Genomic DNA, 72,089 nt, shown 5'->3' with positions numbered 1-72,089 from the left:
ATCTTCAAAGAAAAGAAAGAAACAGAGAGCTCACAGGCCAGTTTCAGAGGATGAGGATAAAGTAGCTAAGGAAGGAGATCAGGAATCTCTGATCTCAAAAGAGCTAGAATTTGCTGAAGCTACTGCATCTCCACCTCCATTGACACCAACTCAGGAAGCTGCTACAGATAAAGCATCTACACCACCTGTGTCTCCTGTACATGAACCAGTATCTATTGCAGACCCAGGCACAAGTGCTGAAATTGATATTCACAACCTGGTTGTGCCTGAGGTTCTCTATTTAGAAGCTCCACCAGCTCCACTCAATCCATTAACAACACCAATTCCTGATGCTATTGATACTCCAGAATTGTCTACAACACCTTCTCTGCATCTAGACATTGAAGATCAGACTATAGGTGAACATCAAAATATGGTTGTTGATCAGAACTTGGAAGTAGATCAGCACTTAGAGGATGATGTTGAAGCCTCCATAGCCTCTCATACTGTTCTTCTATCAGAGGATGTTGACTCTGTAAGTTCTGATGCTGCAAATGCTGATGATACTGGTGATGCTGCTATAAATGCAGATGCTGATGAAGCTGGTCCTTCAGGACATGCACCTCAACAAACTGTTCCTAAGTCTGAACTAGTCAAAAAGTTTGTTCGAGGAGATGCACCAGTACCTTGGAGTGAAACTCCTAGAGGACAGGAGCGGAACACAGTTACCTTTGTTCCATCTGAAAATATTCTTGCTGAGCACTTGGCAAAAGTTGATGAGTTGCTAGCTAATGCTGATTTCAAGACACAGCTGAGAGTCACTGCATTGAGTACGAGACACCTTCAAAGTCAACACTCAACAACTCATGATGAGTTGCATAAAATTTAAGAAGCTTTGCTCAAGAAAGAAATGACTATGAAAATTGAAAAGAAAAGTTTTTTCAAACCTACCTTTGACAGAGTTGCTTATATTGAGAAAACCCAAGAGAAGAAACAATCTCAGATTGATGAAATTTTGAAAAATCAAGCTTCTCAGCAATCTCAACTCGATGAAATCCAATCCTCAGTAGAATTGCTTGTCTCTCTTCTCTTACCTGCTGATGCCAAAAAGGGGGAGAAAGTAATTAAGTCCAAATGCAAAACTGTTAAGACACTGAAGGGGAAGGATGATGAAAAAGATGACCGGGGAAACTCTGGAATGGGTGGAGGTCATGGTCAAGGTAGAAGTTTCTCATCAAGAAGAGCTGGAACTACAAGTCATAGAACAAGTTCTGATACTGGGAGAAGAATAACCTCTGATATTGGTAAAAGGGTAAGTTCTGATGAACTTTTGGATCTTGATGAAGAAATTTCAAGACAGTTATTTCTGAAAGAAAATCCAAGAATGGACTTTGAGAGTCTGATGGAAGAAGAAGCTAGACTTAAGTCAGAAAAAGTCAATTCTAAATCTGAAGCTTCTGTTGGTAAAAAGAAACTTCCTAAGGCCAAAGGCATTCTGATAAAAAAAGGACAAATCTTGAGGTAACCAAGGCTAAATCACAATTGCAGATAGATCCAAGGTCCAAGGGCAAAGAAAAAGTTGGTGAACCTATAAAGGTTTATGTGCCTCCTGTGGATGAAGAAATTTTTGTTGAAGATGCTGATCTTACTCTAACTTCAAGAAAGATTTCTAAGACAACCTCTGACGTGGCTCAAGTTGTTCAGAGTCACGATATGGTTAGTTCTGATATAACCTTGAAGCAAGCAACCTCTGACATAGCTTAAGTTGACTTGATATCAGAAGATAAATCAAAGGAAACCTCTGACATTGCTCATGTTAAATCCTCAATGTTACTCCTACCAGGATTCACCAAAGCCAAACAGACTTAACCTTTGAAGACTGCTGCAAGTGGTTTTGAAGCAAGAGTGGTTAGAAAGGAAGCAAGAGATAAAACTGGATTGGGTAGTGCTGATGAAAGAAGAGTACAGAACACAACCAATGATCCAACTTCCTTAAGTGAACCAGGTGTTGGAGCAACTCCTGAAAGATTGAATCAACTAGAATCTGTACAAATGGTTTACCATACTTACTTGAAAGAACACATCTTGTTATATTTCATGACAGATGGTAGGGTTTATCATATAAGTAAAAATGCTATTCCACTGAAGTATTTTGAAGAACTGAAACATGTATTATTCTTACTTCAAGTGAATGACAGAATAACAGAAAGTGCTACAAACTATTTGAAGACTCATATTTAGAGACAGAAAAGGCTTTATTCTGTAAAGTCTGACAACACATATTTTCCAAAGTACAGAGATCACAGGGGTGATATTGTTGAGATAAAGCCTAACTCTGCTAAGATTATAACTACCTTTCTGGGTTATAAGGCTGTAGAATTCAATCTTGAGTCTGATAAGGCGTATTTGATTAGACTGGATCAGGACATAAGGAAAGCAAGAATAAATGATCTCAGGGCTGCTATCTTCCAAACTGGTGAAGATTCTGCAGAGCTCAAAGATGCTAAAAGGAGGATGATTGATGAACTTAGATATGCTGAGAGATGTTTGTTAAAGAACTATCTCAGAACAACTCCTGACATGAGAGTGATCAGAAAGTGAAGCCAAGTCAAGATCTACAACTGCTCAAATTCTGATATATATACAGACTGAAGTTATTATCAGAAGTTAGAGTTGGTAAAGCTTTAAGGACTGTAAGTTGTAGTTATCTAGTCAATTTCTCATGCATTTGTACTTAATGTTTTTGACATCATCAAATATCTGTTAAACTTGTATATTATGATAATTTACAAGTTGGGGGAGATTGTTAGATATATTTGATAATGTCATGACTAATATGATTTATGTTTAGTTTTCAGATCTTACTTAAACAGGATAAATCAATACTTAACTGAAATCAGCACTTATACTGAAGTCAGAACTTAAGTCATCAGTACTTAAGGATCAGAAGATATTTATCAGGAGATAATATCAGGACTTAAAGGAAACTTTCAGATAAGGAAGGCGGCTGATTGAAAGGAAAGAAGATCGAGACAAACGTAAGAAGAGATATGCATGAAGAAGGAATTCTATGAAGAATAGAATACTTGGAAGAAAAGATATCTGATTGATATATTTTAGGAAGCAGAATTATATTCCATATCAATTAGCGATTATCTTGTAACTGTGTAGTATATAAACACATACATAGGGTTTACACTATAAGTGTTATCATTATTGAGAATATTATTCATTGTAACCCTAGCAGCTCTCGTGATATTTGTTCATCACTGAGAGAGGACAGTTCTATATTGTAACAGAGTTTATTGCTTTGAATAAAATCTGTTTTCTGTTACTTGTGTTATTTGAATTCAATTTAATTGTGTTATACACTGTATTCAACCCCCTTCTACAGTGTGTGTGACCTAACATCAAGATCAACATTCCTCTTTTAGATGAGATTTGTGTACTCATAAAAGAACCACTCATGTTCCTAAGAAAGCTTTCCTGACCTCTCATGTTAGTTCTATCTTGTCAAATCAAATTCCTGTGAAGTATAAGGATCCTGGTTGTCCTACCATCTCTTGTGTCATAGGAAATACCTTCATTGATAAAGCTTTACTCGATTTGGGAGCTAGTGTGAATCTTCTTCCATTATCTGTCTATCAAGCCTTGGGCTTGGGTGAACTTAAAAAGACCAGTATTACTCTTCAATTAGCTGATCGTTCTATTAAGACTCCTAAGGGTATAGTTGAAGATGTTTTCATAAAAATTGGTGATTTTGTCTTCCCCGTCGATTTCGTTGTTCCAGAAACCGAACCAGTCAAAAATCTCAAAAATCAAATCCCCATCATTTTAGGAAGACCTTTTCTTGCCACCTCTAATGCTTTGATTAACTGTAGAAATGGTTCGATGAAACTCATATTTGGAAACATGTCGATAGATCTGAATATCTTTAATGTAGGAAATCAACCTAATGAGCTTTTTGAACAACCTGTAGGAGTTAACTTGATAGATGAGGTTGTGTCTTGGTCGAATCTTGAGGATAGTGCAGTTGAGTCTCTTCTTGAGGAAGATGTTTCGTGTGAGTATGAGAGCAATAGAGAATTGCATGAGTTGTATAAGAATTTCACTTGTGATGAGATGTTAGAGGAATTGAATGCCATTTGTTCTAATCATGAAACCCAACTTGAGGATAGTTATTTTGATCTTAAGACCGTTGTTAAGACTTCTGTTGGTGAGCCACCCACACTCGATCATATTCTTTTGTTTTCCACTCTTGAACTGTCTTTGGTAGTTAATAATAAAACTCATCATGTTCTTATTTCTAGTAGAAAAGTTCATAACCAAGAATTTCAAGTGATTAATTTGCTTAAACAACATAAAGAAGTGTCTAATTGGTCCATGAATAATGTTAGTGCTATGAGTTTTATTTTGATGCATGATCTTATCTCTCTAGTGGATAATATTCTTTTTATGGGTGAGTTTCACATGTGTGTTGATTGTGTTACGAAGGTAGTTTTCCCACATTCTGGTATTGGTTAATAAATAATTTTATGTATGTGTCTCCCATAGTAAAGTGTAGGTATGGGGAAGTAACTATGTGTGTGAGTGAATGTGTATGTTATAGGTAATTGTGTTCCTCTGTCATGCCATTATCAGGTATTCTCGTCCTTTTACTTTGTCATTTTTCTCTCATTTGCATTCATTGAGGACAATGCATGATTTAGGTATGGGGGAGGGGTTTAGTAGTACTTACATATATATAAAAAATCCAAAAAAATATTAAAAAATGAAAAAAAATCCAAAAAAAAATCAGAGATATTTAGCTAAGTTGTCCAGTCCACTCTTGTACTTTAATACTAGTTGGTGTTAGCAGTTTTTCAAAACTTATATATGTAATGCCTAGAGATGATTTGAACGTAGCTGAGTAAGGTTGTCTTCATGAAACTTGTGTCGACCGAATTTTTACTTAAGAGTCCAAGATGACACATTTACACAAGGCCTTTGTAGGAAAGATTGTTTAGGGAAGTTTTCGATATCTGAGACAGAGCCCACATGTTGAAACAATGTCAAATCAATTTTTGCGGAAAAAAAAGAAAAGCAATAAAAAAAGAAAAAAGAGATGCTTGAATAAACTACATCAATACCCAATATTCCTCACAAATAAAGAAAAGAGAAAAAAATTGAGATGGCACAAGTAGTATAATTGACTAGTCTTGTTTTGTGGCCTTTGTTACTCGAGTAATTAAGTCCGTAGGGGTATTTCAAAACCTAGTGCCCTAAGACCATCTGGTTTGGGAGTCATTGGTCCAAAGCTCGCTACATGGGTAACATAGAAAGCCTAAGAAAACAGACATTGCACAATCAGTTAAAAAAAAGAAAGAAAAAATAACCGTGAATTTTGGCTAGATACTTATTTTGATAGAGATTGGGTACGTTCAATATTGGTTGAAAAAGAGGAAATGTACTTACTCAATTGATTCTTTAGAGACCTATTTTCACGACACACCTTGGGATTTTTTTGTAAACTTTCAGAGTCGATATAAGTAAATTATTGATACCTACATCTTGGCTATAATTAGAAGAGTCTTAAAGGCATGTACTTTCCTAAAAAATTTTGTGTTCACACCGAAGAATGTTATTGTTGATAGAGTTTGGACACTTGCTAGAGTATTTCACAGATTTTATGGGTATATCTTCTGTAAACCCTTAGGAGACAACACTGCTCTTGTAGAGATCGTCTATGAGTTTAACGGGGTTGGTAAACCTAAAATTTCCTGTCACGCCTACGAAAAGGAGCATAGGACTTTTCTTAGTTAGCATTTTTCTTTTTGATTTTTCTCGAGGACGAGCAAAAGATAGGTATGGGGACATTTGATAGGTCCATATTATTGCATATTATTAATATCTATTTTATGTCCGTTTTCATAATTTTATTAATAAATAAATTGTTTTACTTTGTTTTGTAGGAAAATAAATAAAATCTGAATTTGAGTTGGAAAAGGAGCAAATCAGGAATGAGGTGGACTATTCTAGAAGTCAATGGAATTGGAAGATAAATAGAATACTTATTGGAGAAGAAGAAGGAAATACTTTAAGAATCCTACTTGTATTCCAAGAACCCAACCTTCATATTTTCCCTATATATATTGGTCTCCCCTCTTGTATTTTACACATTCAACATTCCAACACCCAAGACATCCAATTAGTTATTTGTTTTGTTCATCTTTTTATCATGTGTAGCTAAATTTGTTCCCTAGGATGAAGATGAAGTTAATTTAATTGCTATGATATCTTCTCGTTCCTATTTGTAATAACCCCAATTTTTGGAATTTTTTTGAAATCCTTATGAATAGTGATTTTGCTGATTATGCTGAATAAGAAAACTTTTCATACCACACTTTGTAGAGGTTCTTTTATTGTTATTCTGAGATCTTATTAGTACTCTATATGGTATATAAGTGTATGTAAAGATCGTCAGAATCCAAATTCGAACACTTTGATTTTTCCCAAAAATCCACCAGATACCGAAAGAATTAAGTATAAGGTAACAGGATAAAAAGGATTTAAATTCAAGGATTATAAGAGAGGATCATATAAGAAATATAATATATTGAGAAAGGTTTAGGGGAACCCAAGTAATAAGATCCCGGGTATGATCCCTCAAACGATAAACGAGAACGAAAATTAAGCGAACCGTATAACAGATAAGCGGTCATTAACCAAACAATTAAGCAAGGATTAGAATAAGAAGATGTTTCCACCACCAAGTGATGACAAGTGGCAAGAGATGAAGTCGCCAAGATGATGTCATGCTTAGTCATACTCCACTCACTTTAAACAACCAACAAATCATCCAAATATCCCATTCACCTCATTTTCCACCACAAATACATTCAACAACGCAAATACTCTCCCAAGAACACATAGCTCACGACTTTTTCATTTTTTCAAGGAGAAAAATTCCAAAAATCAAGTTTCTAGCTTTGTTAATTTTCAAGGTAATTACCCAAGGTCCCTTATGATTAGATAAGCATATCCTAGGAGTTTAAGCTTCTATTTCTTCATGAATCTCTTCCAATAAATCAAGGAAGAAGATGATGAATAGTTTTTTCAAGATTACTAACTTTATTTTCTTTGATTTCCTTTAAGATCCAAGCATTCCTAAGTTATCTCAAGGCTTCTCAAGGCTTCTTAAGGCTTCCTCGCTACTCTAATCACTCCAAGGATGGTCTAACACCTCCAAACCCTAACTTTACTTTGAGTATTAAGATGGTTTTGATGGTTATAGTAAATGAGAAGCATGATGCTTATGTGTTTAGAGTTTGGATTGGATTTGTAGTGATTTGGATGTTGAAATCTTGTTTATAGTTAATGAAACTTAAATATAGCTAGTAGTTCATGTGTGGGTTGTATAAATTGGAAAATCTTGACGTTTGGGGACTGATGTAGTAAGGTTTGGATGAGGGTTGGTTGTATTGTTGGTTGTGAGTTGAATGGTGGTTGTTTGGGGTGGTTTAAAACTTGGTAATCGCGTAAACATAGTCGTCGTAATGCCCGATTTACCTTAGACTGTTTTTGCTCTTAACATCAGGACCCGAGAACTCACTATTAGGTTTTGACCATTGCCACGATTATATAGTTCATGTTACTAGCTTCGTTTTGATATATGGTTCGCTTGAATCCGATGTACGGTTTAGGAGAAACGACCGTTTTAAGTAACGGTGTTTCGCGACCGAACCATTACCCCTCGCCTTACTTTGAAACATTTGTTAAAGACCTTAAATGACTAATTGGAGTATGAAACATTTATGTAAAGTATATTAGGAAGTTGGTAAGGCACTCGCGAAAGAATCGCCTTAAAACTCTTAATGGTTAATTTATTAAAAATGGTGGAGCCGAGGGTAATCGAGCGACTTAAGAGAATCATTAAGCGCAAAGCGAGCGTTAGAGTCTAATTGGTTAAATATAGATTCTTAAGCGACTTTGGTTTAATTCCAACTTATATGTGGTTTATAGGTTACCAGACTCATCCCAGGACTTTTACCAGGCCCAGTCGCTCAGGCAAGTTTTCTACCCGTTATACTGTTGTTGTGATGTATATATGTTTATGCATTATCTTGTGATAAGTGCATGGTTATTATTAGCAAAGTCTTGCGATATATTGGAGCATGTGATATGATATTTATATGCATGCCTGTTTCGTAATATTGATATCTAATTGTTGATTCAAATGCTTATAAGTTGCATAATACCTATGCTAGAGATAAGCAGTGGTTGCGTATACCCTTAGTATAGGGGACCCAAAAGGTGAACATTTTCTAAACCGGGAGTCGATGTTCCCGAGTATATTATATATATTTATATATATATAGATATAGTTTTCAAAATTATTAATCGAATAAGGTTTATTTGATAACTTTATTTTTATTAATGAATATTACTTTGAATATTCATTCGAGGACTTATAACTCGGTTTATTTTATTTAATGAATATTATTTTGAATATTAATTCGAGGACTTACGACTCCGTTTATTCTATTTAATGAATATTATTTTGAATATTCATTCGAGGACTTATGACTCCGTTTATTCTATTTAATGAATATTATTTTGAATATTCATTCGAGGACTTATGACTCGGTTGATTTTATTTAATGAATATTATCTTGAATATTCATTCGAGGACTTATGACTCCGCTTAATTATTAAATAATATTCTTTATTTTATTAAAGAATAATGTTTCGATAATCAAACTTATTTTCGATTATTCAAATAAAGATCGTACTTGCGTATAAGTATATCTTTAGTGATTTATTATTCATTTCAAGTATGAGTTTTAAAACTTCTACTTCAATTATTTTTATAAAGATTATCCTTATGGGAATATTATTTAAATAATAATATTCAAATATTTTCTAATATATTGGGACTGATTTATTTCATTAAATCATCATTACTCCAAACATTCTTAAAAATGTTTTCGATTCTTCAAAATGATTTTTAAAAGATTAGAGCGGATCCCAAAACTCATTTTTATATTTAAGATCTTCCTTTCGAAGGGGATTTAAATATTCGCTCAAAACCTGGGGGGTCCGGCTCAGTGGTGTATTTTACATTCGCAATAAGGTTGCTGTTTTGAGAAAACATCTTGATTACTTGCCCATCGTTCGGGAAGTAAGTTCATCTATTTGAGTCGGCATAAGCAACATGGGCTCAGTGGGCGTCCATGAAAGTGTAAGTGGCTCAGTGGGAGTCCATCAAATGTGTAAGTGGCTGAGTGACAGTCCATCATAAGGTCCCATTGCGGCCAGGGTGATGACCAGTGGGGAATTCGTCCATCTACTAGTAGAAAATGTTACTTATTGGTATCTTTGCCTGATCAGCAAGATATCAGGTTTATGCCAAGGTTTTCTCCTTTCCAAATTCATTGGATATTGCAACTCTGTTTATAATTTTCATAATAGAGGTTTTCAAGGAGTGTATGAAATGTATATATATATAGGTGTATATATATATCGGGACTTAATGAAGTATCTCGTAACTTCATTCTTTCAAATGATATTTCAAAGATTGAATCTATTCAAGTCTTATCTTGTGGTCCCATCTATGGGACGAACTTTTGAAACTAATTATAACTTGAACGGTGGTAGTTCAAGTAGTATTCGAAAAAGATATAAGTATATTGGAGTATCTTGTAACCATCTTTTCAACTTATATCTGGTTAATGATTATCTTATGCATGACAAAGATTTTCACAAAAAAAAATGTTGAGACAAGGTTAGATATATGAGATCACCTTGCAACGATATTTTTATACAGTTATAAACTGGAACTCTGTGTATATTATACATGTCAGAGGATTTCAAAGATTATGAAAAGTATATATATATACTGAATATTTTGCGACGTGGTCGCATTAAGATATCAAACTTGGTTCATTTCTTCTTGACCAAGACTTTCATGAGTACTATGGGAATGCTCATATATTGTTAATTATTATACATATTATTTCGGTGGGCTTGTTGCTCACCCTTGCTTTCTTCTTCATCACACAACAACAGATAGAAAAGATGAACATGACCAAGCTTCCAATTCGCAATCGGTTAGGAAATGTTCCGCAGTTTTCTGAAAGCATTGATGCTGCCGTAGCTGAGGTAGGAACTACCAATAGGCTAGGCTTCAACTATTGATGAACCGGACTTATGTATATTATGAATTTTAATAATGGCAAAGAATATGTAAATTATTCAGAAACCCTTTTGAGGTGAAATGGTTTATAATTATGGAATAAAATGACTTGTGTTATTTTTGGTTTTCATCTCTGAGACTATAACTTTTGGTGTGTGTGTGTATATTGTGGGGTCATAGTACGCAGTAGTTGGTTGATTGTTAAGGTTAAGTATTATTAAGAGAAATGGAACTCGTGACAACCCGGATCCCTGACCCCGGATCTGGGGGTGTTACAGAAATGGTATCAGAGCCAAGCGTTATAAACCTCAGAGATGATGTGACGTTAAGATAATAAGTTCACTAAGATAATAAGAACTCTTGCCAAGTTCATAGTCGGGCTACCTAACATAGTACTGACAGTTAAAACCCTTACGGGAACCCTTATAAATATCGTGATAGTTACATAGTTCGTTCTCGTATAGGGTAGCGGGGCACCGAACCCTGAGGTTCAGGAGCATCAGCATGAGGATGTTTTATTACATGTTGGAGATTAAATTGTGAATCCGATAGAGTACCCTAACAAGGGACCGGATGAGATTCATATTGAGAATGTTGCGGTTGAGGATGTTATCCCAGAAGGGATTGTTGCTGAGGAGGATCTCGTGGAGGATCCTGACGGGAATGAAGAGAGAACCGCTGAGGAATTGATGACCGTAGTCAGGGCGACTACCAGAGCAAGAATGGCCGCGAGGGTGGCACTAGAGGATGAAGAGTTACCAAGGGCACAAAGGTTAATGAGGGCAGAAGGAGTGGGGCCTTCCACGTCACCAATTATACCAGTATCAGACCCTCTTCCAGAGGTTCCTGTAGACATCCATGAGGTTCCACCAACTCCTGTTCCCTCCCCTGTACAGAGCCCAGCACCTACTGATGAAATGCCACCTTTATCTCCTGCACCATTGTCACCTGATACCGTGCTTGGTTATCCATTTGGATCTCCTGGGTCTACACCACATGCACCCCATAGACTGCTAGATGCTACCACTCAGGCTTCTCTTATCTCCAATTATCATATGATTTTGGGTGGCCTGTCTGAGGCCCGTAATATTAGAAGTGATCTGTTGGACCGACTTACTGCACCAAGAATTGAGGGCGGGGTACTTCCGGCAGGATTAGCTTATAGCATGGAAAGGATTGAGGCTACCACCCGAATTACAGCTAGAGGTCATCTTGAGGGTCAGATTGATCCAGCTCTACTTGCGACTATCTTAGACCTCATCACTGCCTTAATGGAGCAGGTTAGGGATGTCGTGCGTGCCCGCATTTCTTGATCCATAATAGTGTGCAGGGTCTGGGCAATCAGACAAGGGTTTCATGTAGCACCGCTTTTGGAGGATTAGCCTATGTTATGAATGATTAGTTTTAATGACTAGATGATTATCTATGGTAGTACTTTTGGAATAGAAGCGATCAGATCAAATGATGTAATTCTCTTTAATGTGTTTAGTTATTGTACCCTCGAACAAATGGTTAAGTATATATTCATTAATTTCAGTTCAGATCAGTTTGTTTGTGATAAGTTCATATTGTTAATTGCATTATTAACACTTAAGAGAGTGTCATGAAGTTTATAGAACTTGAGAATTCATAATTTGCAATCATGCAAGGATTAAACGAGGGAAAGACTTAAGCAAAGTAAGTAAGACAATTATCCAGAGATTCTCAAAAATTTTCCAAGCATTGTGCCCCCACGAGGAATAAGATTAGGGGCAAACCTTGAATGTGATAATCAGGGAGGTCACAATTAAGATATAAGGAACCCATAATATAATGAAGTGGAAAATGAGGATTTTAAATTAAAAGATGACCCCAATTATGGGGAGTAGGAAGAAATATTTAGACTGAGAAAACAGAAGTCGAGCAAGATAGGAAGAACCAAGATGGTACTCCTATTGGGCAATCCATGGACCTGCCTAAAAAAACTTATACTTTTACCCCTAACCACCACCTTGAGGAAATAATGTGGTGTGAAATTCTTTCAGGACCTTTAAGTCGCTAAACTCTTAGAGTTCCAAGGAAATAGCTGACCCAGTCGAGGCAAGATTCTAGCTAAAGGAAATAGAGGAATCATTTGAGATTCTAAATGATTGACGAATCACAAAAGACTATTTTTGTCACTTACCCTCCTAAGAGAGAGGCCACCCGCTGGTGAAAGGCCAAGGAAGGCACAGAGCAAGAGATTATAATAAACTGATTTAAGTTCAGTCAATTGTTTTCAGAAAAGTACTTCCCAAGGTTATGGAGATAGTGTAAAAGCTTTAGAGCCAGAACAAAGGCAGACGAGTATGATGAATTATGAATCTAAGTTGTAAAAGTTGTCAAGATTCGTTCTGAGGACACGAATCCAGAATGACGGGATGTTTGAAATCAGTGCTTATGTTGTGTTGGTTCATGAAATAATGATAAGAGAAAGGAAAATAAAAAGAAACTGAAGTGGAAAGGAGCATAAAGGCAATAGAGTTTGTGGAATGATAAGGGAGTCGGGTATGAGGAATCCCTGAAGACTCGTAGTAATAGAAAGAGAAAAGTATATGATCGTCAGGAAGATGATGATTCACCATGAGTTAAAATTGATGGTTGAAGGCATAAGAGATATATATATTTTATCCTCTGTAAGTTGGGAGGATTCGAGGAAACCTTGAGATAGTTCGAAGGATAAATAATGAGACGCGGATAGACTGAGGAGACAAGGAAGTAAGAAATTAGGAAAATTGGATGAAGGAAGTGACCTTCAAGAATGTGAAGTGTAAGACCGGTGGCTTGATACCCAGAAAGAGAGACGCCAGGTATGAAAGATATCCCAACATTGAGATGACTGTTGAGATAAACAACAAAAAGTAAATAAGGAATTATTAAGAAGAAGTTCACGTTGAACACGACCAATATCTTCCAGGACATCCCTGTTGTCATTACCAAACTAGGAAAGAAAAGCGGGTAATCATTGTTATCTTTTGGAGGCAATATGGATTGAACTTATTTTGAATAAGGATGCTATCGTGAAATTGGTATAGACTATCGAGGTGGGAATGATTGAATAAGATAATCTATCAAGGATATATGCCTTGATTTATCCATGGAAGGATGCAAGTACCTTTTTAAAGGTGGAATTAAGGATATAACTTCGATAACTTGAGATGAACCCTAGGGGAATGCATAAAGGTTGGCATTTCACCCTTAATAGGGACATTATGAGTTTGGGTAATATGGAACGAAGGACTAAGGTAACAACAACCTTTAAAGAGCAGTAGAAATTTTTTTCAGAAGTACTTAAACAATGGTTCTAGTATTAGTAAATGGTATCTTGATATGCCTTGTACCTAGGGAGTACCGGATGAAGAATTTAAGGATAACCTTAGAGGTTTTACAAGGAAAAAGGTAATATTCAAAGTTCTCAAGAATAGAAATTTTGATAAAGAAAATATGACATAATTATAATAATGCCAGGTGGGCACGTGTTGAACCATAAGAAAGTATGGATTGACCCAATGAAGGTCGAGATTGGTGAAGACGAGAAGGACCCAAGATAAGAGACGTCCTAAGTATGATCGAGAGTCAGTCGTGACAATGTTCACCTCTAAAGACTGAGGCAATAACTTATGGAAAAATGGTGATATTTTTTTTTACTCATCAGATTTTAAGGAAAACATCTTCACACAAGCAGTGATTGGAAATGAGGTAGAAAATTTAGTGAAGGTGGTTAAAATGACATTGATTGTAAGGAAATATTACTATCAAGAAAGGCCAAAGAGGTGGCCGACACTTTAAGTGTAAGAGGACAATTATAGGCGCTCGTGCCAGAGGAATATAGTGATAATGGTTAAGGCCGTGAAGGTTGTATTATGGTGTGGAAGATTGACATTCCTTCTGATGATTGTGCGATACTCAACCGTGATAGTAGTTGGGTAAAGATTAATTTTTGTAATCACCGTGAGCGGGCTATCTATCTTAGAGGGTCATATCTTAAGATAAGCCAGGACCATGTTACGAAAGGACTAAATGAACCTTTGAGCTTCATGTCTCCTAATAAAGATATATGGTTAATAATGGTATTAACCTGCTATCGTTGCTTTCATTGAAACTCTTCTGCAATTTTATCTGCTTCATGTCGTATGTACGTCAAGTTCAGGAGTGTTCTTCATGAATCATGAACGGTGATCATGTTACCTCCTTAGATAATTCGATACGAGATGTATGGACTCCGTATGGTTAGCTATTAAGACTTCATGGAAAATTAATGACTACAGTAGGTCAACGGTGGACCCTAGTAGTGCAGGAATGATTCTGCGGGTAATGAGCCGATTAATTACAACCGTAAGAGTTGTATTGGAATGGATGTTGAGATTAAGTACCACTAATCGGGTTGTGGTGATGTATAAGTTATCATTGATAGACTAATTAAGTCGATTATCTACCTATTGAATACTTATTCCTTCTTATCAATAGAGAGTCGTATTACTATACGAGGAAGGTTGCAGTGCAAGCATAGAATTCTAGTAACGGTGATGTCTAGAATGAAATCCCAGATTCGATTTTCGATGTCGAGGGAGTTTCAAAGGTGATTGTGTATAAGCTCGAGCAAGAGCATGGGTCCATAGAATGATGGATGGAATAGTAAATATTTAAGCATGTGAAATGCGATGCTATAAAACCTGATGTTGATATATATACGTATATGTTTTGTTCTCCTATGATAAACCTCTATAGTTCAGAGGTAGATTCCAAGCCAGATATTTTGTGGCAGTATATTATATATATATATATAATTCTCTTCAATTCGTTCTTTTCTCTCCTTTTCATTTCATATAAGCTGAGAAGAACAACCCTTCCAGAAGGGGAGGTATTGCCGAATGACTATCTATCTGTGTGATAGAAGCATAGTAGGATGCCACATGTTGCTTAATTGTTTGTCAAGTACTAAAGGCTGGCCACCTTCTGTACTAACTATGCAATAGAACAAGTGTTCATGATCATAGTGATCTCTCAACAAATTCCTTTACTTCTATATGATGGATCAAGCTTTCGAAGATAGAAGCAGCTAGAATGGAAGTAGTATCAGTACGGTGGTATTCTGATTCTAACATGTCCGTGATACTAAGGTTGATGTGGTTATTAAAAGGTTATAGAACGCTAACGAGCAAAAGTGTAACTAGTATAGTATTATGTACGGAAGATAGTAATGACTACGAACTGGAAAAGAATGGGTAGTGAGATGTAAAAGCTATAATGCTAGAAGCTATGATGAGAGTCGGTGCAATAGACTTGAAAGAATTTGGAATGATCACTTAACGCGGATAAAGTTTTCTCATGATAATCGATCGTATGTCAGTATCGAGGTATCGCCTTATAAGATCCTTGAGGGAAGACAATGTCGATCTCCCTTATGATATAATGATGTTGCAGAGCGCGAGATGCTTAGACCAGCAGTGGTCCAAAGGACCAAGGATATAATAGATTTAATCAGAGGACGGCTAGTAGTAGCCCAAGATGGGCACACGAAGTATGTTGATTTGACACGAAAGGACAAGGAATAGGAAGTAGGGGACCTAGTGTTGTTATAGGTATTCCCTTGGAAAGGATGGATGAGGTTTGGAAAGAAAGGAAAGCTAAGCCCACGAATTGTTGGACCCTTTGAGGTATTAAGACGTATTGGGAAGTTAACATATGAGCTAGCCCTACCCCCGAACATGTAGCAAGTTCATAAAGTGTTCCACGTATCAATATTAAGGAAGTATAATTCGGATGCCAGACCAATAGGGGCATATGAGCGCATAGACATGCAACCCGACGTAACCTATATGGAGCAACCAGGAAGGGTTATAGATTGAAAAGGAACAAGTGCTTAGGAGAAGGGTTATCAAACTAGGCAGAGTTTGGTGGTAGGACCACAATGTGGGAAAATTTACTCGAGAGTTAGAAAGTCCAATGCTAAGAGAGTATCCCTATTCATTTTCTATCTGATTCCGGGACGGAATCCTTTTAAGGAGGGGAGACTGTAATAACCTCAATTTTTGGAATTTTTTTGAAATCCTTATGAATAGTGATTTTGCTGATTATGCTGAATAAGAAAACTTTTCATACCACACTTTGTAGAGGTTCTTTTATTGTTATTCTGAGATCTTATTAGTACTCTATATGGTATATAAGTGTATGTAAAGATCGTCAGAATCCAAATTCGAACACTTTGATTTTTCCCAAAAATCCACCAGATACCGAAAGAATTGAGTATAAGGTAACAGGATAAAAAAGGATTTAAATTCAAGGATTATAAGAGAGGATCATATAAGAAATATAATATATTGAGAAAGGTTTAGGGGAACCCAAGTAATAAGATCCCGGGTATGATCCCTCAAACGATAAACGAGAACGAAAATTAAGCGAACCGTATAACAGATAAGCGGTCATTAACCAAACAATTAAGCAAGGATTAGAATAAGAAGATGCTTCCACCACCAAGTGATGACAAGTGGCAAGAGATGAAGTCGCCAAGATGATGTCATGCTTAGTCATACTCCACTCACTTTAAACAACCAACAAATCATCCAAATATCCCATTCACTTCATTTTCCACCACAAAAACATTCAACAAAGCAAATACCCTCCCAAGAACACATATCTCACGGCTTTTTCATTTTTTCAAGGAGAAAATTTCCAAAAATCAAGTTTCTAGCTTTGTTAATTTGCAAGGTAATTACCCAAGGTCCCTTATGATTAGATAAGCATATCCTAGGAGTTTAAGCTTCTATTTCTTCATGAATCTCTTCCAATAAATCAAGGAAGAAGATGATGAATAGTTTTTTCAAGATTACTAACTTTATTTTCTTTGATTTCCTTTAAGATCCAAGCATTCTTAAGTTATCTCAAGGCTTCTCAAGGCTTCTTAAGGCTTCCTAGCTACTCTAATCACTCCAAGGAAGGTATAACACCTCCAAACCCTAACTTTACTTTGAGTATTAAGATGGTTTTGATGGTTATAGTAAATGAGAAGCATGATGCTTGTGTGTTTAGAGTTTGGATTGGATTTGTAGTGATTTGGATGTTGAAATCTTGTTTATAGTTAATGAAACTTAAGTATAGCTAGTAGTTCATGTGTGGGGTTGTATAAATTGGAAAATCTTGAGGTTTGGGGACTGATGTAGTAAGGTTTGGATGAGGGTTGGTTGTATTGTTGGTTGTGAGTTGAATGGTGGTTGTTTGGGGTGGTTTAAAACTTGGTAATCGCGTAAACATAGCCGTCGTAATGCCCGATTTACCTTAGACGGTTTTTGCTCTTAACATCAGGACCCGAGAACTCACTATTAGGTTTTGACCATTGCCATGATTAGATAGCTCATGTTACGAGCTTCATTTTGATATGTCGTTCGCTTGAATCTGATGTACGGTTTAGGAGAAACGACTGTTTTAAGTAACGGCGTTTCGCGACCGAACCATTACCCCTCGCCTTACTTTGAAACATTGGTTAAAGACCTTAAATGACTAATTGGAGTATGAAACATTTATGTAAAGTGTATTAGCAAGTTGGTAAGGCACTCGCGAAAGAATCGCCTTAAAACTCTTAATGGTTAATTTATTAAAAATGGTGGAGCCGAGGGTACTCGAGCGACTTAAGAGAATCATTAAGCGCAAAGCGAGCGTTAGAGTCTAATTGGTTAAATATAGATTCTTAAGCGACTTTGGTTTAATTCCAACTTATATGTGGTTTATAGGTTACCAGACTCATCCCAGGACTTTTACCAGCCCCAGCCGCTCAGGCAAGTTTTCTACCTGTTATACTGTTGTTGTGATGTATATATGTTTATGCATTATCTTGTGATAAGTGCATGGTTATTATTAGCAAAGTCTTGCGATATATTGGAGCATGTGATATGATATTTATATGCATGCCTGTTTCGTAATCTTGATATCTAATTGTTGATTCAAATGCTTATAAGTTGCATAATACCTATGCTAGAGATAAGCAGTGGTTGCGTATACCCTTAGTATAGGGGACCCAAAAGGTGAACATTTTCTAAACCGGGAGTCGATGTTCCCGAGTATATTATATATATATATATAGATATAGTTTTCAAAACTATTAATCGAATAAGGTTTATTCGATAACTTTATTTTTATTAATGAATATTACTATGAATATTCATTCGAGGACTTATGACTCGGTTTATTTTATTTAATGAATATTATTTTGAATATTCATTCGAGGACTTATGACTCCGTTTATTCTATTTAATGAATATTATTTTGAATATTCATTCGAGGACTTGTGACTCCGTTTATTTTATTTAATGAATATTATTTTGAATATTCATTCGAGGACTTATGACTCGGTTGATTTTATTTAATTAATATTATCTTGAATATTCATTCGAGGACTTATGACTCCACTTAATTATTAAATAATATTCTTTATTTTATTAAAGAATAATGTTTCGATAATCAAACTTATTTTCGATTATTCAAATAAAGATCGTACTTGCGTATAAGTATATCTTTGGTGATTTATTATTCATTTCAAGTATGAGTTTTAAAACTTCTACTTCAATTATTTTTATAAAGATTATCCTTATGGGAATATTATTTAAATAATAATATTCAGATATTTTCTAATATATTGGGACTGATTTATTTCATTAAATCAGCATTACTCTAAATATTCTTAAAAATGTTTTCGAGTCTTCAAAATAATTTTTAAAAGATTAGAGCGGATCCCAAAACTCATTTTTATATTTAAGATCTTCCTTTCGAAGGGGATTATTATTATGATGATTATATAATCTGTATATATATATATATATCAGTATATATACAGATTATATAATCATCATATGATTATACAACTCTCATGAATATCATATATTCAAAACATATACATACATACGCATATATAAACATAACAACATGTAAAACATACAAAATAGCATACATAACAGTCATGGAATATTGTATACATGTTATCATCATAAAACTAGTAAACACATAAACGAATTAAACACTTTTTGCAAGTAGCTCTGATGCCACTGAAGGGTTTCGAGCACATAAACGTAACGGAAATAATAATTAAAAACGTGAAAAATCAGAATTTTCGAAACCCGCCGCAGGATCCATGCGAAAAATAGACATTTAATTTATAGATCAGATTGTTTACCTTAAGAAGCTTTACACATTGTTTGACTAATGGAGATCCAAAGTTTGTTCAATCACCACGCATCCCGCTCTCGCGATCTACGCTCTATCGGTATCCACACGAATGATCGAACACAAGGATTGAATGTGTACTAGCACAAACTCATTTCTTCTTGCTCTCTCCATCTTCTCCCTTGGTGGCTAGGGTTTTAGTAAAAGTATTTTTCACACCAAAAATCATCCACACAAGAGATATTATATAGAGAGTAGAAAAACGAATTATAACTCTTAACTAATTAGGAGTTATTATTAATTCGAAATTCCTATTTGTATTATAATTAAGTCTCACTTAATTATTTAACAAATATATTTTATAATTAATATTAGTAAATTCGAATATCATTATTTATCTAATTAATTAAGTCAAATTTAATTAATATTATAAATAATTCAAATTACTTTAATTTAATTTAAATCCAATTTAAATTACATAATCCTTCAAGCATTCTTTGTGTGTGATTTATAGGTTGTTATTACGTTGGCAACGAATTTTAAATCTAATTTAAAATCGTATACAATGAGTGGCATATAGTAATACATCATTGCTACCCAAGTAATAATAATTAAATCGGTGATCGATTAAACCTTTCGTGAATAATATAAAATGTAATATAACCCCTTTAACCAAATATTATATATTAAACTAGAGGCATGTAATGTGTCACTCATGTAACACCCCCAAATCCGGGGTCGGGGATTCGGGTTGTCACGAGTTCCATTTCCCTTAATAATACTTAATCTTAATAATCAACCAACTACTACATACTGTGACCCCACAATACACACACACACACCACAAGTTATAGTCTCAGAGATGAATACTAAAAATAACACAAGTCATTTTATTCCACAATTATAAGTCATTATACCTCAAACGGGTTTCTGAATAAATTTACACATTCTTTTCCATTATTACAATTCATAAATATACATAAGTCTGGTACAACAAAAGTTGAAAGCCTAGTCTATTGGTAGACCCTACCTCAGCTACAACGGCATCGCCTACAGGAAACTGCGGAACGTTTCCTATCCGCTCGCGAATTGGGAGCTTGATCATGTTCATCTTGTCTATCTGTTGTTGTGTGATGAAAGAAGAAAGCAAGGGTGAGCAACAAGCCCACCAAAATAATATGTATTATAATTAAGAATATATGAGCATTCTCATAGTACTCATGAAAGTCTTGGTCAATAAGAAATGAACCAAGTTTGTTATTTTAATGCGACGAAGTCGCAAAATATTCAGTATACATATATACTTCTCAAATCTTTGAAATCCTCTGACATGTATAATATACACAGAGTTCCAGTTTATAACTGTATAAAATATCGTTGTAAGATGATCTCATATATCTAACCTTGTCTCAACATTTTTCTGAAAATCTTTGTCATGCATAAGATAATCATTTACTAGATATAAGTTGAAAAGATGAAGTTACAAGATACTCTCATATACTTATATCTTTTCTGAATACTACTTGAACTACCACCGTTCAAGTTATAATTAGTTTCAAAAGTTCATCACACAGATGAGACTACAAGATAATACTTGAATAGATTCAATCTTTGAAATATTATTGAATGAAATGAAGTTACGAGATACTTCATTAAGTCCCGATATATATATCCATATATCTCTCTCATACATTTCCTGAAAACCTCGGTCATGTAAAGTATGAACAGAGTTGTAATATCCAATGAATTTGGAAAGAAAAGAATTTTGGCATAAACCCGAAATCTTGCTGATCAGGCAAAGATACCAATAAGTAACCTTTTCTACTAGTAGATGGATGAATCCCCCACCGGTCATCACCCTGGCCGCATTAGGACCTTGTGCTGGACCACCACCCGGCCCCTTACGCGTTGATGGACTGCCACCCAGCCACTTACCCTTTGATAGACCGTACCCCGGCCTGTCGCTTATGCCGACTCAATTAGATGGGCTTACTTCCCGAACATTGGGCAAGTAATCAAATTGTTTTCTCAAAACAGCAACCTCGTTGCGAATGTAAAATACACCACAGAGCCGGATCCCTCAGATTTTGAGCGAGTATTTAAATCCCCTTCGAAAGGAGGATCTTAAATATAAAAATGAGTTTTGGGATCTGCCCTAACTTTTAAAAATCATTTTGAAGACTCGAAAACATTTTTAAGAATGTTTGGAGTAATGCTGATTCAATGAAATAAATCAGTCCCGATATATTAGAAAATATCTGAATATTAATATTTAAATAATATTCCCATAAGGATAACCTTTATAAAAAATTATTTTAAGTAGAAGTTTTAAAACTCATACTTGAAATGAATAATAAATAACCAAAGATATACTTATGCGAATGTACGATTTTATTTGAATAATCGAAAATAAGTTTGATTATCGAAACATTATTCTTTAATAAAATAGAGAATATTATTTAATAAATAAGCGGAGTCATAAGTCCACGAATGAATATTCAAAATAATATTCATTAAATAAAATAAACGGAGTCATAAGTTCTCGAATTAATACTCAACTAATAATATTCATTAAATAAAATAAACAGATTCATAAGTCCTCGAATGAATATTCAACTAATATTCATTATTTAAAATAAAGTTATCGAATAAACCTTATTCGATTAATAGTTTTGAAAACTATATCTATATATATATATAAATATATATATATAATATACTCGGGAACATCGACTCCCGGTTTAGAAAATATTCACCTTGGGGTCCCCTATACTAAGGGTATACGCAACTACTGCTTATCTCTAGCATAGATATTATGCAACTTATAAGCTTTTGAATCAACAATTAGATATTAAGATTACAAAACAGGCATGCATATAAATATCATATCACATGCTCCAATATATCGCAAGACTTTGCTAATAATAATCATGCACTTATCACAAGATAATGCATATACATATATACATCACAACAACAGTTTAACAGGTAGAAAACTTGCCTGAGTGTTCCCAGTTAGACTTAAGCTTAGAGTGGGTCCGATAACCTATGAACAACAACATAAGTCGGAATTAAACCACGGTCGCTTAAGAAACTAGACTTTAACCAATTGAACCCTAACGTTTGCTTATGGTCACTTCTACGCTTAACGAATCACATAAGTCGTTCGAGTACCCTTGGCTCCACCATTTTTAATAAATTAACCATTAAGAATTTTAAGAAGATTCTTTCGCGAGTACCCTACCAACTGCCTAATCCACTTTACATAATTGTTTCATACTCCAATTAGTCATTTAAGGACCTTAACCAAGGTTTCAAAGTAAGGCGAGGGGTAATGATTCGTTCACGAAACGACGTTACTTAAAACGGTCGTTTCTCCTAAACTGTACATCGGAACCAAGTGATCCACATATTAAAACGAATCTTACGATACGATCTAGATAAACATGGCAATTTTACAGATTGTTTATTGAGTTTTCTGTCATGAACAACAAGAACAAGCAGTTGAATAAAAATGGGCATTACGACGGGTATATTTATGAGTTTTCCAAATTTCTCACTACACCAAAACCTCACCAAACAACTCACAATCATTAACACATCAAAACCTCAACTAAATAATACTATACCGGTCCTTATTCTTCAGATTCTTCATCTGAACCAACCACAATCAAGTTTTATTAACTATAACAAGATTCATTCACCAAATCACTCCAAATCTAAATCAAACTACTAATAATCAAATGTCATGCTTCTCATTTAGAAAACCAACCATCAAAATCACTAATAATCAAAGTAAAGGATAGGGTTTGAAGTTTATACCTTCCTTGGGGGGTGTTAAGTTGCTAGGAAGCCTTAGGGAGCCTCCTACAAGCTTGATCTTTCCAAAGAAATCAAGAACACAAAGTTAGGTTTTGAAGTTTGTAAAAGTCCGATTGAAAGAACTGTAAAAATGAGGGTCTTACCATGCTTATTTGTATGAGACTTGTGAACAAGAGTTGTAGGCCATCTCAATACCTTTCCAACGAGCTATAGAACACAACATTTGAGTGAGAAATGAAGGAGATACAACAGTTTTAATGTGCTGGTTCTGTTTTGGCCGAGAGCAATTGAAATGGGGGAGGAAGATGAGAGCTTGTGTTGACTTGAACTTGTGGTGGAAATGAAATGATTTTAGGATATTTACTTGAATATTTGTTTTGTTTAAATTAGTGGAAAGTGACATAAGCATGGTGATGTCATCAAGCTTACATAATCCTTGCCACTTGTCTCATCCTTATGGTGGAAGCATCTTTTTAAGCTTAATCCTTATATTAAGATGTTAACTAAGTGCATTAATCTTGCACTAATTGACCCTCCTCCTTGCCTCTTGCATTACTTAGTAGTTTAATTATTTTACGACTCGTTTATTGTTCATTCTCGTTGATCGTTTGAGGGATCATATCCGGGATCTCGTTACTTGGGTTCCTCTAAACCTTTCTCAATATTTCATATTCCTTTTATGGTCCTCTCTTATAATCCTTGAATTTAAATCCTTTAAATCATGTTACCTTATACTCAATTCTTTCGGTATCTGGTGGATTTTCGGGAAAAATCAAAGTGTTCGAATTTGGATTCTGACGATCTTTACATACACTTATATACAATATGGAGTACTAATAAGATCTAAGAATATCAATAAAAGAACTCCTACATAGTGTGGCATGAAAAGTTTTCTTAATCAGCATAATCAGCAAAATCACTATTCATCAGTGTTTCAAAGATTCCAAAAATTGGGGTTATTACAGTCTCCCCTCCTTAAAAAAATTCCGTCCCGGAATCAGATAGAAAATGAATAGGGATACTTTCTTAGCATTGCACTTTCTAACTCTGAAGTCAATTTTCCCACATTGTGGTTCTACCACCAACCCTGACTAGTTTGATAACCCTTCTCCTAAGCACTTGTTCCTTTTCAATCTATAACCCTTCGTGGTTGCTCCATATAGGTTACGTCTGGTTGCATGTCTATGCGCTCATACGCCCCTATTTGTCTGGCATCTGAATTACACTTCCTTAATATTGATACGTGGAACACGTTATGAACTTGCTACATGTTCGGGGGTAGGGCTAGCTCATATGCTAACTTCCCAATACGTCTTAATATATCCAAGGGTCCAACAAATTATAGACTTAGCTTTCCTTTCTTTCCGAACCTCATCAATCCTTTCCAAGGGATACCTTTAACATCACTAGGTCCCCTATTTCATAATACTCTTTGTCCTTTCGAGTCAAATCAACATACTTCTTATGTCCATCTTGGGCTACTACCGGCCGTCCTCTGATTAGATCTATTATATCCTTGGTTCTTTGGACTACTGCGGGTCCGAGCATCTTGCGCTCTACAACTTCATCGTAACATAAGGAGATCGACATTGTCTTCCCTCAAGGATCTCATAAGGCGATATCTCGATACTGACATACGATCTATTATCGTAAGAAAACTCAATCCGTGTTAAGTGACCATTCCAAATTCTTTCAAGTCTATTGCACAGACTCTCATCATAGCTTCTAGCATTATAGCTTTTGTTTCTCAATACTCATTCTTTTCCAGTTCGTAATCGTTACTATCTTCCGTACATAATACTATATTGGTTACACTTTTGCTCGTTAGTATTCTATAACCTTTTAATAATCGCGTCAACCTTAGTATCATGAACGCGTTAGATTCGAAATACCACCGCACTGATACTACTTCCTTTAGCTGCTTCCATCTTCGAAAGCTTGATCTATCGTATAGAAGTAAAAGATTTTATTGAGAGATCACTATGATCATGAACACTTGTTCTATTGCATAGTTAGTACAGAAGGTGGCCAGCCTTTAGTACTTGACAAGCAATTAAACAACATGTGGTATACTACTAGGCTTCTATCACACAGATAGATAGTCATTCGGCAATACCTCCCCTTCTGGAAGGGTTGTTCTTCTCAGCTTATACAAAATGAAAAGGAGAGAAAAGAACGAATTGAAGAGAATTGTATATGAAAAAATACTGCCACAAATATCTGGCTTGGAATCTACCTCTGAACTATAGAGGTTTGTCATAGGAGAACAAAACATATGTGTATATATATCAACATCAAGTATTATAGCATCACATTTCACGTGCCAGAATATTTACTATTCCGTCCATCATTCCATGGATCCATGCTCTTGCTCGAGCTCATAAACAATCACTTTTGAAACTCCCTCAACATCGAAACTCGAATAAGGGATTTCATTCTAGACATCATCGTTACTAGAATTTTATGCTTGCACCGCAACCTTCCTCGTATCGTAATACGACTCTCTATTGATAAGAAGGAATAAGTATTCAATAGGTAGATAATCTACTTAATTAGTCTATCAATGATAACTTATACACCACTACGACCCGATTAGTGGTACTCAATCTCAACATCCATTCCAATACAACTCTCACGGTTGTAAGTAATCAGCTCATTACTCGTAGAATCATTCCTGCATTACTACGGTCCACCGTTGACCTACTGTAGTCATTCGTTTTCCATGAAGTCTTAATAGCTAACCATACGGAGTCCATACATATCGTATCAAATTCTTCTAAGGAGGTAACATGATCACCATTCATGATTCATGGAGAACACTCCTGAACTTGACATACATATGACATGAATTAGATAAAATTGCAGAAGAGTTTCATTAAAAGCAACGATAGCAGGTTAATACCATTCTTAATCATATGCCTTCAATAGAAGACTTAACTCAAAGGTTTGTTTAGTCCTTTTTGAAACATGGTCCTGGCTTATTCTCAAGATAGGACCTTCTAAGATAGATAGCCCGCTCAAGGCGATTAATATGAATTCAATTTTTTTTTACCAAACTACTATTATGGTTAAGTATCACACAACCATCAGAAGGAATGTCAATCTTCCATACCACAATATAACCTTCACGGCTTTAACCATCAATACTGTATTCCTCTGACACGAGCGCCTATAATTGTCCTCTTACACTTAAAGTGTCGTCCACCTCTTTGGCCTTTCCTGATAGTAAAATTTCCTTACAATCAGTATCATTTTAACCACCTCCAAATAAATTTTCTACCTCATTTCAAATCACTGCTTGTGTGAAAATGCTCTTCCTTAAGCTTTGGTGAGAATATATATATATATATATATATATATCACCATTTTTCCATAAGTTATTGCCTCTGTCTTTTAGAGGTTAACATTGTCACGACTGACTCTCGATCATACTTAGGACGTCTCTTATCTTGGGTCCTACTTGTTTTCACCAATCTCGACCTTCATTGGGTCGATCTATACTTTCTTATGGTTCAACACATGCCCACCTGGCATTATTATAATTATGTCATATTTCCTTTATCAAAATTTCTATTCTTGAGAACTTTGAATATTACCGTTCTCCTTGTAAGACCTCTAAGGTTATCCTTGAATCGTTCCTCCTGTATTCCCTAGATACAGGGCATATCAAAATACCATTTACTAATACTAGAACCATTGTTTATATACTTCTGAAAAATTTCTCCACTGATCCTTAAAGGTTGTTGTTACCTTAATCCTTTCCAATTCATACAGTCAAAACTCATATTGTCCGTATTAAGGGCGAAATGCCAACCTTTATGCATTCCCCTAGGGTTCATCTCAAGTTATCGAAATTATATCCTTAATTCTACCTTTAAAAAGGTACTTGCATCCTTCCATGGATAAATCAAGTCATATATCCTTGATAGATTATCTTATTCAATCATTCCCACCTCGATAGTCTATACCAATTTCACAATAGCATCCTTATTCAAACTGAGGTCAACCCATATGGCCTTCAAAAGATAACAATGGTTACCCGCTTTTCTTTCCTAATTTGGTAATGACAACAGGGATGTTCTGGAAGATATTGGTCGTGTTCAACGTGAACTTCTTCTTAATAATTCCTCATTTACTTTTGTTGTTTATCTTAACAGTCATCTCAATGTTGGGATATCTTTCATACCTGGTGTCTCCCTTTCTGGGTATCATGCCACCGGTCTTACACTTCACATTCTTGAAGGTCACTTCCTTCATCCAATTTTCCTAATTTCTTACTTTCTTGTCTCCTCAGTCTATCCGCGTCTCATTATTTATCCTTCGAACTATCTCAAGGTTTCCTCGAATCCTCCCAACTTACAGGGGATAAAATATATGTATCTCTTATGCCTTCAACCATCAACTTTAACTCATGGTGAATCACCCTCATCCTGACAATTACATACTTTTCTATTTCTATTGCTACGAGTCTTTAGGGTTTCCTCATACCCAACTCCCTTATCATTCCTCAAACTCTAGTGTCTTTATTTTCCTTTCCACTTCAGTTTCTTTTTATTTTCTTTTCTATTATAATCATTTCACGCACCCACTAATCATTGACTTCAAATATAACGTCGTTCTGGGATTCTTGTCATCAGAACGAATCTTGACAACTTTTACAACTTAACTTCATAATTTATCATACTCGTCCGCCTTTGTTCTGGCTCTAAAGCTTTTACACTATCTCCATAACCTTGGGAATTACTTTCCCGAAAACAATTGACTGAACTTTAATCAGTTTAATCTAACCTCTGGCTCCGTGCCTTTCTTGGTCTTTCACCAGCGGGTGGCCTCTCTCTTAGGAAGGTAAGTGACAAAAACAGTCTTTTGCGCTTCATCAATCATTTAGAATATAAAATCAGTCCTCTATTTCGTTTGGCCAGGCTCTTGCCTCGGCTAGGTCAGCTTGTTCCTTGGAACTCTGAGAGCTTAGTGACTTAAAGGTCCTGAAAGAATTTCCCACCGCATTGTTTCCTCAGGGTGGTGTTTGGGAATAAAAGTATAATTTTTGTTTAGGCAGGTCCATGAATTTCCCCATAGGAGTACCATCCCGGTTCTCCCTATCTTGCTCGACTTCTGTTTTCTCAGTATGAAATGTTTCATCCTTCTCCCATAATCAGGGTTATCTTATACGTTAAAATCCTTGGTTTCCATTTCATTATGTTATGGGTTCTTTCTTTCTTGATGGCGACCTCCCTGACCATCACATTCAGGGTTTACCCTAAATCTTATTCCTCGAACTATGGCTTTCATCTAAGATCTCGTCCTTAAGCTCTTGAACGTTTGGAACCCAAATTCTGTAGGAATACCTCATTATTCCCTTATCATCTTTCTCGGTATTAATCTCTTTTCTATTTGTTGGCTCTCTGCCTTCATTCATCACTTTTTCTTGGCACAATATGATCTTTTCCAATAATTCAGGTTGTATTGCAATCTCAAACAGCTTTTCGGTACCAGCTCCGGTTACCTTCTCTTCTATTTCCATTTTCTCAAAATCTCTTATCAACTCTCCCAAAGACATTTTCATCTTGAGTCTCTCCTTTATACTAAGGGCATTTAGCCACCATTTTGGCTTTCCCTGGATGATAAAGAATCTCATAACCGTAATCCTTGATTAGCTCTAACCACCTCTTCTGGCGCATGTTGAGCTCTTTCTGCGTGAAAATGCACTAGAGCACTTATGGCTTATGTAAATCTCGCACTTCTCTCCATACAAGTAGTGCCTCCAATCTTTAGGGAAAAACTATTGCCACGAGCCCAAGCTCATGGGTAGGGACATCGAATTTTATATTACCTAAATTTTCTTAATGCGTACGAGATTACCTTGATGTGCTGTATAAGAAGCACCCTAATTCCTTATGCGAAGCGTCACTACACATCACAAAATCTCATTTTCCATCCGGCAACGCCAAAATAGGGGTCGTCACCAATCTTTGCTTTAGTTCTTAAAAGCTGATCTCGTATTTTTCTGTCCATTCGAACTTCTCAGTCTTACGAGTAAGCCGCGTTAAAGGGGCTACTATCTTTACAAACTTGAACAAACCTCCGGTAGTGACCGGCCAATCCTACCTCTGGTAGTCGCCCTAACCATGGTTATCAATTCCTCAGTGGTCCTTTATTCATTCTTATCAGGATCCTCCACGGGATCCTTCTCAGCAATAATCCCTTCTAGGACAACATCCTTAATCGCTACATCCTCAATATGAACATCATCCGGTCTCGTGTTAGGACGCTCTATCGAATCCACAATCTGATCTCCAATAATTAATAAAACATCATCGCGTTGTTGCTCCTCAACCTCAGGGTTCGGAGTCCCGCTACCATATACGATAATGAACTACGCTTCTATCACGATATTATTAAGGGTTCCCATAAGGGTTTTAACTGTTAGTACTACATTAGGTAGTCCGACTATGAACTTGGAAAGAGTTCTTATTATCTCAGTGAACTTATTATTTTAATGTCACATCATCTCTGAGGTTTATAACGCTTATCTCTGATACCATTTCTGTAACACCCCCAAATCTGGGGTCGGGGATCTGGGTTGTCACGAGTTCCATTTCCCTTAATAATACTTAATCTTAATAATCAACCAACTACTGCGTACTGTGACCCCACAATACACACACACACACCACAAGTTATAGTCTCAGAGATGAATACCAAAAATAACACAAGTCATTTTATTCCACAATTATAAGTCATTACAACTCAAAAGGGTTTCTGAATAAATTTACACATTATTTGCCATTATTACAATTCATAAATATACATAAGTCTGGTACAACAAAAGTTGAAAGCCTAGCCTATTGGTAGACCCTACCTCAGCTACAACGGCATCAACGCCTACAGGAAACTGCGGAACGTTTCCTATCCGCTCGCGAATTGGGAGCTTGATCCTGTTCATCTTGTCTATCTGTTGTTGTGTGATGAAAGAAGAAAGCAAGGGTGAGCAACAAGCCCACCGAAATAATATGTATTATAATTAACAATATATGAGCATTCTCATAGTACTCATGAAAGTCTTAGTCAAGAAGAAATGAACCAAGTTTGTTATTTTAATGCGAAAAAGTCGCAAAATATTCAGTATACATATATACTTCTCAAATCTTTGAAATCCCCTGACATGTATAATATACACAGAGTTCCAGTTTATAACTGTATAAAATATCGTTGCAAGGTGATCTCATATATCTAACCTTGTCTCAACGTTTTTCTGAAAATCTTTGTCATGCATAAGATAATCATTTACTAGATATAAGTTGAAAAGATGAAGTTACAAGATACTCCCATATACTTATATTTTTTCTGAATACTACTTGAACTACCACCGTTCAAGTTATAATTAGTTTCAAAAGTTCATCACACAGATGAAACTACAAGATAATACTTGAATAGATTCAATCTTTGAAATATTATTGAATGAAATGAAGTTACGAGATACTTCATTAAGTCCCGATATATATATATATATATATATATATATATCCATATATATCTCTCATACATTTCCTGAAAACCTCTGTCATGTCAAGTATGAATAGAGTTACGATATCCAATGAATTTGGAAAGAAAAGAATTTTGGCATAAACCCGATATCTTGCTGATCAGGCAAAGATACCAATAAGTAACCTTTTCTACTAGTAGATGGATGAATCCCCCACCGGTCATCACCCTGGCCGCATTAGGACCTTGTGCTGGACCGCCACCCGGTCTCTTACGCGTTGATGGACTGCCACCCAGCCACTTACACTTTGATAGACCGTACCCCGGCCTGTCGCTTATGCCGACTCAATTAGATGGGCTTACTTCCCGAACATTGGGCAAGTAATCAAATTGTTTTCTCAAAACAACAACCTCGTTGCGAATGTAAAATACACCACAGAGCCGGATCCCTCAGATTTTGAGCGAGTATTTAAATCCCTTCGAAAGGAGGATCTTAAATATAAAAATGAGTTTTGGGATCCGCCCTAACTTTTAAAAATTATTTTGAAGACTCGAAAACATTTTTAAGAATGTTTGGAGTAATGCTGATTTAATGAAATAAATCAGTCCCAATATATTAGAAAATATCTGAATATTATTATTTAAATAATATTCCCATAAGGATAACCTTTATAAAAAAATAATTGAAGTAGAAGTTTTAAAACTCATACTTGAAATGAATAATAAATAACCAAAGATATACTTATGCGAAAGTACGATCTTTATTTGAATAATCGAAAATAAGTTTGATTATCGAAACATTATTCTTTAATAAAATAGAGAATATTATTTAATAAATAAGCGGAGTCATAAGTCCACGAATGAATATTCAAAATAATATTCATTAAATAAAATAAACGGAGTCATAAGTCCTCGAATGAATATTCAACTAATAATATTCATTAAATAAAATAAACAGAGTCATAAGTCCTCGAATGAATATTCAACTAACATTCATTATTTAAAATAAAGTTATCGAATAAACCTTATTCGATTAATAGTTTTGAAAACTATATCTATATATATAAATATATATATATATATATATATATATATATATATATATATAATATACTCGGGAACATCGACTCCCGGTTTTGAAAATGTTCACCTTGGGGTCCCCTATACTAAGGGTATACGCAACTACTGCTTATCTCTAGCATAGGTATTATGCAACTTATAAGCATTTGAATCAACAATTAGATATCAAGATTACGAAACAGGCATGCATATAAATATCATATCACATGCTCCAATATATCGCAAGACTTTGCTAATAATAATCATGCACTTATCACAAGATAATGCATATACATATATACATCACAACAACAGTATAACGGGTAGAAAACTTGCCTGAGTGTTCCCGGTTAGACTTAAGCTTAGAGTGGGTCCGATAACCTATGAACAAAAACATAAGTCGGAATTAAACCACGGTCGCTTAAGAAACTAGACTTTAACCAATTGAACCCTAACGTTTGCTTATGGTCACTTCTACGCTTAACGAATCACATAAGTCGTTCGAGTACCCTTGGCTCCACCATTTTTAATAAATTAACCATTAAGAATTTTAAGGCGATTCTTACGCGAGTACCCTACCAACTTCCTAATCCACTTTACATAATTGTTTTATACTCCAATTAGTCATTTAAGGGCCTTAACCAAGGTTTCAAAGTAAGGCGAGGGGTAATGGTTCGTTCGCGAAACGACGTTACTTAAAACGGTCGTTTCTCCTAAACCGTACATCGGAACCAAGTGATCTACATATCAAAACGAAGCTTACGACACGCTCTAGCTAAACATGGTAATGTTACGGATTGTTTATTGAGTTTTCTGTCCTGAACACTAAGAACAAGCAGTTGAATAAAAATGGACATTACGACGGCTATATTTACGAGTTTTCCAAGTTTCTCACTACACCAAAACCTCACCAAACAACCCACAATCATTAACACATCAAAACCTCAACTAAATAATAGTATACCAGTCCTTATTCTTAAGATTCTTCATCTCAACCAACCACAATCAAGTTTTATTAACTATAACAAGATTCATTCACCAAATCACTCCAAATCCAAATCAAACTACCAATAATCAAAGGTCATGCTTCTCATTTAAAAAACCAACCATCAAAATCACTAATAATCAAAGTAAAGGATAGGGTTTGAAGTTTATACCTTCCTTGAGAGTTGTTAAGTTGCTAGGACGTCTTAGGGAGCCTCCTACAAGCTTGATCTTTCTAAAGAAATCAAGAACACAAAGTTAGGCTTTGAAGTTTCTAAAAGTCTGATTGAAAGAACTGTAAAAATGAGGGTCTTACCTTGCTTATTTGGATGAGACTTGTGAACAAGAGTTGTAGGCCATCTCAATACATTTCCAATGAGTTATAGAACACAACATTTGAGTGAGAAATGAAGGAGATACAGCAGTTTTAATGTGCTGGTTCTGTTTTGGCCGAGAGCAATGGAAATGGGGGAGGAAGATGAGAGTTTGTGTTGACTTGAACTTGTGGTGGAAATGAAATGATTTTAGGATATTTACTTGACTAGTTGTTTTTTTTAAATTAGTGGAAAGTGACATAAGCATGGTGATGTCATCAAGCTTACATAATCCTTGCCACTTGTCTCATCTATGACTAGTTGTTTTGTTTAAATTAGTGGAAGCATATTTTTAAGCTTAATCTTATATTAAGATGTTAACTAAGTGCATTAATCTTGCACTAATTGACCCTCCTCCTTGCCTCTTGCATTACTTAGTAGTTTAATTATTTTACGACTCGTTTATTGTTCATTCTCGTTGATCGTTTGAGGGATCATATCTGGGATCTAATTACTTGGGTTCCCCTAAACCTTTCTCAATATTTCATATTCCTTTTATGGTCCTCTCTTATAATCCTTGAATTTAAATCCTTTTAATCATGTTACCTTATACTCAATTCTTTCGGTATCTGTTGGATTTTTGGGAAAAATCAAAGTGTTCGAATTTGGATTCTGACGATCATTACATACACTTATATACCATATGAAGTACTAATAAGATCTCAGAATATCAATAAAAGAACTCCTACATAGTGTGGCATGGAAAGTTTTCTTAATCAGCATAATCAGCAAAATCACTATTCATCAGTGTTTCAAAGATTCCAAAAATTGGGGTTATTACAACTCATCATAGTTTAATCCAAGTTTCCTTTATCAATGAGTAGACTATCATATCAAATCAACATTTGAGCGTGGCCACGCATTTCATAGTCTAGCTCACACAAGAGGCCAATAATATCACTCCTAAAATTGGAGGGTTAAATCCCATCTTGATCATTCATATTTCTCATACGATTCATAATATACCCAATGTACACTTTTATCATTACCCGGTCAAAGATAACTTTTAATGGAATTAATGTATATAAATTCTCGTATAGAAATATAATGAATTCAGGTCTAAGGACCATTACATCATTATCACTGTGAGAATTACTTATGACACAACAGACATGTAGAATCTCACATTGGGTCTGTCCAGCACCATGTACATATACATCTGCCTGTGGTTTTTGACTTTAGTATCATCATACCTATGATCAATGAGATGTGATCATCTACCAACAAACACACCAGTCTTAATGCATTATTATTATCCCTTAATAATAATACTCGACTAGGGACCTTTAGGAATATTGATACTATTCTCATAATTTCATTTCTAAGTTACGTACTTAGAGATATAGAATTACATATCATATACCAAGGACATTTATTAATCTAACATTTATATCGCAGTAAATTAAGAATTAATAAATTATAAAGGGAATAATCGATATAACATAAACATTACTAATCCTAATGTCTTAAACTAAAACATCATAGTGTTGTCTCTAGGGCACAAACACTAACAGTTTTCGCGTTGGTTGATTGTCAGCATATGAAGAATTGTGTGTTGGAAATTGATAAGTTGAGTTTGAGAGTTAAGTCGGAAATAGGTAGACAGAATGGAAATTCGTCGAAGAGTGTTGTTCTGGGGAAATTGATGTATTTGAGTGAGTTAGATTTAGTTTTTGGAAGTTCTATTAGTTCCGGTGCATTTGGATACTCGGGGTATGTTAGGTTATGGGATGTTAGGTCGGGGAAAGTTGTTTGGGAGATGAATGAGCCGGGATTGGGTATGAATAATAGGTATGGGGATTCGTTTAGTGATGTGGATGTTGATAAGGTTGAGTTGAATCTTTTTAAGGTGCTTTCTAAATCGGGGGATTTGGCGATTGCTGATTTGAGGAAATTGAGTGATGATCCGTGGTTGTATATTAAGGATAAGAATCTGAGTTTGAGTAATATAGGTGGAGGGGTTAGTAGTGTTATACATTGTTATAAGAAGCAAGCGTTTGTTGCTAGAGACGGTGAGTTAGAGGTGTGGTCTAGGGTAGAGGAGGAAGGGGGGTAGTGTATGTGAAGAAGAATCGTATATGAGAAATTATGTGGATAAAGCGGAGGATTCGGAGAGGGGAATCATTAAAAAGATTGAAGGTGGTGGGAATAGGCTTTTTGTTAGTAGAGATAATGTAGAGGGAATAAAAGTATGACATAGTTCAATTTTTTGACCGACCCTCTCAAATGACGTGTTGTTGTATCAATGTTGAATACCTTTTATAATAATAAAATGATGTTGTGAAATTTGATTAACTAAGAACATTTTGCACATATACATATGATACGGTAGTCTTCAAGTATAAGGAATGGTATGGTTAATAAATTTGTGTCAAGGTATGACTAATACCTCTTATGGTGTTGTTTGATGTGTTTCTAGTTCTTTATTCTTGTGCATTGGGCATTTATATTTGTCGATTTATCTTCATTGGCCTACAATAAGTCTTTGTCAATTGGAGACTCGGTTCTCTATGATTGTTTAAATGATTTATAGACCAGTCGATTTGTGAATATATGCGCAATCAGTTTATCTAGTCAATTCACGTGATTTTGTTTTGGTAAGCATTATGGCTGTTGGTATTAAGTTTAATCTTATTTACATGCAAGGTGAAGTTGTCAAAAACACTTTTAAGATGCTTATTATTTATCTCAAGAACATGTCTTTTATCAGATTTACCAGTTTATTACTTTTTCATCATGCCTATATAGTGTTGACATTTATGCAGACTCTGATTCCTGGCGATTTTTATAACTAATTCTTAGCCTAGATTATTTGGACTGACTGTTAAAACTTTCTGTCTAATATACATAATTTGTAATCGATTCTCAGTTTTCATTTGTTCTTTCCACATTTGTAGTCCATTTTAATGATATTTATATGTAGTAGTTTCATCTTTACGAGTATTTTATGTTTGCTATAGCTTAGCTCCAATATGTATTACTTTATCATATCTGATTTGTAGGAAGACAATTCTTGATGTTGCTATACTTCAGCTTTAACAAACAATGCGAGTTGTATCCATATACTTCTGCAACTAAATGATTTCAGTTAACTTATTAGGACACTTGAAAAGAATATTATACAAGCATCAGAAGAATTAATGAGGTATATCAAAATTTAAAGTTTCTGCCTTCAGTTGCAATTTAGTGACTGACTCCGTGAGGGATGTTGTAAGATTTGGTTTAGTAAGAAGAATTGTGTATGTATTGCATTTATAATTTGATAATTTCAAGTATATGTTATTGTATGTTGATTACAGTTCTGTGTAGGTATCTTTAGTGCATAATATATCTCATTGAATAAAATATCCACTGTTGGCGGCTAAGGTTTTGGTGCAGAACAACCTTATAAGAATCAATTTTATTTTTCCAGGGGCTTTATCGTCACATGTTCCACTAGGGGTCGGTGTTTGTGTTGTTTTCTTATATAGTTCAACTTTCGATTATAGTAAGCAGTGTTTTCATTTGAGATATTGATGTTGGTAAAATTTGATCTTGATACGTATAGTCTGCTGCAAGCTGCAAGTTCTAAATGTTATGCTCATTTGTACACTGCTCAGAAAATCTCAGGGGCACTTTTCGACAATAGTTTTCCTGCATTTGCACAATATTGCGCAGATGTGTTTGTCTTGAATTGATGACGTCACAAAGAATTTTGATTTTTCTTCAAATCAAATTTTAAGTTTTATTATCCTGTCAATCAATTTTATAAAACAGAAATTAAATGGTTTTATCTAAATAAACCAAATATCTACTCCTTCCGTTTACTGAAAATAATCCTCTAATTTATTTTTCATGCATTTAATATTTTTGTAAAAAAAATATTTGAATTAATTCCGATTTTTGAAGAAAAAAGAGTTTAATTTACGGAATTGAACATAAACCGTAGAATCTAATATTCTTGGACTTGATTATCTTATCATTTGAAAAAAGTTACTCACTCCATTTTTATTTCTCATGTTTGAAAAATACATATATTATGAATTAGTTAGTTTAATTATTTATTTACTTATTTACTTGTGAATTAGTTAGTTTATGTAAAGTAGTCAAATATAAGAAATATATTAGTATAAGAGTATTTTTTTTAGAAAAATCATTAAAAATTGTGTTGGAACAAGAGAAGTACATTTTTTTAATTTTAAAAAATAAAAACTAAATAGTAATGTATTTTTTCATTTATTGTATTAATTTCCCACTTGAATAAAAAATACTATATTAATTAAAAAATGGTAAAAGACCTAAATAACCATTTTTAATAACAATCGACCAGAATGCCCATCAGAATATTAAGCTAGCCAAAATACCCCCAGATACTCCATTTCAGTGGAGTATCAGATACTCCACTGACATTGACATGAGAGTGTCGGGATGATACTCCTCTGTCAGTGGAGTATTTATCCATATACTCCATTGTCAGTTGAGTATCGACCCATATACTCCCTTGTCAGTACAGTAACATGTGAGATACTCCTTTGTCAGGGGAGTATGATCTAAAATTTTAAAATTATTAAATTTTATTTTAATTAAGATACTCCATTGACAGAGAGGTATTTTGGTCATTTTTTCATTAAAAAATTTAGCCCATCATCAAAACGGACCATAAACCCCATCATTAAACTGGACTATAAAAGAGGCACACCCGGCCCATCAAATTCATTCACATTTATAGAACCACTCTCTCCTCTCAATCTCTCCCAACTTTTCTTGAGCAGAACTCCAACACCAAAAAACACCACAAAACTCAATTCACTAACACTTTAACTAATCAAATTGAAAGATGGACGTGATAAAATCGCAACAAATCTCAGCACGCCCAATGGAGAAAGTAATAGTACATCCTTTAGTACTCTTAAGCATCGTCGACAATTACAATCGCGTGGCTAAAGACACTCGCAAGCGCGTCGTTGGCGTTCTTCTTGGCTCCTCTTTCAAAGGCACTGTTGACGTCACCAATAGCTATGCTGGTATATATATATAATATATGTGTGTGTTTTTAGTGTGTGTTTTTTTCAGATCTGTTTTGTTTGTTTGATTATATACAATTGCATCATTTTTGTTTTTTTTATTATTGACGAATTTGAAATTAAAATAGAATTTGAATTGCATGTTGTGTTGAGTTTATAAGTGTTGAGGTTCGAGTTTTAGGTGTTGGTGGAATTGTAGTTTGGATAGGAATTAGGAATGCGTTGAAGTTGTGGTGATTGGCTCGTATATTTGAATTTGGGGGTTTGAGTGAGGTTAGTGCGGTATTGAGAAATTTTGGTTTATATTTTGTGCGTCCCGATAATTTTGGGGTTTTAGTTTGGATGCTGAGGTTGGATAATTTCAAATGTGGACTTTTTCTACATGCTCTTTTAAACTAGCTTTGCGTTTGCAGTGAGAAGACGTGTTGTACATATTAGGTATTAGGCCGGGATTTTGACAAATTAAGGCTTTAGGAATGTTGGTAAATTCATGACTCAGAATGATTTTACGAATCTAGGACTCTAGCATTTTTACAAATAATTAAGTTTGATGGATGGCGGGCTTGAATATGTTACGCTTTAGTAGAGTGATGGATTTATGATGTCGTTTGGTTTATTTCCATTCGTCGTTCTGTTGCATTATTATACAAGTATGAAGCAATTTGAAAATGAGGAACCTAAGGAATCGTTTACTAATAACGAGTGAACACTTCTGATTTTAGTAATGGTTTAATTCATTATTTGTGTGGTTTGGGGTATGAATTTTCCGGACTTTGTGTTGGTGAATTTTTTAGTTTTGATAGTAATGTATAGAACTTGAGGTTGCGGTGATTAATTGGTCAACTTAATTTGGGGGTTTGAGTGAGGTTCATGTGGTATTAAGAAATTTTGGATTAATGGTGTCGAGTTTTTTTTGTCCCCGTACTTTTGGGATTTTTCTTGTGGAGGTTGGATAATTCCAAATATGGACTTTTTGTGGTATACTCTTTTAACTAAAGTTGATCTTTCCGGTGAGAAGACGAAGATGTGCTGTACATATTAAGCCGTCATCCAGACAAATTACGGTTTTAGGAATGTTGGTAACTTCACAAGTTACATTTATTTATCGGGTATTGGGCTCTAGCAATTACACAATTAATTAGGCTGGGTGGACAGTGGCTTGAACTTGTTGTTATTTAGTAGAGTGATAGATTTCAGGTTGTATTTGTTTGGTTTGTTTCCATCTCTGTGCATTATTATATAAGGTTTAAAGCAGTATGAAAATGAGAAACTTTAAGGAATTGTTTACTAATGACGAGTCAACAACTTCTGATCTTAATAACAGTTGAAATATGATTCAAATTATGATAGTTCTAAATGTTTGAAATTTACTTCTGTAGTTCCCTTTGAAGAAGATGACAAAGATCCAAGCATATGGTTTCTTGACCATAACTACCATGAGGCAATGTTCTCCATGTTCAAGAGAATCAATGGTAGTGCTGCTTAAATATAGCTGCATCTTTGGTGCTTTGGGAAATCCTCGTTAATTGTATCTAAGACGTGTATAAATTTGAAAATAATGCAGCAAAGGAGCATGTCGTTGGATGGTATAGTACTGGCCCGAAGTTGCGAGAGAATGACCTGGATGTTCATGCTTTATTCAATGAGTAAGATTTCGTATTGATTGCTGACCTTCTCTGTCTCTCTCTACACCCACTCACACATTCAAAGTGACAAATATATGCTCACAGATACTGGGAGATACTGCAATAAATTACTTTCTATCCCATTTTAATTATCTCATCTCTGAGGGTAGGATGTCCTGAACCAATTTGGGGTGCATTATATTTTTATCTGTGTGGTCTGATTTGATGGATGTCGTGTATGAAGTTATCTATTTCATAACTAACCTCACTTAGTCAGGTAAGTGTCGGAATGAAGGGTTGGGGATGGCCTAGTTGGGAGAATGTTAGAAATAGTCAAACTGCTATCTTGTTTTGAGATGCCCCCGTCTTGCTTTGTTTCCTGTTCTTATGATCAAAATCTGGTGTTGCAGCTATGTTCCGAATCCTGTGTTGGTTATCATAGATGTGCAACCTAAGGAGTTGGGAATACCTACTAAAGCTTACTATGCTGTTGAAGAAGTTAAAGAGGTAAGATCATTGTCACTTGTCATTGCTTTCAATTTGGTATTGCACTTGCTTAATTAAATGAGTGAAAGTAGTTGTGTCTAGTACTCTAGTTGCACCTTTCATTTCAACGAGAGACTAATGCATGGAAAAGCTGCTGGCCCCTTTATGTTGGAAAAAATGGCAGATCTTCAGCTTAGCTAATATTGTTTATGGTCTCACAGAATGCCACTCAAAAGAGCCAGAAGATCTTTGTACATGTGCCTTCTGAGATTGCTGCTCACGAAGTGGAGGAAATTGGTAAGCAATTGTACAAATATTTACATTGCATGTGAAACTTTCTATTTGAACCATTTACCTGTAACAGATGGAATTTAACAATTTACCTGTAACAGGTGTGGAGCACTTGCTGAGGGATGTGAAGGATACAACCATAAGTACCCTTGCAACAGAGGTTCATCTTCTTCTCCTGTCTTAATTATTATTTTTACTTGTATCTTTTTTGGTGCTTCTAGTTTATTTTTATAGATATGTTAGTTGCTAATGTGCTCATGTCTGCTTTATTGGTGTACTCACATTGTAATTTTACCTCATTCTGCAGATTAGGAAAGGAGTGAATATTAATACTCTTTTTATCTATTATAGGTAACTGGAAAGCTTGCAGCCTTGAAGGGATTGGATGCACGGTTACGAGAGATACGGGGTTACCTTGATCTCGTTGTTGATGGGAAACTTCCGTTAAATCATGAAATATTGTACCACTTGCAGGTACATATTTATGAAAATACCATGTTTTAACACACTTGATCTGTTATTTGCTTCTGTTACCTCCAAACTTTTGTCATTCGATTTTTTGCGAAATATTCATTGTCTACTTCTTGAATATGCAGGATGTATTCAACCTGCTCCCAAATCTGAATGTAGCAGATTTGATCAAGGCATTCGCAGGTACTTAATAACCTTAGAACTAGTAACATGGTTAAGCCAACATTATCTATCTGTAGTACATTGTTTATTAACTTCGTATTAACATGATTGATTGTTACTTGTGCAGTAAAAACAAATGATCAGATGCTGGTCATTTATCTTTCATCTCTGATCCGAAGTGTGATAGCCCTCCACAACCTGATCAATAACAAGGTCATACACCTTCTCTTTATTTTTTTAGTTAATTCTTCCCCGTTGTTTTATGCTTCATGAGTTCCTGTTTAGATATATACTTGATCAAGAGCAACATTTGGAAGCCAAAAATGTGATAATATGGATCCTCTTTTTTTCATACTACTTATATATTAAAACCGAACATGTCAATAACATTTGAATTATAGTTTGGTTTGTTGATAATGCTTTTACACTGTAGTAGAATTATGTAACATTCTAAACATTCGCCACCAACCGATTCAAATAGCACGCTTTGTTGTGAGTAGTACTATGTTGTAAGTTGTAACATTAGTACTATGTTGTAACATTCACCACCAACCAATTCAATAAACTATGGATGCATTTGAATTATCTTACAAGTACCAATAATCCCTTGTACATATACTACATATTAAGGCGCTTTTGTTAGTTTACAATGCAAGTGCGCATAGCAGACACACACACGTACTTCACTGGGAAAGTGTATAATGTACTGTACCTCTCATCAGGGTTTGAAATATGGTTTTTCAGATGCTAAATAAGGAGCATGAGAAAGCTGAGGATGTAAAGTCTGCCCCCATAGCTGTAGCACCTGTTGCTGGAAGCTGATTTATTATTACTGCATCTCTAATATTCTAAAAGTTGAGAGATTTGGAGTTCTTGGGGATTACATGACTATTTCCTTTGTCGTTTCTTATCCGAGAGAGCAGAGTTTTTTTTTTTAATTGTGAAGTTCAAGATGGGAAGAAATGCTTTACTGTAGTTTAGAATTCTTGTTCATTAGTTAATGCGGTTGTATTTGCTGACTTGCATAATCTTTAAGTATCTTGTATAACATTGAATTATCACATCCCTCGTATTATCAGCTTAATCTCAGTTTGTCATTTATTTAAAAATTAACTTCCATGACTTTAAAACATTGTTTATAGACTACCTTCATATCTTGTATTGGAAGTGTAAATTAACTCGAACAATCTACAGGCTATAAAATATGGGTAAAGCTTCGAGAGATAAAACGGTAGTTCAGGCGCTAGAGTGATTAATATTTTTCACATGAATGACATCGATATCTGTAAGTTGGTATGGCTGAAGAATGCTAATGAAAATTATTTTGTATCAACTTTGGTTATATTATATTTAAATCGAGGCATATTCAGAATGTAGCACTCATACTTTTCTTTAAGCATCCTTCAATCAGATTTTACAAGTAAGTTTGTTGCCCAAATTCATGACAGGTTGCAGCAGCGGATGGTTAGAAGGAACAAACTAAGTGTATGTACCGTTTCTGGCTTGTGGGGACCTTAGTGGATATGATTCTAATCGGTCATATCCACTTCCTAGAGGAGCTGATGGAGCTTATCAAAGCTTTTGGATCCAGTGCAACCACCAATTGCTCCACCGTATAAACGAACTCTTGAAATGAAGAATCTTTTATATCCAAACCTTGTTAAAGCTTTACATCTAGGCAAAAGTTCCACAGTCCTGTTTGGTTCCGCTGAATCAACAAATAATCCACGATAATCATTATGAAAGTCGGCTGCTTCTGAACAAACAAGTGATCCACAATGAATCATTGCGAAAATCAAGTGTACTTCCGCAATGATTTATTGCGGAAGCTATTTCCTTCTTTAATTATTTTAAAATAAAATAAATATTTCATTCTTGTATTATATTTAAATTATGTTATCAATATTAAATAATTCAACTATAATAAAATTAAGTATTTCATAAATTTAGTAAAAATATGTATCACTGAATAATAAAATTATAATTCAAATATAATAATACTTATTTCATATTTATTACTATTAGAATATTTCGAGAAACGTTTATCCGAGAAGGTTTTTGATTCATAAACCCATGATACCATGAGTTTATGAATCAAAAACCATAACGGGTACACGTTTTTTCAAAATAATGTATAGTAGTAATAATTAAATGAGTAATATTTAATAAAAATTATTAACATTGTATTATTTAATGAAATATATTTTTACTAAATTTATAAAATACTTTTCGAAAGATATAAATGTGAACATAAGAAGCCCACTTTAGAAATAGTTAATTTATTATATTTGAATATATATATATATATATATATTTATATATATACGTTCATATTTATATTTCAAATTCAAATGTACAAAATTTTTCATTTTGAAAAAATGATAGAATTTACACTCAGAGTAATTCATTCGTGGTTATGATGTATTAAAATATTTTGATACATAATTGTAAATTATTTTCTTCTAACCTAACTTTATATCATAAATAAATTATTCTAAAATTAATATTATATTTATTATTATTTTTTTATTTTTTAATGCACTTATTTTACCAAATTAGAAGGTAAAATCAACAATATTTATGTTCAAATTTTTTTAAAAAATGATATAAAAAATTTATATAAAATCAACAAGGGGTATCAAATTTAAAATGAATTTTAAAAATTTTTAGTAATTTTTTGGGCCATAAAAAATATTATTTAGAAAAAAAGAAAAAAAATTAACTGTTTCCGCAATGATTCATTGCGGAAGTATATGCTTCCGCTCATTGCAGAAAGAAAGGATTTTTTCTAATTCGCAAGTCACTGGTTCGTTGGTTGATTGGAAAATTGAATACTCCTTCACAATAATTTATTGTGAAAGCTTTAAATGCACCTTCACCTACCTCCTTCTGCAATGAATCATTGTGGAAGGAGAATCAAATGCATTCTCACCAATCTCCTTTTTCGAATTTTCAAAAATAAATTACTTAAAAAAAATATAAAAAAATTGAAAAGAATATAAATTTAGTTAAAAAAATTACACTGCTTATTTTTTTAAAAAATAATATGTACATTTTTGATAGGGATAAATAAATCCTGATTGTATAATTAAGTACTACAAGGTGTGGACTGCTAGGCCCAATAAAAAGATATACGATACTCAGACCAGAAAGGTTAAGCATGATGGACCAGGTCAGGCCTGATGGAATAAAGAAGGCCCAAAAGCCCTGATTATTAATTAATTTCGTAATTAATTAATAAGGGAAAAATCAGCTATTAAGAAGAGTCCTGATAAGGATATAAATCTTTATAGATTAGCCTCAAGGGGACCTAAAAGGATAAGGAATCAGCTTCCTACTTCCTAGGACTCCTAAGTCTATCCTAATTCAGAGGCTTGTCCACCAAGTCTCCTATACCAAGTCCAATTCAAGGACCACCAACATCTATATAAGGGGTCTCACCCCTCAGATCAGAACTACGTTTTTTGACTTGATCCTTGGCAATCAGCAAGGTACGTAGGCATCTTGTTAAGGCAGATTGAGTCACGAAACACAAGAGCAGTCAAATCGAGCTTCGAAGCTCACGTTCCTTAGTATTAAATACAGCAATTATATATATTAGTTTTTAATCCATAACATTTGGCGCCGTCTGTGGGAAACGGAACAATAACCATGGCGAGAACACGGAGAACAACCAGCACTCTGGAGGAAGGAACACCTTCAGGGACAACTCAGGTGATTTCGTCAACCGTGGAGGTTCCGCCCCATTCGACTTATGCATCTACTCAGGGGGATGCCCAGATAGGGGGAACTCAACCTCAGCCACAAGGGACAACTCCCTCGATTATTCAAGGTACGAATCCTCAAGTTCAACAAGTACATATACCTGTGAATTCTCGACCCGTCGGGTATGAATATTCAACTATTGTTACTACTAACCCCCCTTATGGGATGCCCCTACGCCCTGAGGTTGGAGGGAGCGGATATGCTGGGCGAAGCGAAGCACGAGGGCGGTCACCCCCCTATATACGAGGTTTGGATCCTATCCCTGAGGATCGAGAATTTTCTGGTCCATACACTGAGAGAGACTCCGAATCTTCGGATGATGAAGTGGCCCCGAGAAGGAGGCGTCCTGGAAAAGAGCCAATGGCCGATGGAAGGCAACGCCCCCAAAGCACCCCAGGGGCGAATCCCCAAGAAGTGCAGGAAAAGATCAGGGCTCATGAGGCTGAAATCCAAAGGCTGGGGCGTGATTTGGAGGCTCACCAAGCCACCAGACCCCACATACCTCCTAGGGGGAGAAATCCTCCTCCTATCATAGACCTGGATGGTCCGGTAAGAAGAAGGGCTGCTGTCCCAAGAACTGATCCAAGCAATCTCCTTCCCCTTGGAGATCCTGATGATACAACTCCACCCTTCACAGAGGAGATAATGAATGCTCATATCTCAAGGAAATTCAAGATGCCCACTATCAAAGCCTATGATGGCACGGGAGATCCCGCTAATCATGTTAGGACATTCTCTAATGCACTGCTGCTGCAACCCGTGAATGATGCTATAAAGTGTCGGGCCTTCCCTCAAACCCTGTCGGGTATGGCTCAAAGATGGTACAGTCGCCTGCCCCCAAATTCTATTGGATCGTTCAGAGAATTAAGTCAGGCTTTTATTAAGCAATTCATCAGTGGAAGAGTCCATGAGAAAAGTTCAGCATCTCTTATGAGTCTTGTGCAGGGAGCTAAGGAATCCTTAAGAGATTACCTGAATCGTTTTACAAAGGAGGCTTTAAAAGTCCCAGACCTTGATGATAAGGTAGCCATGATAGCACTGCAACAAGGAACTAGGGATGAGTTTTTCAAGATGTCTTTGGCCAAACGACCCCCTGAGAGCATGTTGCAGCTCCAAGAGAGGGCAGGGAAGTATATCAAGGTTGAAGAAAGTATGAGGAAGACCGTAGTAAGTAATGAGCCCACTGGAGGCAAGAAACGAAAAACTGATTTGGAGTATATCGCTAAGGACAAATATCCTAGAACCGAACAAAACCCTGATTCAACCCCCAAGAAGGGAGGACCTGGGCAAAAGTTCACTGAATACGCTAAGCTGAATGCTCCCAGAAGTCAGATTTTGATGGAGATTGAGAAAGACAGAGATATTCGCTGGCCTAAGCCCTTGAAGGCTGATCCCGCCAAGCTAGATAAGGGCAAGTATTGCAGGTTTCACAAAGATGTTGGCCATGACACCGATGAGTGTAGGCAGTTGAAAGATGAAATTGAGTTTTTGATTCGAAAAGGAAGATTGAACAAGTATACTGGAGATGGAGGAGACAGAAATAATAATGGAAGGAAGAACTTTGAAGATCGTAGGAGGGACCAAGATGATCAGGGGCGGAATCCCCAACCTAGAGGACCAGTTATAAACATTATTTATGGAGGGCCGAGACCTCGAGGGCCTGTGATAAACACGATCTTTGGAGGTCCAACTGCTGCTGGATTGTCCAAAAATTCCAGAAAGGCATATACTAGAGAGGTTATGCATATTGTTGGAGAAGCCCCGAAGAGGGCCAGGACAGAAGTAACATTGGCTTTTGATGATTCCGACCTAGAGGGTGTGAAGTTTCCCCATGACGACCCGCTGGTCATAACGCCGATAATAGGAAATAGCCCGGTTAAGAGGGTCCTTGTGGATAATGGTGCTTCTGTGGATCAGTTGACACCAACCGACATGCCGATATATGGATTTGCTGGAGTAGAATGTCCTGTGGAAGGGATAATTAAATTACCAACCACCATAGGTACGGAGCCAAGGCAAGCAACGCAAATGCTGGATTTCGTGGTGGTAAAGGCTAGTTCAACTTATAATGCTATCATGGGGAGAACGGGGATACATGCCTTCAAGGCAGTCCCCTCTTCCTACCATTCAGTCATGAAGTTTCCCACCCGAAACGGGATTGGAGAAGAGAGAGGAGACCAAAAAATGGCTAGAAGCTGTTATGTGGCCTCTTTGAGGGCAGATGGAGTCGGGGGGCAGGTTCTTCCTATTGAAGATATGGATGTTCGAGAAAATGATGAGAATAGAGGAAGGCCAACAGAAGAATTGGTTTCGGTTCCTTTAGATCCCAAGAATCCTGAGAGGATGACTTTCATTGGAGCCACGTTAGAAGAGCCCCTTAGAGGGAAGTTAGTGAAATTTTTGCAAGAAAATAGTGATGTATTTGCATGGTCAGCAGCTGATATGCCAGGCATAGACCCAGAGTTAATTACTCACAAGCTAAATGTGGATCCAAGCCGGAAGACAGTGAAACAAAAGAAAAGAAATTTTGCCCCGGAAAGACAAGAGGCTATAAGGCAGGAAGTGGAAAAGCTCTTAGAGGCTGGTTTCATTGAGGAGATTCAATTTCCGGAGTGGTTAGCAAACCCTGTAATGGTGAAGAAGGCTAATGGAAAGTGGAGGATGTGTATAGACTTCACCGATCTGAATGATGCATGCCCCAAAGACTGTTTTCCGCTGCCTAGAATTGATACCTTGATTGATGCCACCGCTGGACATGAGATGCTGAGTTTCATGGATGGGTTTAGCGGATACAACCAGATTAAAATGCATAAGGATGACATTCCAAAGGTATCATTTATCACTGACTTTGGTGTTTATTGTTATCTTGTTATGGCGTTTGGTCTCAAGAATGCAGGAGCCACCTATCAAAGGTTGGTGAATAGAATTTTTAAGGATCTTATTGGTAAGACTATGGAAGTCTATGTTGATGACATGTTAGTCAAGAGTCTAGTAAAGACTGATCATATAGCCCATTTAAGGGAAGCTTTTGAGGTCCTGAGGTACCACAAGATGATGTTGAATCCTACGAAGTGTGCTTTCGGAGTAGGATCTGGAAAATTCTTGGGACTGATGGTCTCAAAGAGGGGAATTGAGGCTAACCCGGATAAGATAAAGGCAATCCTGGACATGGAACCACCAAAAACTGTTAAGGATGTTCAGAAGCTTACAGGAAGGGTTGCTGCGTTAGGACGATTCATCTCCAAGTCAGGAGACAAGTGCTTGTCATTTTTCAAGTCACTAAAGAACATCAAAGACTTCGTATGGAGTGAGGAAAATCAGAAGGCATTTGAAGAGTTAAAGAAGTATATGGGCCAGGCCCCGTTGTTGGCCAAGCCAGTTCTGAATGAAGTTTTATTCTTGTACTTGGCTGTTTCAGAGAGCGCCTTGAGCGCGGTGTTGGTTAAGGAGGAACTGAAAGTCCAGAAACCCGTATACTATGTCAGCAAAATTTTGCATGGTGCTGAGTTGAATTATTCAGCCATTGAGAAATTCGCTTTAGCCTTGGTAATGGCTTCAAGAAAGCTGCGTCCTTATTTTCAAGCTCACCAAATTGAAGTGCTAACAAATCAGCCACTGAGAAATATCATTAACAGTCCCAAGGCAAGTGGGAGACTGATTAAGTGGGCAATAGAGTTGGGAGAGTTCGATCTCAAGTATAAGCCACGTACGGCCATAAAAGCCCAGGCACTAGCTGACTTCGTGGTGGAATGTACCATACCCAACCAAGAAGTCGGGGGGCAGGAAGATACCATACCTCAAGACAAGAGAGTCGACAATGGGGACAGGGAGAAGAATGACAAGGAGAAAGAATATTGGGTTCTCTATTTTGATGGAGCATCAAAAACAAATTCCAGTGGAGCAGGGTTGGTTTTGCAAAGCCCTGATGGGTTCTTAATTGAGTATGCTATGAAGCTAGATTTTCCAACCACAAACAATGAGGCAGAGTATGAAGCCCTGATAGCTGGCCTTGGTCTAGCTGGGACACTTAGAGTCAAAAACTTAAAGGTTCGTGGAGACTCGAAGCTGATCATATCCCAGGTAAAGGGAGAATTTGAGGCAAGGGATGATACGATGGCTAAGTATGTCCGCCTAGTAAGGGCTGTGATGACCCAATTTAATGAATGCCATGTTGAACACATTCCAAGGGAAGAAAATGTTAAAGCAGATGCGCTATCAAAGTTCGCTTCGTCTGAGATTGAAGAAAGTTCAGGAAGTGTGTACTTCCGTGTTTTGAAGACACGGAGCATAGATGTTAAGCTAGTGGCTCCCATAGGCTTGGGGACATCATGGATTGATCCCATCAAGGCTCACATTCAGACCGGTTGGTTGCCAAGTGATGCAACTGAAGCACGGAAGTTAACTGTTCGGGCACTAAGATACTCTTTGATAGATGGGATTCTTTACAAAAGATCTTTCGTGGTTCCCTATTTGAGGTGTCTCCGGCCCGATGAGGCACGCTTGGCTCTTGAAGAAGTGCATGAAGGTATTTGTGGACAACACTTGGGGGGCAGGGCCTTGGCTCATAAGATAACCCGTTTAGGCTTCTATTGGCCAGAAATGATGGCTGATGCCAAAGAATATGTGAAGAAGTGTGATCGCTGTCAGAAGCATGCACCAGTCGTCAGACAACCCCCCGAGATGCTGACCTCTATCAACTCACCTATTCCCTTCGCTATGTGGGGGATGGATATTTTAGGGCCTTTCCCTATGGCCACGACACAAAGGAAGTTTCTGATTGTAGCCATTGATTATTTCACTAAGTGGATTGAAGCCAAGCCCTTAGCCAAAATCACAACTAAGCAAGTTGCACAATTCCTGTGGGAAAACATTATGTGCCGATATGGAATTCCCCGTATCCTCGTCACTGACAATGGAACACAATTCAACAACGAGGAATTTAAGAAGTATTGTGAAGAAAATGAAATTGAGTTACGGTTCACCTCTGTGGCTCACCCACAAGCTAATGGGCAAGCAGAAGTTGCAAATCGAATAATCCTGGATGGATTAAAGAAGAGGATCGAGAAGTCGAGAAATAATTGGGTGGATGAGATACTTCCCATATTATGGGCCTATAGGACTACCTGTAGAGTCACGACAGGTGCAACCCCTTTCATGTTGGCATATGGGGCAGAAGCAGTAGTTCCCGTGGAGATATCACATTCCTCTCCAAGGATTCAGGCTTTCAACGCAGAAGAAAATGAGGAAGGGCAGAGGTTAGCCCTGGATTTAATCGATGAAGTGCGAGATAAAGCACATGCAAAGATAGTAGAATATCAGAAAAAGGCTTCATTCTACTACAACCTAAGGGTTAAAGAGAGGTTTTTCAAACAAGGTGACCTAGTCTTGAGAAAAATAGAGGCTTCTGGTGTCGGACAGAAAGGAAAGCTTGCCCCAAATTGGGAAGGGCCGTATAGAGTCAAGAGCGTTCAGGGTAGAGGAACCTACAAGCTGGAGACTATGGATGGTTTTGAAGTCCCGAGAACCTGGCACGCACAAAACCTGAAGGTTTACTACGTGTAAGATGGTCGAAGTACGATTCTCACTTGTCATTGTGACAAGTAGGTTTAAAAGCACCTTGGAGCTTTGTTTGCATAGGATTTTTATGTTCTAGCTATTATAGATCAGGGTCGAACCCATATTATGTAAGGTTTCGGAAAACCAGACTAGAAATTGAAGAGTTCGAAATTATTTCAACCTATGGATGTTTGAGTTGTGATAATACTTGTGTGGCCCATTAAGCCAAGTTTGAATATTAAAGTATCGGAAAAATGAAGGAGAGAATGCAAATAAGGAAAGTAGCATATAAAATAACCCCGGAGGGTAATAAGTTCTGATACAAGCAAAAGTCCAGACATAAATTAAAGATAAAATTACAGAATAGAAAAACTACTCCTCCATGCGGGAGCCTTCATTCTCTTTCTCCTTATCAGCGCCTTCAGCGTCCTTCGCAGGAGAAGCGGGAGGAGAAGCAGTGTTAGGATCCAATATGCGATCATCTGGATGAGGGGAGTTGAAGAGGGCGTCTATGCTGTCCTCCGACTCAGCCTGCTCGGGACTTATGAAGTCCTTAGGGTCGACTAAGCCCGGGTGCTTCTCAGAAACCGCCTTTACGGCCGCATCCCATCCCTGAGTGAACTGTAGGGAATAAAGACCATCATCATGAATCTCCATGAGATTCTTAAACTTGTCAGAATCCATGTAGTCATCGATGAGCTTATCCTTATCGCTCCTAAGTTTCACCAGCTCGGAATGAGCCTTAGCCAGCTCCTCTTTCTTCGTATCCAGCTTCTTCTCTAGCACCTTGGCTCTCTCCTCCCACTTCTTCATCTCCTTCTCAAAAACATCAGAGTTACCCTTCCAAGATCTAGCCTGATGTAGGGCCGCCTGGAAGTAGGTATTACTCTGCAAAGAAATATGTATGAGTTAGCACAAGTTTGTTGGAATACAAGAAAGTTGGGATTCAAAGAAGAAGAGAAAGAAAATTACCGCAGCTTGGGCTTGAGAACCCAGAAGCTCAATAGTCTCAATATCACTCCCCGTAACAATGTCAGTAAAGTCATGGGGAGTGACGGAGTGGTAAGACCAATCCTTAGCGTGTTTGGTGGATCCAACCACCGTATCGCTCCTCCTAAAGCCCCAGTTAGGCCTGAAGGAATGTGCCTTAAGTGGAGGATCCACATCATCCCCCAGCTCGACCACCGGGATGTGGGGCTTAAGAAAAGAAGGACCGTCAGGTTTGCTCCTAGGGTCCCTGTTTAGCTTGGCCCTTTTATGACGGCCTGACTCCCCCTCCTTAGGCCTGTTAACATTATTGATGGCCTCGCAAGCTGAAAGGAAAAGTAGAAGGAATATTAAAATCCAGAAAAAAGAAAAAGTGCAATTAAAGAGAAGGAAAAATAATTACGCAGGTATAAATTTACCCTTATCATTGGCCTGGGAGAGACCAACTTTCTTCAAGGAAAACTCCTCTAAAAGGGTCCAGGTGTCTGTTTTCCCATCATCTGAAATTAAGGCTTGGTAGGCCACCTCCTCCTCATCAGTTAATCTGATGCTACCAGGACTACCATCTGATACTTTGCAAAATGGCCTACGGAAGAGTGTGGCCCAATCACCCCCAGCCCAGGTCAGCCTCACAAACTCATCCCTCCATTTAGGGTTGTTCTCGACTATAGAGTTACTATCAAAGATATGAGGAATTTTGGGTCGTTGGCGAATTAAAACCCATCCCGGTTGACTCATGGAACTATTATAGAATTGGAAAACTTTCCTAAAGACAGCTACGGAAAGAGGGAAGCTATTCCTGAGACAAAGGACCATAAAACAGATAATATTCCTCCAGGCGTTGGGAGGGAGTTGACAAGGGTTGATTTGTACATCGGCTAATAAACGAGGAATAAATTCGTGGAATGGGAACCTAAGACCTGCGGTCAGGGCTCCTCGATAAATGAACAGGGTATCCCCCTCCCAATTACAAGTCCTATCCCCAGGGGCGGCTGGAGTGATCCTAAAGTGGGGTGGAAGTCTGTACAGGGTGTTCATAGACTCTATTCTACCATCTAACTCATGAAAAGTGTTACCATGATTATACGAATCTAACTCAGATAGAGAAGGATATTCATCACCTCTCGAGTTAATCATGTCAATGAGAGAAGTATATGGAGATTGAATTTGAATGTTTGTACCTCTCTTAGAGACATTCATCTTCTGCAAACGAGCCAAGTCGCGGTCCGCCATTGATATGCTTCGTTTAAAAGCTTGAAACCCAGAAATACTTGAGAATGGTGGAGCTACGGTGGCTGTGTGCTCGCCGGAAATCGCCTACTCAAAGGGAGAACTCTAGAGAAGTTTGTAGAAGAAAATGAGAAATGAGAAATGAGAAGTGAAGTGAGGATTCTCACTTCACACCACACTTATATAGGCGAAAAGCTCGGAATACGAGGCGTTTCTAGGCCCATTAAGCCAGGCCCAACCTAAAAGCCCATCTACTAGAAATATCAGGAATAATCTAGAAGCTCCTATGGAAAATGAATGGTCAAAAATCGACCAGAATTTTAAACTGTTTCGATCAGAGTCCTGATCGACGCAAAAAAGGATCCTGATCGATAACTCATTCGAACAGAAGGGAAGAAATCCCCTAAGTTCGATTAGAGTCCTGATCGACCCCAAAAAAAATCCTGATCGATTCCTCACTCGAACAGAAGGGAAGAAATCCCCTAAGTTCGATCAGAGTCCTGATCGACCCCGAAAAAAATCCTGATCGATTCCTCACTCGAACAGAAGGGAAGAAATCCCCTAAGTTCGATCAGAGTCCTGATCGATCCGATAAAGATCCTGATCGATTCCTCACTCGAACAGAAGGGAAGAAATCCCCTAAGTTCGATCAGAGTCCTGATCGATCCGATAAAGATCCTAATCGATTCCTCATTCGAGCAAGAAGGAAGAAAAACGCTAAGATCGATCAGAGTCCTGATCGATATAAAAGATAATCTAGATCGATATTTCATTCGATCAGAGCGATAGAAAGCCATTTAGATCGATCAGAATCCTGATCGAAATCTATCAGGAATCCTGGTCGATTAAGCCCATGTTTCAATCGACTAGAATGTCACATTAAAGACCAGTTCGATCAGAATCCTGGTCGAAATCGATCAGGAATCCTGATCGAAGATCACGTCGACCAGAATGTTAATTCCTGAGCTAGTTCGATCAGGATCCTGATCGAAATCGGTCAGGAATCCTGATCGATTTTTTATACATCCTGATCGATTTTAAGGCTGAAAATTAGGGAAAAATCCCAGAAAATTAGGGAAAAATCCAGAAATTAAGGATAAATCCCAGAAAATTAGGGAAAAATCCCAGAAAATTAGGGATAAATCCCAGAAAATTAGGGAAAAATCCAGAAATTAAGGATAAATCCCAGAAAATTAGGGATAAATCCCAGAAAATTAGGGAAAAATCCCAGAAAATTAGGGAAAAATCCAGAAATTAAGGATAAATCCCAGAAAATTAGGGAAAAATCCCAGAAAATTAGGGATAAATCCCAGAAAATTAGGGAAAAATCCAGAAATTAAGGATAAATCCCAGAAAATTGGGGAAAAATCCCAGAAAATTAGGGATAAATCCCAGAAAATTAGGGGAAAATCCAGAAATTAAGGATAAATCCCAGAAAATTAAGGATAAATCCCAGAAAATTAGGGAAAAATTCCTGGAAATTAGGATAATTCCTGAATTAAAGGAAAAGTCGTTGTAAATGTGTAGGTCGCTCCACACTTTACGCAAAAACGAAACCCTGTAAGGGAATGAATAGACTTAACTTCTGCGAAACCTAATCAACGTTTCCCAAAAGTTGGGGGGCAAATGATAGGGATAAATAAATCCTGATTGTATAATTAAGTACTGCAAGGTGTGGGCTGCTAGGCCCAATAAAAAGATATACGATACTCAGACCAGAAAGGTTAAGCCTGATGGACCAGGTCAGGCCTGATGGAATAAAGAAGGCCCAAAAGCCCTGATTATTAATTAATTTCGTAATTAATTAATAAGGGAAAAATCAGCTATTAAGAAGAGTCCTGATAAGGATATAAATCCTTATAGATTAGCCTCAAGGGGACCTAAAAGGATAAGGAATCAGCTTCCTACTTCCTAGGACTCCTAAGTCTATCCTAATTCAGAGGCTTGTCCACCAAGTCTCCTATACCAAGTCCAATTCAAGGACCACCAACATCTATATAAGGGGTCTCACCCCTCAGATCAGAACTACGTTTTTTGACTTGATCCTTGGCAATCAGCAAGGTACGTAGACATCTTGTTAAGGCAGATTGAGTCACGAAACACAAGAGCAGTCAAATCGAGCTTCGAAGCTCACGTTCCTTAGTATTAAATACAGCAATTATATATATTAGTTTTTAATCCATAACAATTTTTTTCTTGATTTTTCTTATTTTTTCTTTTTTTATTACTTACTCTAATTTTCATATTTAAATTATTTCAAAAAATCATAAAGAAATTAAAATTAACGTAAATTTAGTCAAAAAAATTACAATATTTTTTTTCTCAAAGTTTTTATTTTCCTACATTTTTTCTGGAATTTTTTAAAAATATTTTTATTTTTTCTTTTTTTATCACTTAATTCGAATTTTCGAATTTAATTACTTTAAAAAATCATAGAAAATTGAAAATAATATAAATTTACTTTTGAAAGGAGAAGAACAAGAAAATTTAACTGTCTTAATCGCTTGAAATTGTCTCGGTTATATCTATTTTTGAGTTCTAATCGAATAAAAACTGTTAATTAAATAAAATAAAATTTTTCAGTTCTCGTTGGACCTTCCGCATTGATTTATTGCGGAAGGACCTTCCGCAATGATTTATTGCGGAATGATTGGTTGGCTTGAAAGAAACCCCAACCAACCATGGTTGGGGAAGGGGACCCTTACATCTATATCCCTTATATATATATATTCGAAATTCAGACATGTATTTGTAAATACGCTATCCCTTTTCTCAACAACAACAATCAACAACAATCCACTCAATCCCTATAATCTCAACACTCCTATTTATACCTTAACAATCAGTCAACCAATTATTCATTCCTACTTATAACACGTAACATGCATTTTAATTTTATATGATTACCAACTAACGACTTAGCATATCGAATCAAAATTACAATACGAGACACAAATCCTTATTTCCTTTAAAACCGAAATACAAATCTTAGTGATCATCTTTAACAATAGAAATCACATCTCACACATGCAAATCTAACTTGTCATATATTCACCTCATACATCGTAAAATCACATATTTACACCCGAGTTATTTCAAAAACTCGAATCCATCAACCTAATAAAATGATATTTTGATTCTTAAATTCTTAAATACATTCAACTAGTCACGTATTAACTCCATAATGATTCGATTTAACATGTATAAGCTCAAATTGAAAAATCAAGTCCAAACATATAATTCGACTTTATAAAATCAAACCTCGACACTAATACTTCGAGAATTCACACAAATTTGACATGCACATACTAATTTAGCTTTAATATAGTTTATAAGACTCATACGAGCATCATAGTCCACCACCGGTTCGCCGGAGCACATCACCAGCGGCGGTAAGATCTCGGAGATGCCCTAAATCAGGGTTTTATTCGACTAAACCTCGCGAATTCATTTGAATGGTGGTACAAACATAGTTATCATGACAATCACAATCAAACTAACAAATTCAACTATGAGTTCGGAAAAACCCGAATAAGGGTTTTGGAAAAACTCAGAGATACACACATGCATCTATATACACACGTAGAGGAAGCAAAACCCAACACATGAATGGGTTCAGAATAAAAAACGAAGAAGAATCGAGTGAAAATAAGAGTATCGAGAGAGAGAGACGGAAAGGAAAAGAAAAAGAAAGAAGGGGGTGGCGAGCTGGGTTTATAAGCCCAGGGGCACTCCCGTAATTTCACAATTATTTTCTTAAAAATCCTATTTTTTGATTTTTAAATAATTCTAAATTCAAATGGGTAAATCAGATAATAAATAGGAAAAGGCATTTTAAATTTGAAATTCATTTTAAAAATAAGGTTTATAAAAATATATGTCCTTTGATATTTTTAGAATAATATCTGAGCGAACGGTTTAATTTATGTGAATTTCGCAAGATAACCCATAAAATAAAAATACTTTTTGAAAAATTATTTTGAAATACCCAAACCTTAAAATAATTTGAATTTTTATTTTTAACAAGTCTCTAGGATTATTCTAGAGATAACAAAATAAATATCACATTTCGATCATATTTCGATGATTTTATAAAAATATATAAAGATCAAATAATCCTTATTTTTACCAAATAACTTCTTTTTTAAAAACTCGCGAATCACAGATTCACACACGTAACCATCAAATAACATATATTCACATAATAACATCAACCACATTTCGTATTTATACACCCTAACACATAATTTCTCTTTTAATTACTGCTTACGCATATAATAATTACCCAGTAATTCAAATAACAATATAACTTTCACAATTACGAATCCATACAGCATACACACGCAGAGGACTTGATATCTTTCATATCTTAATATAATCCAATCATTTCGTTCAGTCCACTTTTACATAACGGGTCACGTCCCATCTGACGGTCCGACAACAACTAACTCAATTATGCTTTCAAAACATAGCTTATGCCTTTTACTGACTTATCAAACTGGAACGCGATATTTTACGTTCTCATTTACTATTTCACAGCAATTACACATAAGCCACAAAATTATATAACTTTATAATTTATTATCATAAATCCACATAATTCACAATAGACCTCAGAATTATATTTTATTCATATAATTACATTGTGAAAATCACAGTCGTCACAATCTACCCCCTTAAAAGGATAATGTCCTCATATTCTGACCTAAGCAAACAAATTGGGATACTTCTCACGCATTTTTCTTTCTAATTCCCAAGTCAATTTTTTGATTTTAGGATTTCTCCACAAAACTCTAACCAATGGTACAATCTTATTTCTAAGCGGTTTCTCTTTACGATCTAAAATTTGGACTGGTCGTTCCACATAAGATAGATCTTGATGAGTTTTCACGGGTTCCCACCCAATTACGTGACTGGCATCTGCATTATACTTCTTCAAAAAAGATACATGGAACACATTGTGGAGAAGCTGCATCTGCGGAGGTAACGTTAACTCGTACGATTTCCCACTTGCTTTAAGACTTCGAATGGTCGAATATATCCGGGAATCAACTTTCCTTTATTTCCGAATCTAGATAGACCTTCCCCTGGAGATATCTTTATCAACACTTTATCTCCGAGTTCAAAAATCATATCCTCTCGATTCTGATTTGCATACTTCCTTTACTGATCTTGAGTAGTTGTCAACCTTTTAAGAATCAATTTCACTTTTTTCTTTGTTTGTTGAACTAATTCTGGACCCGACAGTTTGCGTTCACCAATTTCATCCAAATATGTAAGAGATCTGCATCTTCTTCCATATAACGCTTCATAAGATGGCATGCCAATACTCGCGTTATAACTGTTGTTATATGAAAATTCTATCAAGGGCAAATGGTCATCCCAATTTCCTTTGAAATCTAATGCATAAGTTCTCATCATATCTTCGATCGTTTGAATATTCCTTTCGCTTTGTCCGTCTGTCTGCGGATGATATGCTTTATTCATTTTTAACTTCTTGCTCAAATGATCATGAAATTATCACCAAAATCTCGAATTAAATCTTGGATCTCTATCAGACACGGTATATACTGGTACTCCATGACGCATTACGATTTCGTCCAGATATAACTTGACTAACTTTTCTAACGAGAATCTTTCGTTGATTGGCAAGAAATGCGCGGACTTTGTCAGTCGATCAATGATTACCCAAATCGCATCATGATTAGCCTTTGTCTTTGGCAAACCTACCACAAAATTCATGGCGATATGCTCCCACTTCCATTCAGGTATGTCTAGTGGTTGAAGCAATCCACTCGATCGCTGGTATTCCGGTTTTACTTTCTGGCAAGTATAACACTTACTTATCCATTCAACGGTTTCATTTTTCATGTTTGACCACTAATAGCTCTCTTTCAAGTCTTTGTACATTTTCGTACTTCCAGGATGAATCAAAAACCTCGGATTATGCGCTTCGTGTAGAATCTCATGCTTTAGCTTCGCAACATTAGGAATCCAAATATGCGAATAAAACCTATTAATTCCTTCATCATCCTTTTAAACCTTAATCTCTTCTCCAGACAATTTATCATTCTCGTGACTCATAACTTATTTCTGACAACGTCGAATCTTTTCCAGAATCTCTGGCTGAAATACCATTGTATAAATCACTTTATTTGTTAACTCAATAATTTGTATCACTTTATTTCCCACTTGATTTAAGACTTTGAATGATCCAATATATCTGGGAATTAGCTTTCCTTTGTTTCCGAATCTAGATAGACCTTTCCCTAGAGATATCTTTATCAACACTTTGTCTCCGAGTTCAAAATTCATATCCTCTCGATTCTGATTTGCATACTTCCTTTACTGATCTTGAGTAGTTGTCAACCTTTTACGAATCAATTTCACTTTTCCATTTGTTTGCTGAACTAATTCTGGACCCGACAGTTTGCGTTCACCAATTTCATCCCAATATGTAAGAGATCTGCATCTTCTTCCATATAACGCTTCATAAGGTGGCATGCCAATACTCGCGTTATAACTGTTGTTATATGAAAATTCTATCAAGGGAAAATGGTCATCCCAATTTCCTTTGAAATCCAATGCACAAGTTCTCAACATATCTTCGATCGTTTGAATAGTCCTTTCGCTCTGTCCATCTGTCTTCGGATGATACACTGTATTCATTTGTAAATTCTTACCTAAATGATCATGAAATTGTCGCCAAAATCTCGAATTAAATCTTGGATCTCTATCAGACACGATAGATATTGGTACTCCATGACGCATTACGATTTCGTCCAGATACAACTTGACTAACTTTTCTAACGAGAATCTTTCATTGATTGGAAAGAAATGCGCGGACTTTGTCAGTCGATCAATGAACACCCGAGTCGCATCATGGTTAGCCTTTGTCTTTAGAAAACCTACCACAAAATTCATGGCGATATGCTCCCACTTCCATTCAGGTATGTCTAGTGGTTGAAGTAATCCACTCGGTCGCTGGTGTTCCGCTTTTACTTTCTAGCAAGTATAACACTTACTTATCCATTCAACGGTTTAATTTTTCATGTTTGACCACCAATAGCTCTATTTCAAGTCTTTGTACATTTTCGTACTTACAGGATGAATCGAAAACCTCGAATTATGCGCTTCGTATAAAATCTCATGCTTTAGCTTCGCAACATTAGGAATTCAAATATGCGAATAAAACCTATTAATTCCTTCATCATCCTTTTGAACCTTAATCTCTTCTCCAGACAATTTATCCTTCTCATGACTCATAACTTATTTCTGACAACGTCGAATCTTTTCCAGAATCTCTGGCTGAAATGCCATTATATAAATCACTTTATTTGTTAACTCAATAATTTGTATCTCTATTTTCAATTTTTTGAATTCTTTGATCAACTCTGCAGATGAAGTCAACATATTTAATCTTTCCTTGCGGCTTAACGCATCTGCCACAACATTCGCTTTTCCTGGGTGAAAATTTATTGTGCACTCGTAACCCTTGATTAGTTCTAACCATCTCCGTTGTCTTATATTCAATTCTTTATGCGTAAAGGTGTACTTCAAACTCTTGTGGTCTGTATAAATCTCGCAATTCTCTCCGTACAGATAGTGTCTCCATATTTTAAGAGCAAACACGATTGCTGCCAATTCTAAATCATGCGTATGATATTTCTGTTCATGAGGCTTCAATTGACGAGAAGCGTATGCTATCACCTTTACGTGCTGCATCAATACGCAATCTAATCCTTTATACGAAGCATCGCTGTAAATTACAAATTCTCCCTTCTCATCGGGTAAAACCAATACTGGTGCTGAGAGTAACCTTTTCTTTAACTCCTGAAAACTTTCCTCACACTTATCCGTCTAAACAAATTTCTGATTCGTCCTTGTTAACTTAGTCAATGGAACTGCTATCTTAGAAAAATGTTGTACGAATCGTCGGTAATATCCAGCCAATCCTAAAAAGCTTCTTACTTCCGTTGGAGTCTTTGTTCTTTCCCAATTCATCAAAGCTTCAATCTTTGCATGATCCATTTTGATGCCTTCACTATTAACTACATGTCCAAGAAATTATACTTCCCTTAGCCAAAACTCACATTTTGAAAATTTCGCATACAACTTTTCTATTCTCAAGATTTCCAGTGCAATCCTCAAATATTTCATATATTCCGCTTCCTACTTGGATTAAATCAAAATATCATCGATGAATACTATCACGAACTTATCCAAGTGTTTATTAAACACTCGATTCATGAGATCCATAATAGCAGCTGGTGCATTTGTAAATCCAAACGCCATTACCAAGAACTCTTAATGTCCATATCTCGTTCAGAATGTCGTTTTGGGTATAACCTCTCTCTTAATCTTGAATTGATGATATCCCGATCTTAAATTGATCTTTGAGAAACACTTAGCCCCTTTCAGCTGATCAAACAAGTCGTCAATTCGCGGTAGAGGGCACTTATTTTTTGATAGTCAACTTATTGAGTTCACGATAATCGATACACAGTCTCATGCTGCCATCTTTCTTCTTTACAAACAGCACTGGTGCATCCCACAGGGATACACTGGGTCGAATAACTCCTTTATCTAACAATTCTTGCAGTTGTGTCGCTATTTCCTCCATCTCAACGGGCGCCATTCGATATGGAGCTTTTGAAATTGGTTCCGTTCTTGGAGCCAAATCAATCGTGATTTCAATATCTCGATACGGAGGTAGTCTAGGTAATTTATTAGGAAATACATTCGGGAATTCTTTAACCACTAGAATATCTTCAATCTTAAGGGGTTCTTTCTCAATATCCTTTATATGAGCAAAATAAGCTTCACATCCATGTCGTAATAATCTCCTTATCTGAATCTCCGTTAGAAATTTCCTATCTTGCTTTTTCCATTTAAAAATCACCTCAATACCATCCTTGGACCTCAATTTCACTTTCTTACTTCTACATTCAATTTGTGCATCGTGGTTTGCTAACTAGTCCTTTCCGAGTATGACGCCAAATTCTCCTAACTTAAATAGTATTAAGTCAGCAGAAAAGTGCCGATCTTCTATAACAACATCACAATTGGGAAAAATCTTATTGACAATAACTATTTCCTGATTCGCTACTTCAATAACCAAACTAGGTTCTAAAGGGTACGTAACACGCTTTAATCTATCAACAACAATTTTAGAGATAAAAGATCTAGTAGCTCCAGAATCCATTAATACTTTAGCTTCTACTGAATTTATAGCAAGCGTACCTGTGACGCCCTCAATCCAGGGGTTAGGAAATGAGGACCCACACACCTTTATACTAAGAATAATTAAGCATAAACCCCGATAAACTAATAACATGATCAAACAGGATAAGTTTGAGACAAGATTACAACTACCAACCAGATAATATATATTACAATCCAAAATAATATTTAATTTACATAATCAATTCTGACTTGGAACCGACATATAACCCACTGTATCTTTACAAACTTTCCGACTAAGCGCTTGCTCACACATAACCTGTACTACCTGCTCCGGCATCTGGAAGCCTACAATACGGTAGGGGCCACCAGGTACGCTCTTACGAGCAGTCCGACTAAGTCTGGCCATCCTCTTGCTTAACTGCCATGGTTAGAACAAAATATAATCTATGAGTATAAAACTCAGCAAGTAACTAAATGACAGTTCTATGATGCATAATCAATATCTATTCACAATTACTTTTATGGCATTCTACTTAAAATCTCTAGGTGGCAGATTTCTATCTTTGGTCTAGGGAAGGTTTATGAGGAGATAGTTGGGCTTTCAAGAATCAAGGTTCAAGATAAGGCGAAATCCGACATTCATCACAAATCGTTAACAGGATCTCAAGGATCTTTCAAATGGAAAGCGAGAATCTATTCAAATATGGGAATCAATTATATGATTAATAACAATATCAGAATAAGAATCAGGGTTCTCAAAGCTGTATGCTAAACAATATCACAATCAACTCACTTCGAATCATTATAAACCGTTTCATTTTCAAAGAATCAATTTGCAAAAGCAATGTATTCAATATATTTTATAAAGTGATAGAGAACCCTTGATTGAACTACTACAACTTTCAATTAATAATAATAATACGGGTGATCAGCCCGCACTGACCTCCATCTGGTCGTTAAGGTACCTATGGCATAATTTCAGCCTTAAATTGGACTAGCCCCGCTAGTCTCTTATATTACTGGACTAGTCCCACTAGTCTCTTACGTCTCAATCCAATCCATCAGGAATTCATTTTGGAAAACCTTGTGTTGGAAAAGAAAGGTTTTACTAAATTTCTTTTATCATTACCAAGAATATGAAATCATTTGGACTGTTTCAAGTCAAAAATCATTCTTAAGTTCAATTTCAGGGATTCAAAGAAATCAACTGAATCAAGAATATCAATTACCAATGCTATGGTCAAGATCAAATGACAATAAGGATCGTAAGTTAGGGAATCAGATCAGTCTTAGAAATCATTACAGAATAAGGTATACAAGGAAATATATAGGTTGTTCAAAACAATACGCAACGGTGTTCACAAAGGTTCTTACAAGGTTAACAAGAATTTAAAGTATCCAAAGGAATCAATTGGTAATAGGGGTATGAATCAACAGTTTTACAGTAAGGGTTTAAACAATAATCAAATCAAGTCGTTACAAGAACACTATCTGGGTGTTTTGAGGGACCAATAACAGGTATGGTACAAAAATCAATATCAGGGTTCAAGATCAATAATAGGTTATCACAAGTGTTATAAAAGATCAATACTCTATCATGGCATCATCAATATCTTTTCAATGCACAACTTATACAAGTAGGCAAAGTTACTTGCCTGAATTCGCTTTCCTGTTTTACAAAGGTTGAACTACTACCACCTAGTACACCTTTCCCTTTCCTAGCCTGAATGCCCTCACGTTCCGAATCTACAATCCAAAAATCAAAACCCTAATTAGATTCCCATTCGACATTCCCGGAACGCTTACAATTTCCCTTTATCACAATACCCTAAAAGTACATATACTCAGTCATATACACAAAGCATGTTTATACCATATACTCATATACTTTAAATCAATTTGTCATCGAATCACATATTGCAACACAATTACGACACATGGCATATAATCCTTTTACCCAAACTCTATACTTGAGTTATAATAACGGTCACACAACCCGATATTAAAATGAATCAATCCTTTCTTTTATTTCACATAATTCGAACCAAAACCAATAATTAAACCAAATAATTTCTTAGGAATCTCACATGCATTCACTTAGTGAAATCTTAGGATCAAATCAATTACTTTTATACCTATAAACCATTCGGCTATAACACAAACACGAGCAAGAAATCAAACGATTCTTTTAAATCCTAGTCTTGCTAAATACAATACCATATCTTACATGCAATCATTATTTTATCCCAATCTAGCTTCTATTCAACATTATATTTCATGGAAATATAGAAGCATCACTTTGAGCACGTAATTCATCTTAATTTCTTATAAACTCGAATTATACTATTCGAATTTCCCAAAAATATCACATGCGAACATCAATTTGATCTTTAATCCACCAATTATCTATCTATATCATAATTTCTAGTAATAACAACTTACAATCATCAAAATACAACATGCATGTACCAATTAATGTTTATAAACCACAAATCATTCTACTTTTCCAACAATTCTTATACTCAATCATTTATAAGTCCAAAAATCAATTTATATTCTAAAAAAATAAGGACCAATCGATTTCAAGCAAAGCACAACATGCAATTACATAAAATCTTGTTTATTCATATTAGAGTCCAGTTAATACATCACAACTTACCACCGGTTCACCGGAGTTCATCACCGGTGGCGGTGGTTTCGCGGTGGTGCCCCCATTCGGGGGTTTCCAACCTTAAAACCTCCGATTTCTCTTAAAAAATGCAGCACAACTTCATGCAATACAATTTCATCACAATAATAACAGAAACTCAAGTTGATCAAGTAAAACTCGAGCCTCGGCTCAATACCGAACCGAAACACACACACACACTTTGCATGCAAGCATAAACACACACATGCACATGAATTAAAGCTCATATATGGAACAAGGATGAAGTTTTATGGAAGAATCCATAAAAATTGAGTGAAGAAGAGAGGTGTACCGAGAGGTAAAGAGAGAGAGAGAGACTGAGAGAGAGAGATAGAGAGTAAAGAGATGAGAGAGAGTAGAACCGGGTGAAGAAAAGAAAAAGAAAAGGGGGAGTTGGTTTTTATAATAAAAGGGCAGGGGTACTTTAGTAATTTACAAGGTTTTCTTACTTCCATTCTCTTTTCTCTTTTATTCTAAACTCCAAAATGAATATAAATAATGAATAACTCTCTCATAAAATATGGGAATGCAAAGAATAATAATTTTAGAATAAAGATCTCGAAATTAGCTTTTTATCCATATTTTCAAAATAATTTTTGAGCGAACGGTGGATATATTACGGATTTTACAAGATTGTATTCAAAATAGAATTATAACTCGATAAAATCATTTTAAAATACACCGATCACGAAATAAATCCATCTATCATTTTTATAAAGTCTCTAGGACTATTTTTAAGATAACAAAACAAATTTCACACCATGAACATACTCGAATAATTTTATAAAACATTTATAGGTTCAATAAACCCTATTTTAAATTAAATAAATCCCTTAAAATCATTTAAAAATCAACAGAACATATAATCAAGCATATTTTCAAGCAATAACACGTATTCACATATCACGACTCATATTCGATCACAAAATTTCCCTTTTTATTATTATTATTATTATTATTATTTCATTTTTCGCGTAACGGTTCGCGTCCTGCTTGACGGTCCGACGCTGAGCGTTTCAATTACGCTTCACAATCAATCCTTTATACCAACTGACATGTCACTGGAATATAACACTTACTTAAACATTTTTATTTCACATAACAACACACAGTTCATATTTAATGTTAGATATATTTGATAATGTCATGTGTAATATGATTTGTGTTTAGTTTTCAGATCTTACATAATAGGACAAATCAATACTTAACTGGAAATCAGCACTTATACTGAAGACATAACTTAAGATATCAGAACTTAAGTTATCAGAACTTAAGGTTCAGAAGTTATTTATCAGGAGATAATATCAGGACTTAAGATGACTTTCAGATAAGGCAGGCAGCTGATTGAAAGGAAAGAAGATCGAGACTAAGACAGAAAGAATTGTGCATGAAGAAGGAATTCTATGAAGAATAGAATACTTGGAAGAAAAGATAATTAGTTGATATATTTTAGGAAGCAGATTTATATTCAATATCAATTAGAAGATTATCTTGTAACTGTGTAGTATATAAACACAGGCAAAGAGTTTACACTCTAAGTGTTACGATTATCGAAGTTATTATTCTTTGTAACTCTAGCAGCTCTCGTGATAATTTGTTCATCACTGAGAGATGACAGTTCCATATTGTAACAGAGTTTATTGTGTTGAATAAAATCTATTTTCTATTACTTAAGTTCTTATATTCGATTTGATTGTGCTAAACACTGTATTCAACCCCCTTCTACAGTGTGTGTGACCTAACAAGTTGTATCAGAGCCTTCTGTTAACACACAAACAGTTTAAGATCCAAAATCAATCATGTCTGAAGAAGAAACTCCAACCAAGCCCACCAAAACTGAAGAACCTCCAAAAACTGTAACTCATAGTCGATATGAGACTATAAGAGTTCCCATGTTGAAACCTTCTGAGTATTCCATATGGAAAGTGAAGATGGCTATATTTCTGGAAGCTACAGATCCAGAATATCTCGACAGGATTTATGAAGGACCACATATGCCAACCAAACTCTCTGTGGAAGTTACAGGACATCCAACAAAGTCTGTACCAAAGGAGAAAAGTGATTACACTGCTGAAGATATCTCATCGATTGCAAAGGATGCAAAGGTAAGACACTTGCTGCATAGTGCCATTGATAATGTCATGTCAAATAGGGTAATTAACTGCAAGACTGCAAAAGATATATGGGATGCTTTGGAAACAAGGTGTCAGGGAACTGATTCAATCAAGAAGAACAGGAAAACAATACTCACTCAAGAGTATGAATACTTTGACTCAAAGCCTGATGAGTCATTAACTGATTTATATGACAGATTTGTCAAACTCTTGAATGATTTGTCACTAGTTGACAAAGAGTATGATATTGACGATTCAAATCTTAAGTTCCTGTTAGCTCTTCCTGAAAGATGGGATTTGAAGGCCACAATAATAAGAGACAACTATAATCTTGATGAAATAACTCTTGATAAAATTTATGGGATGCTCAAGATCATGAACTTGAGATGGAACAAAGAAGCAAGAGGAATGGAAGAAAGTCAAGAACAGTTGCCTTTGTGGCTGAGGAGGAAAGTCCCAAAGTAGCTGCCTCAAGAAAAGGCAAGGAAAAAGCTCTCATCACAAAGTCTGATACTGAGTCATCAAGTTCTGATACTGATGATGACTCAGAAACTGAAAGTATACCTGAGATGGACCATGATGAGGAGATGATGAAGCTGTGTGCTCTTATGGTGAAAGGAATCACAAAGATTGCATACATGAAATTCAAAAGAGGAAAGAAGTTTTCCAGGAAAGGTGCAAGTTCTGAAAAGAAAGGTTTTAGAAAATCTGAAGGCAAAGGAGGAAAGTCTGACAGAGGAGATTATTCAAATGTTAAATGCTACAACTGTGGTGAGAAAGGCTATATATCTCCAGATTGCAGAAAAGGGAAAAGTGACAAAGGCAAGGCTCTTGCAACAAAGAAGAAAAGCTGGTCAGATGCTTCAGATTCTGAGAATGTGGAAAACTATGCCTTGATGGCAAATGCTGATAGCAGTTCTGATACTGCTGACTTAAAGGTACCTCAAACTACTTATGCCTTTCATACTGATGATATTACCGAGTTAAGAAGATATCTTAAAACCATGTTCATTAGTTATAAAGATCAAACTTTAACATGTGAAAGATTAACTTCTGAAAATCTTGCTTATAAAAAGAGGAATGATTATTTAGAAAAAGAGTTAGTCATGTTCCATCAAACTCAGAAAGATAGAGATGATGCCTTTTATGTTAGGGATGAAGTGTTAAAAATGAATGGATCTCTAAAAACTGAGTTAGAAAAGGAAATAGATATTATCAGGACTTGGACTAACTCTGGTAAAGCAACTCAGGATATATTTAGTAGTGGAAACTGGAAAGAGGGCTTAGGTTATGGAGATGGTAAGAATAGTAAGGGAACTGTAGACCTGAGCCTATAGTTGTTAAACAAAAACCAAAGGTAAATCCTGTTAAGTTTGTAACTGCAAAGTCTGATATTGATAAATCAGAAGTTAAGGAGAAACTAACTTCTGACAAACCTAAACAGGATAAGCCAACTGAAATAAACATAGGCTTAATGACAAAGAAGCAGCTTACGCATAAGATGAAAGATGTTAAGAATGTAAATAAGGTAAAGTCACCTAGGAAAAATAGGAATGGAAAGGAAGGTGTGAACAAAAGTAACAATTATAAGCCTGTTCCTAATGCTCCTAGAAAAACATGTTATAATTGTGGAAATTCTAACCATCTGGCTTCTTTTTACAGGAAGAATAAGAATATAAACTCCTTACCTTCAAAATCAGGAGTTAAGAGTCAGTCTGTTAGATATAAGCCAAAAAATCCTTGTTTTCATTGTGGTAGTTAATGGCATTCCATTTATACTTGTAAGGAATATCATAGTTTGTACTATGATTATTATCAAATAAAACCTTCTGTGAAGAAAGTTAGCATTATTCCTTCCAGTATAAGTTCTGATGCAAAGTCCGATATTGCAAATTCTGATAAGAAAACTGTTAACATAAACTTTGATGCTAAATTCGCTGCAAATGTTAACAAACTTAAAAAGGCCAAAGGATCCAAGCAAGTCTGGGTCCTTAAAACTAGTCATTAGTGGTCTTTGTGATTGCAGGGCAACATGAAGAATATCCTAGTTCTGGACAGGGGATGTTCAGGATATATGACTGGAAATAAAGCCCTGCTATCAGACTTTGTGGAGAAAGCTGGTCCAGGTGTTTCTTATGGAGATGGCAACATTGGAAAAACTCTGGGATATGGCAATATCAATCTTGGGAATGTCATCATTGAAAAAGTAGCTCTGGTCTCAGGACTTAAACACAATCTGCTGAGTGTGAGTCAAATATGTGACAGAGGTTATCATGTGGATTTCTTTGAAGAACATTGTGAAGTTGTAAGCAAATCTACAGGCAAAGTTGTTCTGAAAGGATACATGCATGGTAACATTTATGAAGCCAAGCTTTTAACAAGTACTGATGGTTCTGCAATCTGTCTGTTGAGTAGAGCATCAATTGAAGAAAGCTGGGATTGGCACAAGAAACTCTCTCATTTAAATTTCAACAATATAAATGAACTAGTCAAGAAAGATCTTGTGAGAGGATTGCCAAAATCAGTATTTGCTCCTGATGGCCTCTGTGATTCATGTTAGAAGGCAAAACAAAGAAAATCTTCATTCAAGAGCAAGACTGAATCATCAATTCTTGAGCCTTATCACCTACTACATGTTGATCTATTTGGTCCAGTTAATGTCATGTCTATTGCAAATAAGAAATATGCTATGGTCATAGTGGATGAGTTCACCAGATACACATGAGTGTATTTCTTGCACACAAAAAGTAAAACTGCATCTATCTTGATTGATCATGTCAAGCAACTGGATAAATTGGTCAAAGATTCTGTGAAGATCATAAGAAGTAATAATGGCACCGAGTTCAAGAATTTGATAATGGAAGAGTTCTGCAAAGACCGTGGAATAAAGCAGGAATTTTTTGCTCCTGGAACTCCACAACAAAATGGAGTTGTTGAAAGAAAGAATAGAACTCTTATTGAAGCTGCACGAACTATGCTTGATGAAGCAAAGTTGCCAACCTATTTTTGGGCTGAAGCTGTGCAGACTGCTTGTTTTACTCAGAATGCAACACTCATTAAGAAGCATGGAAAAACACCATATGAAATGGTGAAGAAAAAGAAGCCAAATCTGAAGTATTTTCATGTATTTGGATGCAAGTGTTTTGTTCTTAAGACTCATCCTGAACAACTATCCAAATTTGATCTAAAAGCTGATGAAGGAATTTTTGTTGGATATCCACTTTCTACAAAAGCCTTCAGAGTCTACAATTTAAGAACAAGGGTTGTCATGGAATCTATCAATGTCTCTTTTTATGATAAGAAGATTACTGGACTTGAAGATTTCAATGATCAAGATCAGCTGAGATTTGAAAATGAAGACTTAAATTCTGATTCTGTAAATTCTAAAATGAAGATTTGAAAATGAAGACTTAAATGAAGATTTGAAAATGAAGACTTAAACTTGATGAAGAAATTTCAAAGCAGTTATTTCTTAAAGAAAATCCAGGAATGGACTTTGAGAGTCTAAAGGAAGAAGAAGCTAGACTCAAAGCAGAAGGTGTCAAGACAAAATCTAAAGCTTCTGTTGTTGAAAAGAAATTTCCAAAGCCTAAGGGTATTGTGATAAAGGAAAGAACAAGTTCTGAGGCAACCAAGGCCAAATCACAAATGGAAATTGATCCAAGGTCCAAGGGCAAAGGAAAGGTTGATAAACCTGTAAAGGTTTATATGCCAGTCATGGATGAAGAAATAATTGATGATAAAGCAGATGCTAATCTTACTCTAATGCATAAGAAGATTTTTTAAACAACCTCTAACATGGTTCATGTTGTTCAGAGTCAAGATTTAGTAAGTTCTGATATGACAATGAAGTAAGCAACCTCTGACATAGCTCAAGTTGGCTTGATATCAGAAGATAAAGAAAAGGAAACCTCTGATATTGCTCATGTTAAACTTTCAAAGATACTCCTACCAGGATTCACCAAAGCTAAACAGACTCAATCTTTGAAGACTGCAACAAGTGGTTTTGAAGCAAGAGTTGTTACAGGAAAGGAAGCAAGAGATAAATCTGGGTTGGGTAGTTCTGATGAAAGAAGAGTACATAACACTACCAATGATCCAACTTTCTTAAGTGAACCAGGTGTTGGAGCAACTCCTGAAAGATTAAATCGACTTGAATCTGTACAAATGGTTTACCATACCTTCTTGAAAGAACATATCTTGTTATATTTTATGACAGATGGAAGGGTATACCAGATTAAGAAAAATGCTATACCACTGAAGTATTTTGAAGAACTGGAACATGTTCTATTCCTACTTCAAGTGAAAGACATATTAACAGATAGTGCTGCAGGATATTTAAAGTCTAAAATTCAAAGACAGAAGAAGCTTTATTCTGTAAAGTCTGACAGCACATACTGTCCCAAGTACAGAGATCACAAGGGTGATATTATCGATATGAAGCCTAACTCTGTTAGGATTATAACTACTTTTCTGGATTATAAGGCTGTGGAATTCAATCTAGAGTCTGACAAGGCATATCTGATTAGACTAGATCAGGAGATAAGAAAAGCTAAGATAAATGATCTCAGAGCAGCTATTTTTCAAACTGGAAAAGATACAACTGAATTGATAAATGCTAAAAGGAGGATGGTCAATGAACTTGAATATGTAGAAAGATGTTTGTGGAAGAACTATCTCAGGACAACTCCTGATATCAAAGAGATCAGAAGAAATTGAAAGTTGAAGCCAAGTCAAAGATCTACAACTACTTAAATTCTGAAGTTTGTACAGACTGAAGCGGTTATCAAAAGTTAAAGATGGTAAAGCTGAAAGGACTGTAAGTTGTAGTTATCTAGTCAAATTCTCATGCATTTGTACTTAATGTTTTTGACATCATCAAATATCTGTTGAACTTGTATATTACGCTAATTTACAAGTTGGGGGAGATTGTTAGATATATTTGATAATGTCATGTGTAATATGATTTGTGTTTAGTTTTCAGATCTTACATAACAGGACAAATCAGTACTTAACTGGAAATCAACACTTATACTGAAGACAAAACTTAAGATATCAGAACTTAAGTTATCAGAACTTAAGATTTAGAAGATATTTATCAGGAGATAATATCAGGACTTAAGATGACTTTCAGATAAGGCAGGCAGCTAATTGAAAGGAATGAAGATCGAGACTAAGACAGAAAGAATTGTGCATGAAGAAGGAATTCTATGAAGAATAGAATACTTGGAAGAAAAGATAACTAGTTGATATATTTTAGGAAGCTGAATTATATTCCATATCAATTAGAAGATTATCTTGTAACTGTGTAGTATATAAACACATGCATAGAGTTTACACTATAAGTGTTATGATTATCAAAGTTATTATTCTTTGTAACTCTAGCAGCTCTCGTGATAATTTGTTCATCACTGAGAGAGGATAGTTCCATATTGTAACAGAGTTTATTGTGTTGAATAAAATCTATTTTCTGTTA

At 35.8% G+C, this 72,089-nt stretch overlaps 1 protein-coding gene across 1 annotated transcript; it reads left to right on the top strand.

Moving 5' to 3' along the window:
* The first annotated feature begins 37,738 nt into the window (after nt 1-37,738).
* LOC141672450 (26S proteasome non-ATPase regulatory subunit 7 homolog A) lies at nt 37,739-42,199 on the top strand. The gene is made up of 10 exons (XM_074479055.1): nt 37,739-38,051; nt 39,431-39,523; nt 39,616-39,697; nt 40,087-40,183; nt 40,384-40,459; nt 40,555-40,613; nt 40,805-40,927; nt 41,050-41,107; nt 41,214-41,299; nt 41,831-42,199. The coding sequence occupies exons 1-10, from the start codon at nt 37,865-37,867 to the stop codon at nt 41,906-41,908; spliced, it is 939 nt and encodes a 312-aa protein (XP_074335156.1). The 5' UTR covers nt 37,739-37,864; the 3' UTR covers nt 41,909-42,199.
* Nucleotides 42,200-72,089: the final 29,890 nt, after the last annotated feature.

This window comes from Apium graveolens, chromosome 7, assembly GCF_009905375.1.
Source record: "Apium graveolens cultivar Ventura chromosome 7, ASM990537v1, whole genome shotgun sequence".
Taxonomy (NCBI): Eukaryota; Viridiplantae; Streptophyta; class Magnoliopsida; order Apiales; family Apiaceae; genus Apium; species Apium graveolens.
Note: the sequence above shows the minus strand (reverse complement) of the source record. Positions and strands in the feature narration are given on the sequence as shown.

Excerpts from the sequence above, each read along its gene's own strand:
- LOC141672450 (XM_074479055.1), top strand. The coding sequence starts at position 37,865 with ATGGACGTGATAAAATCGCAACAAATCTCAGCACGCCCAATGGAGAAA. Across the intron at positions 40,184-40,383 it reads CTGTTGAAGAAGTTAAAGAG|AATGCCACTCAAAAGAGCCA; the intron begins GTAAGATCATTG and ends ATGGTCTCACAG. Across the intron at positions 41,108-41,213 it reads TTTGATCAAGGCATTCGCAG|TAAAAACAAATGATCAGATG; the intron begins GTACTTAATAAC and ends TTACTTGTGCAG.